Source organism: Danaus plexippus (genome assembly GCF_018135715.1).
Source record: "Danaus plexippus chromosome 3 unlocalized genomic scaffold, MEX_DaPlex mxdp_25, whole genome shotgun sequence".
Classification (NCBI taxonomy): domain Eukaryota; kingdom Metazoa; phylum Arthropoda; class Insecta; order Lepidoptera; family Nymphalidae; genus Danaus; species Danaus plexippus.
This window is the reverse complement of record NW_026869844.1, coordinates 2431598-2482794: the sequence shown is the minus strand read 5'-3', so window position 1 is coordinate 2482794 and position 51197 is coordinate 2431598. Positions and strand designations below refer to the sequence as shown.

The 51197-nt window shown below is 36.4% G+C and overlaps 7 protein-coding genes and 1 non-coding gene across 13 annotated transcripts; 3 read left to right on the top strand and 5 right to left on the bottom strand.

The window, feature by feature from the left end:
* Nucleotides 1-962: 962 nt before the first annotated feature.
* LOC116770592 (E3 ubiquitin-protein ligase RNF13) lies at nucleotides 963-13465 on the top strand. Of its 4 annotated transcripts, none has more exons than XM_061526690.1 (12): nucleotides 963-1153; nucleotides 2542-2716; nucleotides 7254-7420; nucleotides 8040-8131; nucleotides 8814-8916; nucleotides 9649-9757; nucleotides 10113-10287; nucleotides 10683-10846; nucleotides 11056-11160; nucleotides 11336-11379; nucleotides 11824-11972; nucleotides 12110-13465. In XM_061526690.1, the coding sequence occupies exons 2-12, from the start codon at nucleotides 2618-2620 to the stop codon at nucleotides 12160-12162; spliced, it is 1260 nt and encodes a 419-aa protein (XP_061382674.1). In that variant the 5' UTR covers nucleotides 963-1153; nucleotides 2542-2617; the 3' UTR covers nucleotides 12163-13465. The 4 variants fall into 4 exon arrangements, with proteins under 4 accessions (XP_061382674.1, XP_061382675.1, XP_061382676.1 ...); XM_061526691.1 differs by having other exon boundaries at nucleotides 963-1157; XM_061526692.1 differs by having other exon boundaries at nucleotides 963-1201.
* A 426-nt stretch (nucleotides 13466-13891) lies between these two features.
* Nucleotides 13892-16515, bottom strand: LOC116770585 (large ribosomal subunit protein uL10). Its single transcript, XM_032662123.2, has 7 exons — nucleotides 16368-16515; nucleotides 16102-16190; nucleotides 15712-15948; nucleotides 15275-15431; nucleotides 15065-15189; nucleotides 14568-14804; nucleotides 13892-14145 (listed from the first exon to the last, which is right to left on the bottom strand). The coding sequence occupies exons 2-7, from the start codon at nucleotides 16153-16155 to the stop codon at nucleotides 14005-14007; spliced, it is 951 nt and encodes a 316-aa protein (XP_032518014.1). The 5' UTR covers nucleotides 16156-16190; nucleotides 16368-16515; the 3' UTR covers nucleotides 13892-14004.
* On the bottom strand, nucleotides 14412-14545 carry LOC116770709 (small nucleolar RNA psi28S-1192). The gene has a single exon (XR_004353544.1). It is a non-coding gene; the product is annotated as a small nucleolar RNA psi28S-1192 (small nucleolar RNA).
* Nucleotides 16516-16614: 99 nt separating the features above from the next.
* Nucleotides 16615-26098, top strand: LOC116767589 (PAX3- and PAX7-binding protein 1). 2 transcript variants are annotated; one of them, XM_061526676.1, is made up of 17 exons: nucleotides 16615-16733; nucleotides 16844-17034; nucleotides 18025-18149; nucleotides 18337-18573; nucleotides 19260-19410; nucleotides 19801-19905; nucleotides 20298-20430; nucleotides 20617-20806; nucleotides 21018-21141; nucleotides 21788-21973; nucleotides 22892-23064; nucleotides 23517-23581; nucleotides 24084-24244; nucleotides 24562-24742; nucleotides 24940-25073; nucleotides 25511-25685; nucleotides 25942-26098. In XM_061526676.1, exons 2-17 carry the CDS (start codon nucleotides 16863-16865, stop codon nucleotides 25994-25996), a joined length of 2367 nt encoding a protein of 788 aa, XP_061382660.1. In that variant the 5' UTR covers nucleotides 16615-16733; nucleotides 16844-16862; the 3' UTR covers nucleotides 25997-26098. The 2 variants fall into 2 exon arrangements, with proteins under 2 accessions (XP_061382660.1, XP_061382659.1); XM_061526675.1 differs by having other exon boundaries at nucleotides 16692-17034.
* Nucleotides 26099-26736: 638 nt separating this feature from the next.
* LOC116766056 (protein arginine N-methyltransferase 9-like) lies at nucleotides 26737-29825 on the bottom strand. Its single transcript, XM_032655712.2, has one exon. The coding sequence runs from the start codon at nucleotides 29597-29599 to the stop codon at nucleotides 27413-27415; it is 2187 nt and encodes a 728-aa protein (XP_032511603.2). The 5' UTR covers nucleotides 29600-29825; the 3' UTR covers nucleotides 26737-27412.
* Nucleotides 29826-33035: 3210 nt separating this feature from the next.
* On the bottom strand, nucleotides 33036-34427 carry LOC116768374 (uncharacterized). The gene is made up of 2 exons (XM_032659080.2): nucleotides 33631-34427; nucleotides 33036-33560 (listed from the first exon to the last, which is right to left on the bottom strand). Exons 1-2 carry the CDS (start codon nucleotides 34266-34268, stop codon nucleotides 33071-33073), a joined length of 1128 nt encoding a protein of 375 aa, XP_032514971.2. The 5' UTR covers nucleotides 34269-34427; the 3' UTR covers nucleotides 33036-33070.
* A 221-nt stretch (nucleotides 34428-34648) lies between these two features.
* On the top strand, nucleotides 34649-41684 carry LOC116767792 (zinc finger protein 91-like). Of its 2 annotated transcripts, XM_032658321.2 has the most exons (6): nucleotides 34649-34709; nucleotides 34813-35000; nucleotides 35876-36008; nucleotides 36075-37170; nucleotides 37249-38080; nucleotides 38149-41684. In XM_032658321.2, the coding sequence occupies exons 2-6, from the start codon at nucleotides 34881-34883 to the stop codon at nucleotides 40855-40857; spliced, it is 4890 nt and encodes a 1629-aa protein (XP_032514212.2). In that variant the 5' UTR covers nucleotides 34649-34709; nucleotides 34813-34880; the 3' UTR covers nucleotides 40858-41684. The 2 variants fall into 2 exon arrangements, with proteins under 2 accessions (XP_032514212.2, XP_061382657.1); XM_061526673.1 differs by lacking the exon at nucleotides 34649-34709 and having other exon boundaries at nucleotides 34761-35000.
* A 114-nt stretch (nucleotides 41685-41798) lies between these two features.
* Nucleotides 41799-48930, bottom strand: LOC116766478 (actin nucleation-promoting factor WASL-like). Its single transcript, XM_032656335.2, has 11 exons — nucleotides 48589-48930; nucleotides 46789-47016; nucleotides 46389-46488; nucleotides 45579-45716; nucleotides 45193-45306; nucleotides 44762-44938; nucleotides 44601-44660; nucleotides 44111-44215; nucleotides 43455-43651; nucleotides 43242-43334; nucleotides 41799-43170 (listed from the first exon to the last, which is right to left on the bottom strand). Exons 1-11 carry the CDS (start codon nucleotides 48673-48675, stop codon nucleotides 42994-42996), a joined length of 1476 nt encoding a protein of 491 aa, XP_032512226.2. The 5' UTR covers nucleotides 48676-48930; the 3' UTR covers nucleotides 41799-42993.
* Nucleotides 48931-51197: the final 2267 nt, after the last annotated feature.

Genomic DNA, 51197 nt, shown 5'->3' with positions numbered 1-51197 from the left:
TTTTAGGATATTTTCAGATTTTAAATAATAATCGTTACTGTCACTGAAACTCAATAACAGGTTTTAAATTAAGGCATTTTGATTTATGCATTTAAGTACATTTTATTTTTATGAATGGTCTGATGACAATAAAACTTAAGAAAATAAGTATCGTCATGTTAGTTAGAGGAAACAAAATTAAGAATTTTACATATAATTCTTTAAATAATATGAAAACATATTTTGAACTGAAAGAATAACGTTAGTTGATAACATTTCTGATGGTTTTTTTTTTAATTATAACCCATAATCATGATCACGATTTAATTGACTTAGAAACGTTAATTCTAAGAAGAAGTGCCATAGTCATTTTTTTTTGTTTAATTCGTTACGTTCAGAACAGGCAAAGAGAACAGTGCTAGTCAACAAAATTTCAATTTTCAAGTTATAGTCATCGTGGTCGTGATCGAACGGGCGAAGTAACTTTGATCTGCCGTATAATTTACTGCGGTTTTAACTTGTTTTACTTTTTTAACATTAAAAAAAATAAAATGTTGTCAACTTATAAAAGAATACACGGAAAAATTTAATGTTACAATTGATAACAATAAATTAAAAAATGTAAAAACAAGAGTATCAAAATCACAATCTCTCAGCGGCCGAATTGTAATTGCCATTTATAATTCGTTCTTTAGTGCTCTAATGACTTACTGACTATTGCCACATGCCACTTTGTAATTATAAAACGAAAATTAACAAACATATTTCCTTTTAGACAACTATATTTTTAAAGTTTTAGAAAAATTTTGTTTTAAAACCTTAATATTTCACAAATTAAAACATTGCTTAAGGGTAATAAGATAAATGTATTTATAAAAACTATTTTAGTTTAAAAAATGTAGGACATTTTAATTTTTAGCAGAATTTAAAAGATTTATTTTATTTTTAGTTAGGGCAATTGTGTTTATGAACGTAACCCGACTGACATCTAATTTGACATGATTTTTCCGAAGTGTGAATCAGTCGTAGTTTTAGTTAATTTAATTCTTTAAAGATACAGACAAGTACTAGGTGCTGTTTTCAAAATATATGTGCTGTGCTAGTTTATAAATAAACGATTTTTCCTTTGTTATGGACTAAAGAAGACATTTAAATATATTTCTGTGCAGATGGTGTAAGTACGTTTGTTTGCAAATATAAACGGGACTAGTTGGAAAAAATGGTAAATTGTTTTTTGCACGTGATTCAAGGCCGACAATATGTCCTATCAAGTATTTAGATGAACAATACGCTTTAATTTTTAGTCCTTTACCGTACTCATTGTTTTTACATAAATAATTCGTAATCAGTAAGTCATTGTTTTTTGTTACGAAACTTTCGTATAAAATATTTCCTGATGTATAAATGAGTTATTTGTACTGCGTTTCACAATCCGATTTTTTTCAAAAACTCTACAAAGCCCAATAATTCTTATGAAATAAGGTTTTTTTTTACAAAAAACAAAAACGACCCTACAATATGTGGAGTCAAAACACTATTACAAAATAGTTTTGTTTTTGTATACTGTTGTTACTTGACATCTAGTTATAACAAAATCCAATGTTTTGTGAACAATAAATAATTTCACATGAGATTTATTTAGCTTTGTCATATCATTTCTAATTATAATTTGCCTTATTGGCTGAAACAGGACTCTAATTAGTATGAATGTAAATATTATGGAGATAACTAATTGAGTAACATATAACTTTTCACTGGCTGATGTGCAGCCATAAAAATTTAATCAGAATTTATTGAATTATCTCTGTCGGTCTGCATTTATTTATTATGTGTTAAGTCATCAAATCTTCATCTTCTATACAGCCAACAAAGGAACAATTAGCTAGGCACAAGAATATAATCATTCTGCTCTTACGTAAGAGAAACCTGCATGAAACCTTTTCATTTATCTGCTTATAATGGATCTGTTGAAGTATGTGTGTTATTGAAATTATATCTAACATTTCTGATAAATCCGCATTTTTCTAAATAATCCTGATTTTTTGCTACAACTGTTACCGAACTTGTGAACCCTGCCCTAAAATCAATTGGCACATTATGGTTGAAATAATAACTGCTATTTTATTTCAAATTGAACTCTCCCTAAGGTAACTATTTCAGTGAAGTTAAGTAAAACTGTTTATTTCTTCAAATCAATTTAAAGAATTCCAATTATTGTCATAAAAAATTCTTTGCCGTCACAACAATTATGGCTATTTATAAAACAACCGTGGTAACTTAAAGAATAAAAAAAAAACATACGTACATCTCCAGTTTGGCAGGTTATAAATATCTTTTAATGTTTAATATAAGTTATCTTTTTATCTTTTAACCCCTCTGTCGAGTTATCTTTTTGTTTATCAACCAGATGAATCAATCATTTTAAATTCTTTCATGAATTTTAATGAAAATAAACATCAAAGTACTTAAAAATATTAAAAAACATTATTCGTGAATATTATTTAATTAAAAAAACTAATGTATAAGTAAATAGTATTCTATATTATATGATTTTCTTTTCAGTACAATGCAAGAAATGCTGACGGACCTAAAACTAGGGATGTAAGAATATTATCGGTGTTGAAGTAATGCTCGTACAATGCAGCACGCATCACATTTCTGCTTGACGGCTGTGCTCAGTGTGTTGACCTCCGTACACGGCAATGTTATAGTCTATACACAGGAACTACCTCACACGGTGAGAGTTGATATACATTCCTTTATTTTATCTTTTCATAAAAGAAAATATTTTTTGATGGAGATTTAAGATAAAAATTAAATATTTTAATTTAATAGATTTCGAAATTTAAGTATGTAATAATGATTTTTATATAATCTGTGTTAAATTAAAAAAAATATTAGGTTTCAATAATTGTTTTATCTCCATTATACATGGTGTTTGATATGTTTAATTAGGTTAAAGTATTTTTTTATAGATACGTTTTTAAAATAATGACATCCATTGGTAATTAATGTACAATTTCTAAACGAAACACATTTCATAAAGAGACAAATATGTTTTTCACTTCTCGAGCATTACAATGTCATTCGAAATATGCATACAAAGTTTCCCCTCAATCAATAGTACATATATCTTGTAATGAGATCTGGCCATAATGGTTTAAAATACAGACATATATATATACTATACTTTGTAGTGTCTCAAATATAACATGTAAATTTAGGTATTGATCAGATCAACCCATGACTGTGACATAGTGACATATACTATGTTAGTAAGATGAGTTATTGCTGTCTTAATAAAAATAATGCAAGGAATCCTGATACCTTGTATATGGATACCGTAATATAATATTTGTGGGGTTGTAAATACACTAACAATTGATGTGGCTGTGTTAAAATGAAATGTTTCTCTATATCTTTGCACAATCAATTTTTATATTAAATAAAAAAAATTAAAATATGGTCACCCTAACTTTTTATCATTCGTTATCCTTGGTATTATTATGTTTTAAACTATTTCAAATAGCAATAAACAAAATGAAATAGTTTTGACATATGTCAAAACTCGTACGTTCAATGATTCCAGCAAATATAAATGACAGTAACTAACGTTCATTAATCGTTATAAAAATCCTTTTGTTTAATCACGACCCGATACTTTGTGTTATTTATTTTTCCTGTCGATATATCACCGCGTGATCGTCATATTATCATCATTGCCAATACTTGAGTAATAAGTAAGAAAATGTAGCAGATTGCAAAAAAAAAATCAAAATTTATTATAAAAATTTTTAAGGTGCATTACGCTAAATACGTTTAAAATAACTGTCAGTTATCTGTCAGTAGTTGAGACGTCTCCCACAATTTCAATATTGTTTTCAAAGATCGAGTAATTATAAAGTAACGTTATGTTAGCGTAATTTGTTGTGTTGATTTACATCAAAGACTGTATCATAGAAACCCATCGTCGGCATTAAGAATGAATTGCAATCCTTACCCAACGCCTTGAACAAAATGACACATTCGTCATGTCAGGATGACGTCGGTGTTGCTTGTCTAAAATAAAATGTATGTTGATGAAATTCGGCCACTGCAGACAATTATTAATCATATACTAAATGTTGCCTGTGGCTTTCGCATATTAAATACCATTAAATTTAGGAGTTATTCTAATTGAGGTTTCATTCGATCTCAGACGCTCCCTGTATCAGATCCTGACTTGGTGAGAATGGAACTACCTCAGAACAATGACTTTTCGGTTATAAATACATATTTTTAATTATTAGCTCGCAAACATATAATCGAATTGAGACATTCCTTTTTGTGATCTCGTCTAAAAAGCAGCCCGGGTTACTCATTATTATATTGTCTAACTGTGAGTGAAATTTCCATCTCAATCGATACAGAGATAAGCCGGAACAAACAGACGGATAAAAATTTAAAAACTTCCAGTTTCGACATACGCTTATAATATATACTTTCATAGGCGTTTAGTAAAATATGTTAATTTTAAATTACAGTCAGGTAACTTTTTTTTTCTTAGTAGATGAATTACAAGTTTACGACAATTTATTATCTGAAAGCATTTTAAAGTCTGATGTCGTCGCGTTAGTGTAATAATGAATAAACGAGTATTATTTTTGTTTCAAATATTTTTTAATAGCGGATTTAATAAATCTCTTCATACGATAATTTAATAAGTAGGTACCTTAAACTAACAGTCTCACTGCCTCGTTTCACGTGAAGCATTGAGTATATTTGTTAAGAAAAAACTTAGAAAAGAATTAATTTAAATTCAAAAATCATAATTTACCAGCGACAGTGATACGTTTTATATTAGTCATACTAATTGTGCACTTAAATCATCATCGTACAGGAAGCAACGCAAATAAGTTACTAAACAAATAAAGTTGAACCTAAATCGTTCTTCCGCTATGGTATTAAGGGATAATTTCCTTCAAATGTATTTAATATTTCTACTTCAAAAGTCCCCCCTTCCTCGATACCACGTGTTCGTAGATTGTGTTAGATTATGTTAATATAATTGTACTATAATTCGACAAACCTCAGCGTTTCTTATGATAGCTTATCGTGTTGGAATATTACCGACGCTGTTCAACAAAATGATTTGTTTAAAGCGAACAGTTTAAAGTGCGCGGAAGCCGGGTGGTGTTGTTGTGTTCCGTATAAGAAATTTTATTTTATTTGTTCAACGAGAATCGGGTTTTATGAAATTCTTTTTAGTCATGTCAAAAAAGAGGTGTTAGAAATTGGACTTCGATGTCTTTGTTTGTCTATGGCATTGTAGCTCTCAAAGGGATCGACCGATTTTGATGCGGTTTTGTCATACTTAAGAGTTAGTTTGATTGCGGTGGTTCTCAGCTGTTTTTAGTTAATGTTTATCGCAGTTTAAGCGTACTCGCAAATTTTTCAAAAATGATGTGTTCCGTTTCTGGCCTAAGATTACTCGGTTAAATTTATCACGCTTGCTAGATATAATCTTAAAACTGATTTGACAATTGATGTGTACGTTTTTTGTAAATTTAATCAATTTTCGTTATAATAATTATTTGACTCCGCGTGATGTACAATGCAACCGACTGACTGGCCAAGTCTCCGTGTCTTAAAGGGCGGAAATCGTTTAATGTCTTTGTACTAAAGTAATACCAGTTTTTTATTACCTCGTACCTCGTTAGGTTATTTTTAGAAATTTTCTTATAATTTCGTATTATTAAAACTTTGTTGAAAGGTTGCTTTTGACGTTGCATTGCTTTTTATAATTACTTTGATCGTATTGCCGGCGCGATTTTGGTTTTAACATTTCAAGTAAAAGTAGAGCGTTAAGGAACCGGCCTGTAAATTATGTTTCATTATCGATCGTCCTTAGTAGGGAAATACGTTGTTAACTTAATACTAACAGTCACAAAGTTAATAAATACATTAACAAAGAACGATAAAATATCACATTAAGGAGACGTCTATTTATAGAAACACCTCGAACGATCTGATACAGAGAAATAATTAAATATCTTTCGTCATTTTTTTCTTTAAAGTTATATGTATGTATGTTTGTGTAAACGAAATCTACCGTCGTATACATATATGAACACCGCGGACACGTCTGTCAGCGGTCGATGCGGTGTCGGTTGAGATCGAGTAAGTCAGTGAGACATCTATATCCGGAGATCGCGTGATGTACAACACATCCGTCAACAGCGTAATCGTGATGCATATAATTAGTATGCAGCACTTCGTAAGTATTCATAATTGATGTGCATACCTTATTGTAATACTGTACTTTATACGATGGCCTTGTTTCATATCTATCTATAGATACTATATTATCTGTATAATATATTTCAACACTCAGACATACCCACATGTAATAATGATTATTATTTTAAATATCGTACTGCCATGACAGAATTTTCCCGCGAAGACTAGCCTTTGTCTGCGGTTTCGTTCGCGTGGTTCTCGTAATTAGGCTCAGAGATACACATATGTAGTGAAACAAGATGTTTTGTGAACAGACCGTCACCGACATCTTTAGTCTATGTCTACTGACGTCACACTACATACAGCTTTTATTCTCGCGAAAACTGAACGAAGTGTTTTATTATTATATTCTGTTGTTTAAGCACACTACTATAAACTTTCATCCAAACTTGCGTTTGATAGTTTTTTTTTTTTTTTTGTGAAATCCTAAAAAAAGTTCTCATTGTTTAAATTATTAAGACAATATTTGTGGATATTCTCGCCAACTGGATGCTGCGTTAGATTTTTTGTGACGCCCTACAAAGCAACAATATAACTGTGATCACTTATGCTCGTTTATTTTACATTAACACTTCCGATTATTGTTATGTCACTCCCTTGTCTCATAGAGGCAGTCCATCAACGAACAAGCTAAGTATGCTGATCAGTTATCCTAGATCTGTCCCGTCATATTATACAGAGCTATTCCCGTTTCTTAATCAATAACCTACGTTAATAATGCAATCGAGATTTACGTGTGAAAAACTCCTAACGCTCCGTACGTAGTGTGACGTTGTAAACTGATTATAAGCATATAATTCTCTTAATGAACTCTCAAGACCTTCGCGAGTATTCATTTAAATGAAACTATTAATTTTCGGATTACTACGCTATATTTTATTATTTTTGAAAGCACACACTCCCGACGTCACGGTTAATTTGCAGCAACCGTGATCACGGGCAGACGAGGTGATCTTTGTTACCTATCGACACAATGTCTCTCGTCCATATCCCAGATAGCGGAGGAGTTTCTAGATGTGCCAGCCAGCTTCGGTCCCGAGCTGCCGGCGGATGGTCTCCGGGGGTACCTGGTGGCGGGCGAGCCTCGGGACGGGTGCTCCGCCCTCGAGAAGCCGCCCCTCGACGAGAACTTCACCGGCAAATGGGTCGTATTGATAGCCAGGTGGGTAGATAGAGATTAATCGACTCTTAGATATAAAATATTTTTTTGACAACGAAAAAGTCAAAGGTTATACAATTGTATAACCTTTGACTAATAAATCTTTTTACTTAAAGTATATCATTCATATTATTGTATTCATAATATATGGGATTGTTTATTATACAGTTATCTCAATATTTCAACGGCTATCTTTATGTGTGTTTATTTGATATCAAATTTTTCATCATAAGATGTTTTATTTCTTCTTATAAACAGCATCAAGTTTTTGAACCCTTCATGCTATTCGTCTGATTTATGTCATGGATTGTTTTATAAAGCTGAGTTTTTTGTTTGTACGCGATTAGCTCAGTAGATACTGGAACAATTTGAGAATTTCTTTCAGGGGTTATAGTTCATATATCCAGGAATGCTATAAACTATGGACATACATTTTACGATTAAAATTAGGCTAGCACCAAAGAAATATATAACTCAAAGGAGAATAAGGTGTTTACAATTTTCATATTTATAAAGCGAATCCGAAAAACGTACTGTGTAGGTTAAATCGGGCACGTGCAGAGGAAACCGCGGTCAAGAACTAGTGCAAATTATATACATATTAATATTTGTCTTATTGCAGGTACAACTGCAGTTTCGAAGTGAAAATTCGCAACGCTCAAGAGGCGGGCTTCGACTGCGCCATAGTGCACAATGTCAACTCGAGCGAACTCGGTGAGTTACATGCAAAGCAACGAAAAAAGCTATAGCCATTTAAACGTATGCTTAGACGCAAAATTATTAAAGCGCTACAAAGCGTCTTTACAATCTCGAGCTTGATAATTTCGATCAACTATCCAGTTAATTCAGTACGGGAATAACCGGATTATATTACTCATAGTATGCTAATATACAACCTATATAAAAAAATAAAATGTCGCAATTAAATCCGATACAAACCGTAGCAAAAATAACTTCAGAGAAATAAACTTTAAAACATTCAAACCATTTTGGACCTTACTGCTTGGACTTAAGTGTTAGTCAGTTGTGACTCAGCCACTCTGAAGCAGATAAGTTGATCGAATGTTGCGTTATCTGGTTAAGTTCTACCGGCAATAGTTTTAATGAACTCGCTACAGACGGACGCGTTTATATATACGGGAGATGGAGTTAACAGACAGTCACAGTGTAAGTGGTAGACTTAACACAGTTAGAAAGTTATAAACGCCCATTTTGATATACTTTTTTACACTATGTCAAGCATTAAGTCGATATTTATCGATGGTTATTGTTTGTATTAAATACTTGAATTAATTAATGAGGGTGTGTGAGTCATTTATATTATTGTGTAGCCTCTAGTGTAACACACACGCACACACACTCAGACAAATGATGACGTCATATCCTAATGTTCCAGAGACGATGTCAGCAAAGGATCCCGACACTATAACAATACCGTCCGTGTTCGTGAGCGACCTCGCCGGCATCATACTGGGCGAGGAGTACATCTACACCAACCAGTACGTACAGTACAATGAGAGAAAGAGAGATAGATATATGTTTGTGTGTGTGTGAGAGAGAGAGACAGAGAGAGAGAGCGCCAAAATATACCTTTAATGTTAAGTTTACACTCAAACGAAAATGTACCCCCACATAAAATATTAAGAGACTGAAATCGTAACATGCGTGATTTGATGACGTCTCTACTAGATGGCGCTGAAAGTGAAGGGGAAGAATATACAGATTAATATTGGCATATGTATTGTATAAACAGTTTGAAGTGACGTCACCTAAATTGGCATGACGTGATTATATATTGAGAGACGGAAATGGAGGTGTTTATTTAAAAGTAATAATAATACTCATACACGTGAAGTCAACAAGCGGCGAGCGCGCCGCCTGCACCGACTAGCGACGGTTTATAGTGTAACCTGTGATACGGCTAGGCTCCTGTGCTGCTGTGTGTGTAGATAAGTAAATAATTATAACAGGAGCAATAAGGCCCGGGAGCTCAATATATTGTAATTAGTTGACAAAAAAAACTAATGAATGAATGACATTGATTTACACACAGGTTAAGAAAGATCTCGATAACCGTGAAGTTCCGTCGGCTACATTAGTTATATTTTGTATAACGTCACGTGACGACAGATGTCGCTGGCGGTCGGTTACCGGGACCGTTCGTTACTGGTCACAGCACACATGGCGTCTCTCAGCCGTCGCCCGAGCTGGTACACTTGTTATATTTCCAGTTACTACATCATGGTGAACGGCGACATTCCCTTCAACATCAACACGCACCTCCTGCTGCCGTTCGCCGTGGTGGTGGTGCTGTGTCTCGTCGTCATACTCATCTTCATGGTCAGTGGGAGTCATAGCGTTATATTACCTAATCCAGGTGTATGTGTGTTTGTCACACTCCATATGATGGACCGGTTTTGATGAAACTATCCCGATATATGGTCGCTATGACTTATGTAATACTCAAGTTGGTAAGAATTAAATTCTCAAAGCGGTTTCGCGCTGCTCTTCTCAAAATGTTTATTTATAAATATAGTTATTATGTGTGTGATGGTTTTCCTTGATAACTAAATAAAAATTCCAAGCGGCATATATTCAAATTTTATTTAGAAAAGCAATCGTCGCTTAAAATTCGTATACAAAAAGGAATAGATTTTTTTTTTAAGTACAAGAATGTCCAATTAATATTCCACAGATAGTGAAATGTATAAAGGACCGGCGGAGGGCGCGGAGACACCGGCTGCCGAACCGCTCCTTGAAGAAGATCCCCACCTGCAAGTTCAGTAAGGGGGATCCCTACGACACCTGCGCCATCTGCCTCGACGACTACCAGGAGGGGGAGAGGCTCAGGGTGCTGCCCTGTGCTCACGGTGAGAACACACGAGCTTACTAACAACAACCAGGTTTTCCAGCACTGACCTGGAAACAAAATATTCTTTTCTTATTCTATGGTACAATAAGCATATAGAACTCAACAGAACTTTATATGTCTGTATTGATAGTTTTCAAGTGAAACTTATACACGCCTGAGCTGCTGGATGATAAATGATAGCTTGGAAAATATGTTAGATGGTGAGGCGAAAGTTGAGAGGGAGATAGAAAGAGAGTTGGCTTTGGTGTATTACTGTAGGGGTAAGAGAATACACATATTTGATTTCTCTCTCTCTTTCCCTCCCCCTCCCCTCTCATAACAGATTCCGTTCGACATAGAGCGGTTGCTCTGCAGTATTACTCCGTACTGACATTAAATTATCTTTCCAATCAGCGTATCACGCGAAGTGTATCGACCCGTGGCTGACTCAGAACCGTCGCGTGTGTCCCGTGTGTAAGCGGAGAGTTTTGGCGGCGGACGAGCGGGCGGCGGACCTGGACCTGGACCAGGACTCGGACGACACGCAGCCGCTGCTGGACAGGGGAAACGACACACAGGTCACACAGTCTCAAAGATCATACCGACGGTTCGGACGTGTAGTACACTGACCTCGCTTACCCGGAGAGAGGTCCTGTCATAGTTATAGAACTTTATAACGTGGAAGAGAAAAAATTGCTTGGAATCGGCCGTATTTGATACTAAACCACGCTGTCATATAAGATGGTTACTCGTTTACAGAATAATTACAAGTCTGATGTTTATACAGGGTGGTACATTTCAAGAGCAACGTGAGAATCCCTTCGTGAGGGCCGCGAGGTATATATATAGCTTACGAGGGAGGAACGAACCTGGAGACGAACACGACCCTGAGGCGAGTATACACGTGATGCTTATCTATTCATAATATAAGGACGTGGACATATGAGTCATTTAAAAACAACACCCTATAAAATAAATCTGTATGATTATTAATGTATCGTTTCTTTATATACAAAAATTATTTTAGTTCCATCAAATGATTTAATATTCCACTTGTAATGTTTCAGGTGGCGCGACCTACCGAAGACGGCAACACTAACAATGAAGACAAGTAAGTTATTAAAGTACTGCAGTCTCGGTCGTTTTAATAATATATCCTGGGACAAATTAATTTTCTTGGACACAATAATCTCAACTAGAAGTCTTATCGAGGTAACACTTATATAATCTGTGAGACCCTCCGGTGTACACAGAACAGGTAAAAATAGGCACACATTGATGTTATACAACGAACTGATAGAACGCGAGAGGAAAAATAATACAAAGATAATGCTATAAATAACAAACTGAACAGGTTTTAATGAAACTCTCCAGTGATGTAGCTTAAACGTCTAAACGTCTTAAACTTAAAAGTTATATGTTTTAATAACCTCCGTGCAGTCCCTTAAGGAACACGGAAATGAATGCATGGGAGAAACGCATGTTCTATGAAGACACGTGTAGACTACAGATGGCGCTGTCCGTTAATTACTCTGACTAAACTTTGTAACTCCAGTGCTCCGGAGACAGCTCCCCTGGTGCCTCAGTCGGAGCCCGGCCGTCGCCGCGGACGGAGGTCCCGCCGGCGTGCGCGACTTCAACACACACACTCGAACATGACTCGCTCAGTCAACGACGACTCCACGGACGACGACGGAGAAATAGGTAATACTTTATTATATATATGGCAACACTAGATCTATAGAAAATACACAAATATCAAAACATATGACCCTCCGTCTCCTTTGTACCTATCAACCGCGTGAGGAAGGTTCTGACGTCCCTGTCTCGTTGTATTTCAGTCGTGGCAGCCCTGCCGGCGCAGTCCTCCGAGCCGCATTACATAGATTTATGAACACACGTATTATAAATTACAGTACGTCGACACCCACTCACGTCCTCGAACCGTTTTGTGTCGATGTATTGTGGAGTCGCTAACCCGACGCTTGTACAGGACGCGTAAATCATCAGCCGTCTTACGTTATTTACTTCAAATAAACTATTGCCATATTAAAAGTAACTAACAATGTATATTAAACTTTTAGTGACGATGAGAACATCTGACTCGTTGTGCGGTTAACTGAGACGATTAAAAATGTTTACTTTAATATTTTGTTTTTAGTTTACAAACACGAGTAAAGCATGTCTTGTGTCGAGTGACAAAACATATAGATTACATTTCATCATACTATCTCTAATTTTGACAGCCTCCTGTATAAGTAAATTTTATTTAAGTTTTGATTGACGCAAATGTTGTCTATGCCCCAAAAAATTACCAATAACTGAAGGGTATCAGATGTATGTACACTACACGCTATACTCCAGTATCGAGTCTCTGGTTGTATATTATAATATGTAGGCGTCGAGAAAAATTACACGAAATTTCAAGTCACGTGATAAGTTCATTCTCAAAACTAATAGGACGCGTTGACGGGACGGTAGTCAACAAAATTATTAAGTTTAAGCTAAAAATAATATATAGTTAGTATCTAGCTGTTTGGACGGTGTAGCTATAACACATGTGAACACAAACCCATCCTCCAAATTAAGGTTTGTATATTATTTGTACCTAATCTCATTTGTATGAATAATTTGCCCATACGTTTAAAACAGCTTCAGTGAGCCGGCTGTAATATTGTATGGCATGTATAGGAGAGTAATATATACTAACTGAGCAGTTGTCTTTAGAATTTATATATTTTTATATCGATTCCTTGTCCCAGTTTTTAATTGTAAAAAAATCGATTATCTTTGAATTGTTATTTTTTTATATGTATAGGGGAATGTATAAAATCGCTGTATATATTAACGTGACTCCGCATCGGTAGTGAGGGCTTATTATTTAAATATGTTTACTAATAAATATAACAATTGTTGGTAAGACAGACACATCCGTGGCATGTGGGTTTTGTATTTTGTGTCGTAACATTTGAAGTTCTGTAAATTTCCGTTTTCGTACCTGAATTCCTAGACGTTAAGTGACGTACATTCATTAAAATCTCTCCAGATCAGTGCGTCGTCGATGAATTATTGTAGTTTTCGTCTTACCAAGAATTGTTCAAAACATACCGCGGTGAAAGTCAGGTGAGATTAGTTCCGGTTCAAGTCGAGGTCGCTGTTACATCATAAAACCAAAGAATAAATCCTTTCTCACGAAATATTGTCTTATTTTCACGTAATATTGTCCGAGGTACGGTTTCAGCCTTTCAATGTTCAGCGTCACTTCCAGTTATGTCCTACTAAACGGCTGAAGCCAGTGTTTATAGTTTTCAAATAAAAGTTAAATGTTGCTATTATAAAAATTACAATGGTTCAGTTTTACAATTATAATTAGTATATTATAGTTATTACGCCACAGATGGCGCCGCTAGTAACACTAAACCCTAGTCCCGACTAATTCCAGACACTGATGAAACTATACGCAAGACATATATTGCAGTAAGATGAAATATAACCGAAAAATAACCCTATAACTTTAAAATTGCAATTCTACATATTACCAGTTCTAATATGATAATCAAGATATAATTTTCTGTTAGAGTATATAACAAAATCATTAAGGAATAGTCAATAAAACAATTCAGTTTCATTCAAACGCTTTATTCACACGCTGATGTAAATGGCCGCCATATAGGTGTCCAACCCGGCGGCGCTCACGACAGCACGCAAACTATCAAGTGTAAGACAGGTGCTGGTTTTAGTCAAAGAGTCCGAAGCCCATGTCATCATCGCTCTCGGATTCTTCCTTCTCGGGCTTCTTCTCCTCTTCCTTCTTGGCTGCGGCAGGAGCAGCAGCCGCTGCCGGGGCAGCAACAGCAGCGACAAACTTGCTAGGGTCCTAGTAGAAAAGATTTGCTTTTATATTATACTATAGTATATAGATATTATATAGGATAAGCTCTACAGTTTGCTATTAAGAGGCAGAAAAATAGTTTTATAGCCACTTCTACATTATGAGGTCAATTTTAAAAAAAAAATATCTACTAATAGATGACAACACGTTGTCAAACTTTGAAAACAATCAAGTATACAGGATATGTAAACACTAGCTGGGAAATTTGTGAAAAAGCTTTGTTAATAATTCCGTAGATAGTATAAGTTATATAATGTATCTTTAAAATGCCAGTGCAATTTTTACTGATAAACAATTACACTAGGATAAGTTTAAAGAGGTTGCTCTAGTCTGAAAGCGAAGCCAGGGGGCTATATCAACTCCTTGGTATTTGAACAGACATGTATTTGGATTTCAACGTTGCTGACCTTGATGAACTCCTTGATGGTGTTGGCTTCCTTGAACTCAACCTCGGTGACGGCAGCGATAGCCAGGAGGTTCTTGAATCCGTTGGCAATGGAGTGAGGGGCAGAAGCCACGGTCGGGTATCCAATAGCCAAAGAGAGGGCGGCAACATTGGCTACTCCCTCTTGGAACTTGGCACGCAAATCCTCGGGCTTGATGTCAAGGATAGCCGGAGCAAAGATGGTGCCAGAGTCATAGACCTACAAAAATTTTGATATTAAATAATCAATTCCCGAGAGTGGAGTCATACATTCGGTAACAAATTAGATGTTTGATTGCTGACACAGTAACAGCAATAAACTGTGTACTAAACAAATCCACAATCTAGTGCTTTCCCAAAGGTAAATTATCAGATCATATTTACAAGATACAATCTGTACTCAACGCTTTGGCTTCATTCAATAGATATAAAACCTGAACAACTAAATTAATAATGCTATGTACAGTAATCACCACACACCTGTTTCACAACTAGACCATATGAGAAGGGAGAGATGTTTAACATGTTGAGAAGAGTTGCCTCAGAAGCTCCCACTTTGTCTCCGGGCTTCAGGATGTGGACATCGTTGATGATTTCAATAGTACCTATAAGAGACATAAGACAAACCAAGTTATAACAACAATGTAAGATTCTTTATAGAAATGTGTTAATAATTGCTAGCATTATTACCCTTGGAGATCTTGGTGGGGATGGAGAGAGCCTGGAAGAAGGCAGTTTTCTCGGGACCCAAACCAGTGTTATGAGCTGGAATGACCACAGCCAGAGGAGCAATAGCTCCCGGACGAGCCGGGGCACGCACTTTGTTCTCCAGAAGCTTGTCACGGACCTACAAACAAACTTATTAAGTTGTATATATAAAACAAATAGTAGAAGCACTTAAGTTTGGCTTTTCTGTTTTTAAGTTTGTATCTTCAAAATGCCAGTGCAATTATTATCAATAAAAAAAAAACACTAGGATAAATTTGAAGATTTTCTATTGTCTGAAAGCGAAGCCAGAGAATCAAAATGAACTCACTGGGATTATAACAGACGACGACTTATGTTATAAACACTATGGAAACTCAATTTGCAACTCAATATTGTGATAAACAAAAGTTAATACATACCTCGACAAGATCTCCGCGGGTGAACACAAAGCCAACATTGCCTTTGATGTGGGGCAGGAGCTTCTCAAGGGCTGGGTTGGTCTCCAAATGATCCTTGATGGCCTTACGCATCATGGTGTTCTTGCCCATGAGTACAATGCTGCTCCCACGGAGGGAGATACGGATTTGCTGCATTTGCTGCGAGCCCACATTGTCGGCACCCACGATGAAGCATTTTGGGTACTCGTCTAACAATTGCTGGAAAATTCATTTGAGTAATCAGCACATTACACGGACTCAATAAAATCATATTACGATATTACAAGAATTGTACCAAACATCTCTCGTCAAAATCCTAACCATACATGTTGTAATTAACTTATATAATTGTTGAAACTAAGAAATACTTACGATTATCTTAGTGAAGTAGTTGGTCTTCCATGAGGCCTTGTCCTCCCTACCCATCTTGGCGTGTGTAGGGACTTATACAAATTTAAGGACTGAAAAAATATGTTTAAGGTTAGAGACGCGTCATCGCTTCAAATTGCGAAATATACACTATAACTAAAATCAAATTTTGTTAAACCATGAAAAACCAATATAGATTACGAATACATGAAGTGATTGCTTATATATGTTACGATTAAAATGTTACGATATAAAATATCTCAACTCACCAAGACAGAACGCAAAACGCACAGTAACCGTGCGCGGTGCGGGACAAAAGAGAACTAACGTAATTTAAATTTCCATTGACAACATAAATATGTATAGACATTTATGTTGTCAATGGTTTAATCGTAGCAAATAATAATATACGTAAAAAAAATAACAAATTGTAATACGCTATAAAAAAAAATGTTATCAATAAAAATGTTTTTAATTATTCTATTAATTCATACTTTTTCTAATTTTCGTATATGAAGAACCCACACCATATACCTAACTACTTTTTATATATAACAAAAGTGTCACCTGTCCAATTTTCAAATGCTTTGACGTACCACTGATGAACTTTAGTGTTACGTTCCCTACTTTTTTTGGTAAAAACTTTAATTTAAACTAGAATTATGTTTATGCCTGTGTGGGCATAAAAAGTAACATTAGCTTGATACACTATCGAAACATATTTCAATACCGGTTTAATGTTTAGGTGATAGTGTAACAACATCATGTCCTTGTTTCGTAAACCGAAGAAGATCCAGAGACGAGTTTTTTGTGCTGACGATGAAGAAGACGGTGAGCCGGAGGCACCTGTGCCGCCGCCGCCGCCGATTATTAGTAATTCAAGGAAGGAAAACAAACAAGTAAAAGTAACAACGCTATTGAGTTTCGCCGATGAAGGTATGAGTCTGCATTTATATTCTCAGTCAATTCTTATGCTAGACATTAAAAGTGTTCACTCATATAAGTATTAAGCTCCTAATAATAGACACCACTTCAATTTACAACCTACAGCCGTTGTCGTCCGGCTTCCGCCGACCTTTCGGCATGTGACAGAATTTTAAACATAATCAGGTTATAATACCATAATAACGAAGACGTGAAACTTAGTCCTTTTTGTCTGAATTTTCATACAATTTTGGATAAGAGACTATTTCATTCATAAAATGTTCAAGTCATAGAATAAGAAAAATATATTTCTAAATACAAAATTGCATATTGCAAATTTAAACTATGAATTAAATACTATTACAATACAAAACCAATTAATGATCATAAAATTTAAGAATAACAACTTCCAGTTAACCTTGTCTGAAATATATTTTAGAGATGACAAAAAATATATATTGATATGTATTTAAATTGTAAATAATATCATACATAGTAAAATGAGATTCAGAGATGAATATTACATTTGGTATCTGAACAAATGTTGTGACGGCAAGGGCAGTTGAATAATTCATATAATATTACAGTTGCTACCATCTCTAAGTGACCGAAATCTAACAGTCTAAATCATGAACTCATAAAGAAACCTTGTTCTAGAATGAGTTTAACCTAAAATTTTCAATTTTATATGAGACAAAACCGGTGTGGGGCCTGGGTCCAAATGTTTAAATTTGTTAGACAATGTATACTAATTATCAGACAAATTTCAAACACATATATTTATACATACTTTGAATGGGGAATTTAGGATTAAAAATTATTAGTATAAGAAAAAAAAGGCACCTAGTGATTTATTTGATCTTTTATAAACATCATATATCTATAACATAGGCATTAGCAATTAGTGTGGCCACTTTATGACATAAAAAGTACATAAATTATAACTAAAAAACCCTATAAGAATTGTATGGATGGTGTAATTGTTGATATCTGAATCCGCAGAGGAAGAGGGCGAAGTATTCAAGGTGAAGAAATCATCGCAGAGCAAGAGATTGAGTAAACGGAGACAGAAAGAAAAACAACGCACAGATGGTGATAGTAATAAATATGACAATCACATGGTCGAGGTAATGTAATACACTTTGATATGTACTAACAATACTACAACAGATTATATAAAAATATATCACTATGCTAAACATACAACTCAAACACACTAAGGACTCTTTAGACTTAGAGATAACTGTCAAAATAATAATTAATAAGTTCATTTTGTTATTTGAATAAAGAATGGGTGAATTTATAATGTAATAGGAGAAACCGTCGGAGGAGATAGAAGAACCGAGGAAGAAGGTTACCCTCGAGGGTCTGATCCTGTCAGGGCGGGAGGCGTTGTCCGCGGACGGGGCGGGGGACATTTCCGAAGACAGCGAGGAAGATAACAGGGGGTTCCACACGTACCGAGCCGAGAGCGTGCGGGCGGCGCTCGCCGGCGCGGGGGGAATCCCCGACGCCGCGCTCATACACGCCGCGCGCAAGACCCGACAGCAGGTATGAGAGGTGAGGGACTCGTGGAGCACTCACGACGATGATCACAGGCCTCGCCACCATACATACACCTTGTTGACAGGGAGCTCTCGGATCCCTTTCGTGTATGGGATTGGGTGTTTGAATCTAACAGATCCCGTTCCCTGGAAGTTATTGATTCCGTTCGGAGTTTCTCTTGTCATTTTTTTCTGCCACTCCAGCTTCTAGGTGTTTTTCTATTTTTAGAGTTATAATCTCTAACAACTCAATGTATTTGGATTGAAAGTTATTATTTTAATTTTTTGGGTTATTATCTTCTATATTTTGAAATTCTTCTCTCATAATAAATAATTTTATTATGTTCATAAAAACTTTTTGGATTCAAATATCTACTATTTTGGCTTCATATTTATGTGCCTTTGGCTCATAGATTTTGATAAAAAAAATTGTTTTTGTTTTAACTCACAGTAAGTATAACAAAAGCAACATGTTTTTCTTAATTATTTTCAATATAAATTATAAAGTTTTGATGTTGATAGTCATTGCTAGATCTTGTAAATAACTTATTCATTTTTTAAAATATTTTTTTTATTACCATTTTAAATTTAGAATTAAATATATCTATAATTCTACATTTATTTTTTCAAAGTGTTCTGGCAACACGAAGAAAGATACAGTATATGAAACTACAACAACATTCAATATTCCAGGCTCGTGAGTTGGGTGACTTTGTTCCCATCAAGAATGATGGCGGCTCCAGGATGATGAGAGATGATGACGCTGATGACGATGACGATGATGAGGCAGACGAGGGCCGGATACAGGTCAGGGGGTTGGAACTGCCAAGCGATAGACCCGAACGTTAGTACATTTCATACTACTGTAACCATTGAATAGTTATAAGGTTCCGTGAATTGTTATATGCAGTCAATTTGATATCTGTGAATCGAAATTTAGATATAAAATCTTTATTGGAATGACTGTTATTATGTTATTTTCCTATATACCATATATATATAAATACATATATATATATATATATATATATATTTACAGATGTGGTATATGTTTTTTTTTTTGTTTAGTCTGTTTAACTGTTCCGGCTTTGTTTTTACTCTTTAAAACGACTGGACCGATTTTGAAGGTACTTTCACTGGTATATAGCTGATGTAATAGATATTAATTTAGACTTCTTCTATTATAGAAATTTTATTTGGTTTTGTATGAGATAGTATATTTTGTTGTATACAGGTGGTACAACAGCCGCCGCGTCTGATGATGAAGCTCAAAGTGAAGGAGAGGAGTGGGAGGAGCAGCAGATTAAGAAAGCTGTGCCCTCAATAGCTGATATTACAGGTTATATGTGTTTGTACACCCTGTATACAGTATACATAGATAGTAATCAAAATATGTTAGATGGAGAATAAAGCGAAGTTTAAGACTTTATAGACTTTTTTGTGAAAACTATGTTTAAATGAGTATGTATTTACATCTTCATTAAAATAAATTTAAGAGTAATATATTTATGTACATGCTGCCTGCTATGTAACACCATGTGTCATGGCTGTTTGCACAATACTTAAATAAAATTAAAAATAATACACGGATGTCACAGATTATAAAAGAATTAGTGTTGCTAGATCGATATTTTACATCATATAATGTGAACTGTCATTACATCATAAAATTATATTAGATTATACATAGCATGAGTGTTGCCACATAATAAAATGTGTACTTACCTCCAGGTGATTGTATCCCACTGAATCCGTTCGCTGTCCCTCCGCCCCCGGACACGCCGCGTCACCTGCGGTCCCTCGCGCGCCCGGGACAGCCTCCGCCAGCTACCGCGCAACAACTCGTAGAGGCGCTACGAGACAGGTGAGATCAACTTTTGGCTAGTTTTAGCTATTTGTTAACTCATAGATATTCCATCAGCTGATCCATTGATTGAAGAGATATCAAACGAGATTTTTCACCAAATAATTTCTATGTTATATATAATATTTTTTTTTGTGTAGTTTTAATGTCATCATAATCATATCATTGTTATCATAATGTTTCCAGGCTGTCAGAGCTTCACGAGAGTCGTGCGAGAACAGCGCAGCGTATGTATCATTTACAAGAGCGAGCGTCTAACGCGGCCGCCAAGCGTGAGAGGTGTAAGGGGTTGTGCTCGGAACTCGACCGCAGATACAAGAGGGCGCAGGCGGCCAGGGGGTACATCACCGACCTCGTGGAGTGTCTGGACGAGAAGGTGGTTATATATACATACATTGAATATGATTAGTCCATCGCTACACTTAATACGAAAAGTTGACAGTTTTCACATTGAAATCTTCCCTAGTCCTGGTGATATCGTAAGTTAGTGTAATGTTAGTTATTGCTATTTTTAATGTAAGCAGCTGAATACCTTGTAATGCTAAAATATATCATATACAGCATGTTTCGTATGCCCTCTCCTTTAGATACCTCAACTGCAAGCGTTGGAGGCCCGGGCCCTGGCGCTTCATCGCAAGAGACGCGACCTGCTGGTGGAGAGGCGGAGGGCCGACGTGCGCGACCAGGCGCAGGACGTGCTCGCACTCGCCGGTAGGCACACAGACACACACACACACACACACACACACACAGACATATATATATATATATATATATATATATATAGAGAGAGAGAGAGAGAGAGAGAGAGAGAAAGAAACACACACTCATACACGGGCGCGCGCACACACATACAAAGATGCGAACATATTTTACTTTATGGAAACTTTTTACAATTATGACAAATATAATGTTACTAATATTATTAATAAAAAAATCCATAATTCGTAAGAATATATAGCCTATAACTTGTCACAGTTTTCCTCGTAATTCTTATCGGAACATGACATTTCATAAGGTCACGCGACACAAACGATAGATGGCGTTGGCACACATTTTACTTTTTAGTCCCATATGCTCTCGTATAAACCAAGTTGCACAGTCAATACGGACGAGGCCGAGGGTAAAGGCTAGTTATATATTCTTATTATTACAGACCTTCAATCGTTCTCGATCTAGTTAGAAAAAAATATTCTTCTACTATAATTATTATAAACGGCACATAGTATTAATATTATATATATTTGTTAACTGTGTTTAAGTAATAGCCACTACTCTTGTGCATATACCCATTCAATATATATATTGTATATGTATAACCAGCATAATGGTAACTCTGATTCGCTCGAATTTCCAGCTCGCGCGGGGTCATCGAAGCCGGTGGACAGCGAGGAGAAGCGTCAGCGTACTGCGGAGCGCGAGGGCCGGCGGCGGGCGAGGCGGCTCAGGCGACAGGCGGCCGGCAACAACCAGCACAGGGACGGGGACTCCAGCGACGATGACCTGCCCCCAACCCTGCACCATCACTGTCAACAGGAGGCGGGTCTGTGGATGCGACGGATGTACAAGACATACATACACACATATATACACACACACATGTCAAAACTTGGAATAGAATAATACATACAGAAAATAGACTATGAAGTTATGTAGTGATTGAAAAGAATTTAGACTATTTATATTGTGTTTGAATAAGTTAGTTGACTTTGAAAACGAATGAAGGAGAGTCGTTTTTGTAGTCTGTTGATAATTTATATGAAAATTACATTTATGCGATTAGTATGTCCACATCAGTTATTTCGTTGCCTACGTTCCGGACCTGCGACAGCTTGGCTTAGGCTATACTGTTATCCGTCCCCTTTACACTAGTTTACGCACTGCGCCGAGAACGTCGAGGTGGTTTTAGTGGGTAAAAATCCCACATACCCCGACCGGGTTCCCCCTCGGTCGGAAGTCTTTCAGAAGATTTCCCCTCGTGACCAAAAAAAAAACAAAAAAAGGCTATACTGTTATATTTTCTTATATGTTATAATTTGTTGAATAGTAATAATTAAAGTTTAAAACTAGACTAGAAGTCTTGATACAACATCTAGAGATACAAAAAGCTCTGTAGTGACAACTGACATATAAGCGGCGGAGCTGACAAGAGAATTATCATATATGTTCTGAAATATATACATTAAGCTTATATTTTCAATCAGAACTATTGCCCGTCTCAGGATATGTCAGAGGCGTTTGATTGAGCTGACCTTGCACCGAACTAGTTTAAGTATATCAATGAGATATCCGATAGCTTGAATGGTTTGTAATAGTATTTAAACTGGAAGGTTTAGTTGAATCGGTTGTTCAAAGTGATTTATAGTCATCGGTGTATATGTCAGGGTATATATTTTGCTCTGTTTATTTTAACTGTGTTATGTTGAATATATAACTTTGATGTTCTCGTCGTCGTTTCCAGACGCGATCCGCTCTCTGTCGAGTCAGTTGTTCGCGGACACGTTGTCGGCCTACCGCAGTGTGCAAGGAGTCTGCGGTCGCATGGCAAGACTAAGGCGGACGCGCGGGCTGTACACGGACGCGTACGTCGCACAATGTCTGCCGAAGTTACTGGCGCCGTATGTCAGACATCAGGTTAGATCTCACATATATCCACACACTCATCAATATCCCAGTAACAGATTAAATAAATTATGTTATTATTAAGTATGTAGACTGATCGCTACGTTTCTCAGTCATTAAGTTGGTACGAAAAAAATAATCAATTGTTAAAGTGAACCTTAATTACAAGAGCGTAGTTATAAATAGCTTGTATGTTACACACACACACACACAGATATTTTCATATGCACACATTCACTCACACTAATTTGGCAATCAATTTTGTTTCTATATCCGTAACATATCACATCAAACGGTATTGCTGACCAATTAAAAAACACAGCAACAGACTAAAATCTAATTTTACAACAAAGCACACTATTAACGTGGCTTACAGAACGGAATATTCAAAAAAATATATATCTATCAATAGAAATTTGTCATTGTGTATATGCATTATGTATTGTAATCATTTTAATTCCCAGCTGATCCTCTGGAACCCGCTCGCTGACGAAGACAACGAGGACTACGAGAAGATGGACTGGTACAAGTGAGCATGGAACATTCATATCAAGTGTAGCGTTTAGATGAGAGGTTAAAAGCAGCTTCACAGTATGGAAGATTCAAAACACTTCCCCAACAAAGTTTTGTTGAATATTTTTTTAACAATATCGAGAACATAGTTTCTTGTTGAACTATCCCTAAGATAGTCTTAGTTAAGTTTGAATTGAAAATTAATAAAAATATGTAATGACAACACTCAACACTGACAACATTATTCTAATCTGTAACCCTCAGGATATGGTCTACCCGTTACGTGAACAATTCAGCTATAGTGACATTGATGGTTTTTGCTGAATGATACTCGGTCTGACAGATTATAAATATGAAGTAATTCTATTATGAGGACATCCTCATCTCGTCTGCCCGAGATGACGGTCGCTGCAAAGTAACCGAACCGCCGGGAGTGGTTGATGAAAATATTTATAAACGAATAGTAAATCTGAAAAATATTGGTTTTATTTAATTTCTATTATGTGTCGTGATTCCAGATGTCTCATGATGTACGGCTGCAAGTCCGAGCGTCTGTCCAGCGATTCAGAGCAGTCTTCCTCCGACGAGGTTTCCGTGACCGAGCTGGCCGTGAGAGACGACCCCGACCTGCTGCTGGTACCCACGATCATAGACAAGGTCGTACTGCCCAAGATCACCGGTTAGTAGGAAACAGTGCATACATGCAGACATACATTCGCTATATCGATCTGTAGATGTAATTAATGACGCGATTAAAATGCGTCAGAAACGGAGATTCGATACTCCCATCTCTGGCCGACATGGAGAATAAAAGTTGCAGGGAGAGGAGCTTCGACGGTGCCTGGGACTTGCGACCCAGGTGCAGGTTTAAGGCCCCTATCTAACGCGATAGACGCTTACCTCCACCGTCCAAGCTCCTCTCTACCCAATCAAATTTACCAGCCATTATCAATTGAAGTTTCCCAATAAAGACATGTATGTTTTCATATTCATCAGAGCTGGTGGAGCACGCGTGGGATCCGATGATGGTCCGCGCGTGTGTGCGCCTGCGTCAGCTATTGGAGCGGGCCGGTCGCCTGCCCGTGCGGAGCGCCCTGCCTCGCCTGGCGACCACCGCCCGCGCCGTACTCACGGCCTCTATCAACGCTGATGTCTTCCTACCTACACTACCGCCTCAGTACGTACACCAAATAATACTAACTTTGTTTGTGAGAATGTATGAATGTTTATGAAGGATTCAGTCTGGTCCTAATAAAAGCTTTGAACGGTTCGATTGAGAATCATATTAGACAGTTTTTTATGAGTTTCAATGATGTTCTAGCTAAAATATCGATCTACCCGCGTTCTTATAAACGGTCTGTGTATATATTCCAGTATCGTGGAAGGTCCCGGGTCTTCGTTCTGGCGTCGTTGTCTCGGAGCCGGCGTCCGTCTGCTGCGCGCTGTCTTGTGTCTGTGCGCTCCTCCGCCCGCGCTCGCCGCACATTCCGTAGCACTAGCCGTCATAGGTCACTATGTGATATCTCAAAATATTTATATGCCTTCCAAACTACATCCTGTCACAGACTTCTTAAAATATCTATGGTTCAAACTCTCGTGTTTCTGTCTTGTGATATAAGTTGAGCTTTCATTATCTACTAACATTATAAAAACAAGGCTCTTGAATAAAATGTTATTTATCTGTTAGTTTTTGAGAACGAATAAATTTAATGTATAATACATAATCAAAAATAATATTTTTTCAAACGTTCTAGTAATAATAAATGTATGCTAGTAATAAGTGAGTAAAATCACTACATTCCGGAAGTCGAATGTTTAAATCCTTTTCTTGTTTTTGCATTTTAATGAATAGACCACAGACAATATAAAATATGGTAGCCAATTTTTACGTCAATGGATAATAATTTATTCTTAGACCACAGAGTAATTTTATGTGTTCCCGCAGAGAGCCTGTGCTGTGCGGCGGGCGCGGCCCCCGGTCCGTCGATGGCGGCTGCGGCTAGTGCTCTAGCCGAGACCCTTCCCCGCTCGGGGCCGGTTCGCGCGCCCGCCCTCGCACGCCTAGCCACCCTCGCCACACTCGCACTGTCCAGGCTACACACAGACAACCCTTTGCATTTGTATGTCTTGCACAACCATTTAGAGCAATTATATATAGATTTTTAAAATAGTATATATGTAGTTCAGACTTGTGATATGTTCGCTCAGTGATGTCTTAATCAACCTATGTCATTACAATTCATTCATTTGTTACAACAAAGCTTACTATACTTGCTGTGAGTTACATTATATACTAGCTGGAAGAAATCAAACTAACCTGCTCCCACTATGATATAATTTTTATTATATAACTCTCCTATTGTTATATATTTTCAGGAAAGCATTAGAGCAAGCGCGGAGTGTGATAGCCGAGGCGCGCTCTGTGGAATGACGTCACTGTACACTATCAGAGTATAGGATATCAACAAATTGACATGTGTTGTAGAAGAATTATATTATACAACAAATTACAAATAAAAACTAATATTTTTGATGTTTTTATCTTTCTTTTTAGATGATACAAGTAAAAAGCTACACTATTTTTAATATATCTACGCCTACTTAGGTGCATACCTACGCATATGCATATATGAATTACTGCATTCTTAGGCATGTCATGTACATATGACATTGTTTCCATATTTATTATCTCAATGAGACCAAATTATATGAATTTTCTTAATTTTATAAAACCCTTCATTACAAAAATTTAAAACGCGAAAATCAGTCATCAATCAATAGGTCCAAGGTTTAAATTGTTAAAAACTAAACTAGCACATTACGTGCTCTTATCCTCGTGCTGTGTTTCAATAATTCGACTTTTATAGTGTAATTTAAGTTTTACAGCCAAAGATTTACTGATGAATGGTATGTATTACATTAATATTTAGATATAAAACTTAAAATACTTTTTTTTATTTTATAAATTATTTGTCACAATTTCCTACGTCAGTCAAATATTTAAACCGGATTCACTATAGATTAGCAATTCAAAAGGGCCCATTTTTACAATTACCATTTCTATGAAGACATCCCATCGACTACTGGATAACACTCCATGGAACAAAACGATTTAACATTCAAACAAAAAAATTACATAGTTATTGGGAAAAACGACAAATGAGAAGATAATTCCACATCCAGCTCTTTATTGTGTAACCATGAAGTATAGGTTTGTAGATATAGACATCAATATTCCATAAAAATTTGGATATACATAAAAATCAACAGGTAGAGTCGCTAGACAGTATATGTGTGACAGTATTCGGTAACATTTTAACTGTGAAATGTGACCAGAGTTATTTACTCCCTACATCTAATACATAGACCGTAATGAGATCAGCTGTGACTTACATTGTAGTCATTGTAACATGCAGCCACTATGTTAAACCTACAACAAATATTCCTAAATAGTATACTCATTTGATGTTCTGAACATGTATGTCCACATAGAGATTTGATTCTTCAATGACTTCAAATCTTCCATAACAATACAAAAGGTACCTTATCGTTTAATAATGTAGATAATAAATAGCATAGACAATATAATAGTACTGGCATCTTATATTTTAAGCCTGTAAAATTAATGACCTAACACAGAATCTTTATTTAGAAAATCAACATTGTGCCTGTGTTTAATTTGGTTATGTACATAAGCTGTCCCAAAGAGAAGTAACTCATATATTTTAAATACAACAAGGCAGAGACTAGAACAACCTTAGTACTATGTTGTTAACAATAAAAAAAATTGTTAAGACCACAAATTATGACATTACCAAGCTAAACCTATGTTGATTAGTAAAATATATTATGCGGTCTCTGTGTCAATCATTAGCTTGAATGAACCATCGTTATCAACACATACAAGTATATTTGCGGTGTTGCCTTTCACCATTGGAATGCTAGGGTTTGCTAGGAATGCCAAGCTATCAACATATGTATAGAGCCTTTTTGTGGACACTTCTTCTAAATTATCCATCAATTCTATATTGTACCAGCACAGGATAGCATTGGCATCTCCATCGTTCTTTATGGGTACATTAATAACATCAGCATTCAGCTTGAAACCATCTCCGAGGGATACTGGGTCTGTTATTGGAGTGTAGTCTACGAGGGTTAGGTCTAGACCAAAATTCTGTGATACTTGATACTTGTTAATGTGTTTTGCCACCTGGTAGCCAACATTTTTGTCATCAACCCGGTTATTCGCTTCAAGCCAGGGGCTATAGACAATTTGACCAACAAGTGTTACACTTGACGGCATAAATAATCCACCCTGAACTAGATGATTGTTCTTTAAAAACAATGCTATGTCTTTGTATCTGATATCCAAGTCGCCGCCAAGGTCTAAGATATTGCAGAATATTGCATGGATCTTGTCATCTTTGAAGCATTCTGGTGTCCAGTCTTCAGCAATCAAGAATGTCACTCTATCCATATCAATGTCATTGGCCTTTAAGACCGTTTCGGTGAAATTTTTATCATATTCTGTTTTAGCATAACAGAATAGAGATTTTATGCCACGTTTAAGCATCATTAGGCCAAATATCGGAAATGGACATAAGTCAATCACATTGATCTCACATATATCTGCCATCTGTCCGAGGTAAACACAAGACATGGCAATGCAACTTTTTATTCTTTGATAAAATTCAGTATCATTTAAAAATCTTAGCATTTCTGGAGTAATTCTTAGGATATCGGTATCATCATTTGGGATTAATGACAGCCTGCCTAAAATCATATTAAATTTGTGAGTTAAAATTTCGTTTTCCTTAATATTTCTTGGAATGCTGTCAAAGAAGATGGCTTGTTGCCATGCAGTAGCCCTCGTTTTCACTCTAGGATCAGTTGTGAGTGTGATATTTTCAGTCAAGTATAAGTTGAACCATCCAACAAAACCATCAACTCTCCCCGTCTCTGAAGCTTTCAGTTCAACCACATATGGTTCAACGCTTGATATTTTGTTAGTGATGTCAATACAATCAGTAAAGTCAACTTTAACAATTGACTTTGGTTCCGTCACAAATTTCATATCTTGGTAAAGGTAAACATCATCACAGTCATATGTGTCATCGGCAGACATAGCATGAACTGCAAGATTGGAAATATTGAGATATGATTTGACAACGGGACGCAGGTGGTATTTGGCACTAAGCAACTCGGACTGGGCCCCCATTACAAAGAAGTCTGCTTTTTGAGGTATTACATGTGCTGGTTCTGATAAAAGATGAGCCCACGCATGAGATAGCGAGGGTAGGATATGTTCACCAAATAGACCGGCATCAAACAACTCAGTGACTAAAAGTGAGCGTCTTCCTCCTATATCTTCACCATCCATTGTAGTGGATGACTTGTTTATGATATCTACAGACAACAGTAAATTATTTTCCTCTAGTACACAATCACTCAGATTGGTCATAACCTCAGAGCTGTCGCAGGCTACCACAGCTTTTGCACAACATTCAGTTGCGTACATAGCAAGCAGACCAGTTCCTGTGCCAAGGTCCAAGACACTGGTCTCATAAGGAGCAACCTTTTCGTGGATAGCTGCGCGATAGCTGTCATTACGAATTTTATCATTTAACATACGAAAATGCCACCTCTCCACCATCAAATTCTTAACCGAGTTTAAATTCTTTTCCGCATTCACGTATCCTGCATCCTCAGATAATGCTTTTTGGAATTGTGTCCAAGCTTCTTCATAGTAACCGTATTTAAATAGATATTTACCAATTTCATTTAGCAGGTATATACTTTTAGGAAAAACATTTATAGCTTTCCCAAAATTTGCGAAAATTTCTTCAATCTTATTTGATACTGCTAACACTTCATTATGCTTGAAGACAGTATCGCGAAATTCTAGTTCAAATATAGGTTTTAACTCAGGACATTTATCGAAAGCAGATACATAAACATCGATCGCCTTGCTAAAACAACCATTTGTGGAAAGCTGCCTGGCGTAAGCGATATACTCTCTCCCAATGGCCGACATCGTGTAGTGAAAACATGAAGATAATAATTCTTTAAAGTTAGACAACGTAACAAATTAAACTTTATCGTAATCGTTTTTAAAGTGATTCATAAATCATTATTCATACTTATCCCCATATTTAGCAAATACTATTGACAGCTTCCCAGATAATAAAAAATATACTACTTTCTAAAAAATAAACAATAAATATGCAAAATTGGACAATTTATTTTGAAATACCTACGTTATTGACAAATATATAATGTCACTAATTGTATATATTTCTTCTGTTACAATTCCCTTCTGCGCAATTCCTATTGTCTATTACCCATTTTGATAAGCTCTATGGGATTAACTCAAATATTTTCGTTGTTACTAATTTAAGTCCTTAAAATCCTGTTCATATTTTATACATATAAATTTATTACATCATTGACCTTGGCACTAAGTTGAGATACTTATATGAATGACAATTGAAAAAAACAATTAAGACTTAAAAATTCCTCATTATAACCTGGATTTAAACGTTCATCTTCTAATAAATACACCGTAGTCACCTTGCCAATGAAGTCTTATTATAGAAGGTGAAGTTTTGATTCCATACATTTCCCTATTAATGCCTTCTTTTACGTTTCAATCTACGTTCCTATCTTAAACCAGTCATTTTAGCTTTATCTGAAGAAAAAATCCAAGTGAACTGAATTTTTGTGTACACTTTTATTAAGGTGCTTTAATGAAGATGTGACAAATCGACATCGATATGGTACCGGCTAAAAGGGTTATGAAGGTCAAAAGGTCACAAACATTAGTTTTTCGAAAATATCTCGCGATGTGTTGCTTGGAGGTTAATAGCGGTCATTATAAAAAAAATTCCTAGTAAAATTATCTACCAAAAATGTCTCTTGCATTATTCTGTAAAATTAACTGTTTTCAAAGTAGAATACACTCGCATACTGTATTATAATCCGTACAAGGCGTAGACTCTATACTATTGCTTTTTAATATACTTATCTCATAGAGGTTTCCGGGAACTTAGTAAAATCTACTATAACTCATCCAAATTACCTTCACTGGCAGATGTTCCGTATTTCATTATTCCGAAACCTGTCCCTTTATACCTTCTACTGCCTGTCGGTCTGAATTTAGTTGAAAATTATTTTAGTTGTTTTCTGCTCTAAAACAGTTTTCATAATGAGTGATAAATGTTTTTGATGTATTAAATTATTATCTGATGGTGATGTTATAGAAGTTAGGCGTGGTTTATTCCAATAAGAAAATTACTCGCGGGATGTCAGTCAATACTGGAATACATTTTCCATCAATTATACACGGTGCTCCAGATTAAGAACAATCGATAGAAAAATATATACTGTGGTATTGCTACGCTAACAAGATAATATACAGCTTTGAAATATGCTTTTTTAAGCAGCTCAACAACATGTTTATCAAGTATACTATCAAGTATAAACCTGGCTAAGAAGAAAAATTTTTTCAGACATTGATGTGGGGGTTTAAAAGTATATACTACAGCCAATAACGACTTTATCACCACCAGCACGCGACGATCTACTGAAAACATCTTTTGTAATTGTACTACAGGTTGTGGCGGCAAATGTGCATTGAAATTTTTTAAAGTTGATGGACATTGCCGTGACCCGTCATGCTTAAACACAGAGTCAACAAATGATGAAAATGATGGAAATATAAATGTCTATGTATATATAAGACCACACGATGTTTTGTCAGCAACTATTACTGATATATTACTGATAGAGACAAGCCGAAGATAACAACAATGAATAACAATAAATATCTAGGTGTACAAAGAAGTTTTTCAGAAAATTGGTATTTATAATGCTTAAATTGAGCCGACTCTTTCGTTTTTACGAGCAGAGCTATTGCTTTTTAATGTTCTTTCACACTTCAATTTTGTATCTACAATTCTACTACTATAGATTACTGTATTTCTATTTAGTATTTAATATACTTATACACAACATCAGATGGCCAGTTTCTAAAAAATAAGTTTCTGAAAGACAACGATTGGAGTTAATACTGAAAATATTTTTTATATAGCCTTCAAGATCTCAGACGATGCCTAACATTAGTTGTCTGTCTTCGATGATTTCATTTTACAGTCATAAAATTTAAAACAGGCATGTAATTGATTTTTTAACATGACTACTTAAAATATTAGTGTCATACCAGGTGGAAGTGCACAGCTTGATTCTAGTAAAAAAATATCTATAAAGAGGGGGATGTATGGATGTTTTGGTTTTTAATTACAGTTCAGTGTTATGTATTTTAGACGTCAGAATTAGATGAAGGCTATGAAGGCTATAATATATCCCGGGATTCCGTCTAGTTCAATCGCGAATGGGTCAGAACAGTTATAATATGGTGCATGAAGTCACCTAACACAGATATCAATCGTTTTAACAGACACTATTATTATTTTTTAACATTAAATTCACATGTAATCGTTTAATATTTAAAAAATATTGTCGTGTATGAATGTCAGTTTTGACATCTCATTTCATATATTTATGTTATCCCATAACTCGATGTATATGGTGAAAATTTTTATTGCCATTTTGATGCCAATAAAAGTCGGCAACATAATTAATTTATAAAATTTTATATTATTATGTTACATATTATATTATAAGCAACCCTCCTCTTTGATTTGTTAAAGTACTCACTGGCCACTAATAAATTATTCTTAAAAAGGTCTGTAGTCTTGTATCGAGTCCTCGTATTGCTCGTGATCCGTCGGAACAGTCGGAGCTCTGTAATTTCGACAACGTGGGACATTTCGTAGTCAAATTATTAATTGTGCGAGATATCAACCACCATTTTGTATTAGTGATTTATAAACCTATGACTTTATTTAATTTGTAAGAACTATTAAACAGTTTTGTTTGTAATTCGTTTTTTTTTTTAAGTTATTTATTCTTCCGAACCTAAAAATATAAATTGCTTAGGTGTTATATAATTTGTTAATATTTAACTGATTAAGAAGACTTCGACTCAAAGAGGGCGCCTTTCTCCGACTTTACTTCTGAGATATACAATATTACGTTAAAAAAAAGACAATCGGAAAATAAATTTAAAGGTCTAAAATAACAGATAGAAAGAATTAAGGGACGTGAAAAATATTGACCTTGATTTATGCTATGCGTAGATCAGCACATTTGTTATAATAAAAATTAAAAATTATTTCGCCTTTCAAATTGCATTCACCTGCAATTAAATATTATTAATAGTATTTACAGTACTGTATTGTACAATAAATAATACTTAAATGAAGTTACTAGTACAGTACTTTATTGTATAGTATTTTTATGTTGTGTGGTATTTATAGTACTGCATAATATGTTAGAGATGGGACTTAAATTATGTACAAGTAACATAATTTTACATAAAGTGGCAGGTTGTTACAAAACCGACCTTAAAATAATATTTACTTAAGAAAGAATTTATTACATTACATTATTTTTGTAACTGTAATTCTACAACAGTACTCCAGGGTCCGCAGGATATATTTGTAATGCCTTCATCATAGAACACCTTTTTGAAACTCTCTATCTTCTCGTGTCTTTCGGGTGGTAACCCTAACTGACCATATTTATTGCAACCTGAAGTCCACACTGTGTTATCCTCTAGCAACAGTGCCGTATGCCTCGTCCCGCAGGCTATATCTTTAACGCAAAGATCAACTAGCTGATCGTTTTCATCATAAACATCAACCAGTGTGGGAAGTGTGTAGTTCTTCAGACCCTTTTTCTCTTGACCACCCTTATTTTCCATTCCCAATTGGCCAGTGTCATTCCATCCCCAGAGATATAAATCTCCGCAGTCACTTAGTGCCAACGAATGCCAGCCCCCAGCTCTTATTTTGACAATTTTAATACCGGCCAGAGCCTCAACTTCTGTTGGTAATTCCAGGTTTGTCAAGTCGCCGTGCCCAAGTTGTAGTCTCCTTAAAGATAATTTATATTAAGCAGTTCAAATTTTAAACAGACTAATGTTTCATAAAAGTATATGCTTACCTTCCGTTCCCCCATGTATAAACTCTACCCTTGTCGGTCAATAGCATGTAATGTTCGTATCCACATACAATGTCACACACTTTACCAAAACAATGTTCTGTATCAACGTAACTTGGCAGCTGACCAGTGTATACATTTCCCTCTGACGTTAAATAAATAAAAATATTATTTGTTGCCACAACCTTCATTATATCATCGCTAGTTCTTGGTTTCTTAGCATTTTCTATGACTGGCCTCTCAGTAAAGTTGACAGTCTCGAAAGTTTTTGTTTCGAAATTAAAGAAACATACAGTTCTCTTTTCAACTTCAATTAGAATTATCATATAGTCATTACCAGTGACTAAAACTTTTGACTCCCTATAGCTCTGTAGGAATTCCTCGAACATAGGCAATTCTCTAAGTTGGTTGTCCTTACCGAACCAAGCTCCAGAGAAATAAAACACTTCATCTACTTGAAATATATTATATGACCAACTTGTGACGATAAGTTTAGCACGATTTATATCAAACTTCAAATTATTTTCACTATCAACACAGATAGTTTCAAATTTGGGGAAGATACATTTGTTTTCAAACCACGAAAACCATTGTCCAAATAAATTTGATCCAGTTACGGAAAATATTTTAGTATCGGTCATATTTGATAATTCTGCGAAAAATATTATGACATTTGTTTTATTCTACGAAGATATGTATCGTAGACATATTTGTCGTTTTATACTTCGTGAAATAATTGAAGTAACAACTCAATAATAAACAAATCAATATTCGTTTCATTTAAGTCTGACAACTGACACCTGACAATGTGCAAATGTTTAGGTAAACAAATAGCTAAACGTCTTACGTCAGTTAAGATAATTTTTCTTTCATTACTACATATTAAATTAATTACTAATAAAATCTTTAAAATTTGCTAATTTACTTTTGTCTTCTTTTTTAATTTATTGCATATATTTTGAAAATACAGTGATTTTTTTTATTGCGAAATTTTACAATCAGGCAACCCTATGGATTGCTATTATAACTTTACTCTTTAGGTACTTCTAATAATTCGCGAATGGAGGATGCCGGTTTTTAAGGTATTCACAATTTTCGTTTTTGTTGATATACTTGATATACAAAATATAATTTATGCAAAATACGAAGTAAAATAGGATTCGTGACCTAAATATACTTTCAAAGGTGGAGAAAAACCGTCTGAATCAAATATGATGTTGAAGTGAAATGAAGGGATCCGTGAACAAATCAATATGGCACTCAAGCTAGGAAAATGCAGATTGTGCCTGAAACTGGGTGACTTCTATTCGATCTTCACTATGGATAACAATTTGCAGTTAGCGGAGATGGTAATGGAATGTGCTCGAGTTAAAGTAAGTACGAAATAAGAAACCGATCGTTGTAACATGAGCGGAATTAAAAGCTTTAGCTTAAACTTTTGTACCACATTTACAACTTCTACGCCCATTTTTCATTATTTAATGACTTTGCACGTTGTGTTTAACATCGCTCATATGTTTCTCTCTATAATTTGATTCGGATGTAGCGTTTGAATTTGGAATATCGTCAAATTTATCTAATTTCTTAAAATGATAATTAGACTTGTGGACATAGAATTTAGTAACTTGATTATGGTATAGTGTATTATTGTCGTCTTGACAAAAATTCTATCAAAATCAAAGTTAAAAAGCAGTAATTGGTTTAACATTATTTTATATGTATGTTAAAATGTCTTTAGCCTTTTCTGTAAACTACTTTGATTTTTTTGATTCAAAAACAAAATTCCTAGTAATCAGTGATTTCAAAAGTGTCAATTTCATAACTTGATTACTTCAGTTGTGGATTTTGTTTGTAAAAGGTCATAAATATTTCAAATTTTCTTCCTCTCCAGCATCATGTTAAACTTAGGATCTCATGTTAGCTTTTCTCTAAAGAGGTAATTTAATTAGTTTATTTTTTTCAAACAATATTTTCCTGAAATTGATAATCGATTGATTCAACAAGAAAGCTCAATCGTGCTGATTAGTTTCAATTGACTCTGTATTGCTTCAGTGTGCTCTATTGTTCCTGTCTACACGTTGCACATTAATTAAATCTATTATTACATCGTCTCTTGCAACTTGTTTCAGTTAACTATTTGTTATTTCGGTGTCACTTTTTACATTATCATTTTTATTAACTGTTATTTCCTGTTTGTCTGCTTGATTGATGTTAGTATAGTGTTTGATGTTTTCATATTTATCGTTAGATATATGAAGGTGATGGACTTCCGGACAAAATTTGTAGTGAATGTATACAGAAACTCAGCAGCGCTCACATTTTTAAACAGCAATGTGAGAGATCAGATCAAGAGTTGAGACGCAATTATATTCCACCTCCAGGTCAGTATTGTTATTTGTAATGTTCACTCTTTGTATGTAGGTCATGTTCCGAAAATTTTTGTACAGCTTTCAGTTCTACACCTCCACCGCCAAATAGACAAAGCAGTGACTCCGCAATATCAACTCACCTGGAAGTTTCAAAGCCTTCGTCTTCAAATGATAGTAAAATGTCGATCGAGAGCAAACTCACTCCCATCAGTCGTAACAGAAAACGCAGTAAAGATAGTATGGGTGACGCATCAACCAGTAGTGACTGTAGACCAGGCAGTTCCAAAAGAGTCGAAGAATTAAGAAGGACACGCAAGAAGCCAAAAATGCTCTCGAATTACGATTCCGACTTCGATGACAGTGGCTCATTTTACTCTCAGGAAACCGATTCAGACGATCCGCTACTGTACAAATGTGATATATGTTCCAAAGCATTCAAGTCAAAGAACAGTCTCTCGGGACATTCTAAATGTCATAAAAGAAAAAATGCATTAAAATATGACTCGGTGACCAAAGAAGATTCAATGTTGAATGCATATGTGCCAGAATTATCGAATGTGAGAGACGCTCACGACGATGACGATAAACTGAAATGCGAAAAATGCGGGAAAGAATTCAAATTGAAGATAATGCTCAAAAGACACAACGAGATCTGTAGCAGACCACCGATGAAAGAGCTTTTGATATCTCTAGAGCCGATCAACATTACACGTAAAAGAAACAGACTGGATTGCGAGTTGTGTTCCTTGAAATCTGGAACTGTGGAGGGCTTGCAGGAGCACATGAAGCTCGAACACGCCATGGAACTCGACAAGGACAAGGTGTGCATGAGGGATCGCGACGGAAAAATATGTGTTCCGTGCTGCTACTGTGAAGAGAATATCGACGACTTCTATAAGTACACCGCTCATATCGGCGAATGTACCAAGAAGGGCAATGCCGCGGACATCATGTGCCCCGTCTGCAAACAGACGACGACGAAATCCAATTACTTTGTACACGTTAAGCTGCACTTCTTTCCGACTCGGACGATTGAATCTGGTGCTACTAAAGAAAATTTCCAGTGCAGAATGTGCAACAAAGAGCTGCCGAGCCAGGAGTTACTGATCAAACACCTGGCTGCTCACATGTCCAATATAGATGACGCCGATGAGGGGGGCGACGAGGAATCTCGGTGAGATATTATTACATCTTAATATATATATATATATATATTAGTGTTACCTTTAATGACGTGTTCTTGTTATTACAGAGCGAGTACAGTTGAAGACTGTGGATCGATACATTCTGAATACAGCATAAATACTCCAAAAACAACCTTGCAGTGTCAACATTGTGATAAGACGTTTAAATATAAAAAAGCCTTACAATCTCACGAGGAGAAGCATAGGCGTGAAGTGAAAATAGAAGGTCCCGAAACACATCAGTCAGCAGATAGCATCAACGTAATGGACCCATCATTCGCTCAGTACGACTCTGACACTAGTCAAGAAGACGGCGAAGACGATAACACGTGTGATATTTGTGAAAAACAATTTTCATACAAGAGACAGCTGTTGCAGCACAAGAGAACCAAGCACCATATGACGTCCGGCACCAAGAGGGCGAAGATTAACCTGAAGGACTGTTCGGTCCGATGCTTGATATGCGATATAGAGATGAAGGTGAGCGCGATCAACGAGCACAACCAGACGCACATCTCAGTGAACATCAAGCCCAAGAACCAGTACACGTGTATCCAATGCACTGAACAGTTCAAGAGCTGCAGCAATCTGGCCAATCACATCAAGCTGATTCACAGACTGAAACAGCAGCCGATGGATTCGAAAATGAAAGCCGATTTGGCGGATTTTTGTGAAGTCGTTGTGACCAAGGCGGAACCCCTGGACGAGCTCCAGAATCACAACGGCGTCAATGAAAATTCCGCCACCGATGTTAAACCTTTAGTCAACATGAGCGGATTCAGCTGTCCCACTTGCAACAAAACTCTGCCCACTCTGATATCACTTAAGCGGCATATCAACTGGCACAATAATGTTGGTAAGAACATGGAAAAGAAATTGGAATGCTTTGTATGTAAAGAGGTCGGTAGGCTCTTCATCGGTTACAATGATTCTTAACATATTTTCTAACGCATAATCAATTGTTTCAGACCTTCCGATTCCAATGTCATTACAAACTGCACATGCGCGATCACTACAAGGACACGAATCTAGACCCGGCCCTACTGACCTGCAACATCTGCAACAGGAAAAGCAAGCACCTCCGGGCCGCTCAGGCACACATGAATTTCCATAAACAGACTCGCTTCCAGAGCAAGGATTACGAATGTTCGATATGCAAGAGAGTGTTCCAGCATCGGAAGGTGTACCTCTCGCATATGGCGATACACTACAAACGCGGCGAGAGCGCCAGCAACACTGTAGTCGGAGCCGAGTTGCCCAATACGGTGGATAAAAACGTCTTCGACGGAACCTACAGCTGCCACCTCTGCGGGAAGGTCTGCGATTCGGAAACCTCGTTGAAACACCACGTGATCTGGCACAACTCGAAGACGTCCCTGTACGGCGCTCGCCATCAGTGCGATATCTGCAATTTGCAGTTCACTAACAAGAAACGTCTCGAGCTCCATACTAGATCGCATTTCGAAGACGACAACGGACCTTTCAAGTGCCACATCTGTGGGAAGGGATATCTAGTCGAAGATTACTTCAAGAGACACGTGAAGGGGCATAACTTCGATCATCAGTCGCATAAAAAGAGGATAGAGAGGCTCAGGAAAGACAAAGTGAAATGTCCGATTTGCTCGCGATACTATCCGGACCTGGGGAAACTGATCCGGCACCTGCGGCGCACTCACCCGGAGAGCAAAATGATCAAACAGGACCCAGACGCCCCAACGCCTCGCTATTATTCTTGCAAGCTATGTGCGAAGGTCTTCTTGGACGAGCGGAGGTTGCAATACCACGAGGAAGCCCATCTCAGAAAGCCAGAGTTTTTCAAATGCAAGTTTTGTGGAAAGAAAACAATCTCCCTGAAAAATCATAGGGTTCACATAAAGGGTCACTTGACACAGAAGTATATCGATAATCCTCTGAAATGTAGCCACTGCGAAGAAACATTTACACGCGGCTACGACCTCCAATACCACCTTCGAGACGCTCACGGCGTCAACGAGACGTGGATAGCGGAACGCGGCGTGCAGACTCCCGACGGACCGCTCAAGGAGTTCCAATGCTCCATATGCTTTAAAATATTGGCCAGTAAAGGAAACTTCGAACGACACATCGACTATCACAATTCGCTCCGATGCAATTACTGTTTCGAGTACTTCGGTAGTTCCAGGTTTCTGGAGGGGCATCTCACCTTCAGCTGCGCTAAGAAGAAACTCCTCGGCGACACCGAGATCTACCCCAAGAAGGTCAAGTGCCATATATGTTACAAGGCTTTCCATTTGCAAGTCAAGTTAGACTGTCATTTGCGAACCCAGCACGACATAAGAACGTTCAAAGAGGCGTTCGAAGGGAAAAAGGAAATCGTATGCGATTACTGTTTCAAAGTGTTCGAAAACGAGTACGCTCTCAGCACGCACAAGATCTACCACCGCACTGTCGGCTACTACGGCTGTATCTACTGCAACAGGAAATTCAATACCATGACCCTGTACAGGAAACATAAGAATCACCACTTCTCCCAACTCAATGTGGACAACCCGACCAAGTGTGAACACTGCGATGAAACTTTCGTGGCCTTCAGGAAGATGATCTACCACATGAGAGACGTCCACGGCGACCACAAGGAGTGGATCGTGTTGCCGAAGGAATCCAAACAGGAGAAATGCAACATTTGTAACAAAACGTTCTTCAACCTTCATAGACATCTGGACTATCACGAGGAGAACAAGTGTCAGAAGTGCGGGGAGTACTTCTACTCGCGGGCGGACTTCGACAATCATCTCTGTGCTATAGACAGCGAGGAGGAAGTCGCCGACACTAACACTACCGGCGATCGCAGCCAGTACGAGGAGTGCGAGTTCTGCTTTAAACCAGTCACAAAGAAAAACTCAAAGAAAATGCATCTCCAAATCCATAGAGGCTCCGGTTCTATATCGTGTCGATTCTGCGACCTCAAGTTCAAGACGATGGACGCGTTCAATATACACGCGTTTTCGCACAGGAGCAGGAAATACAAAAAGAGACCCATCAAGTGTAGAAAGTGCGGTGAGCAGTTCGTCAAGTACGGCCCCTTCATCCGACACATGAAGTTTGTTCACAAATCACTCAAGAAGCTGCACTACAGAGCCACCGTGATGCCAGAGCAGTGCGTGGTCTGCAAGCAAGACTTCCCCAACCTGCACAACCACTATCGAGCTCATCTACAGAACCAGTGCCACCTGTGTCTCAAGTACTTCACATCTTCAAAGTTATTTTCGTTGCATCAATGCGACAAGGAGGAGTCTGATCCGACCAAAGTGTTCACATCCGACGCCAACTTGACGGAGCTGATCAACTCCTATGTGCCGAGAGACGAAAAAGACGACGAGAAATATTACGGATACGAAGACGAAGGCGAGAACTTGGACGAGAAAGCGAATGAGAAAACGGAAGTGACGTCAAACGTGCCATCGCAGGACGAGGACAGTCAGGGCTCTCTAAATGTAGAGGAAAAGAAAGTACACTCGTTGGTGCACGCGCCCATTATATCAGACGTTCTGTCGCTCTATAAAAATAAATGTAGCAAAAACAGCATCCGGACTAAAGGTGACCAGAACAGCGTCGGTGGGAGCGTTGTGGTGCTCACGGACGAAGAGTCGGCGGACTACGAGTCTAACGAAGCCTCCGTCATCACAATAGACGACTAGTTAGTACAGAGTTAAGTTTTACATGAATTTTTTGTATGAAAATCTTCAGAGAGTTCAGTTGCATCTATCGTCTGGTTTCTGTGAAACTGAAGAGTTAGATCACAATACCGCGTGTAGTCAGAGTTAGTCTTACCAGGACACACGTGACCCGGTTTCCTCCTCCTCTATTTAGTTAACCGTTTCTATATAGACTAAGCTCTCGCGTGTAAATATACTTATCACCAGCTATAACGCTGCCATGTTGTAAATAACCACTCTAGGTTAGGCTTTGTATAACACAGTCGTTTTTATCATGTAAGCTGTATGATAGTCCGTGCTTTGCGTTTTGGACCTTGTTTCATTACTTTTAAATATCTCTTTCTGTATATATTTAAGTTAATGTACGTGTTTTTATTGGTCCGCTTCGCTTCCCTTGGGAAGACGTCTTATTACAAGGGCATTTTCTTACTTATTTGTTTGTATTTTTGCCGGATATTGATAGTTGTTTACGATAGGCGTAGCATGTTAATGTCTCCATAGTACGTGAATGCTGTTTCGATTAAAGGATATTTGTTGAGATTGTATCAAACATAGTCCTGTAGCTTTAAAACGTGATCAGACGGTGTCGAGTACATTAAGAACAATTTACGGAGTGAGGTCTGAGTGAGTTAGTGTGAACTACGTTAGACATTAATTGTTCTCATGATATTTTTTTTATTTAATTTTGTTGTGATACTATTATATTATATTAATTTTATGATCAAAATACATTTATAATAGTCACTCGTTCTTATTGAATAAATATCTTATTTTAAATGAAACATTTAATAAAAATTTTACATAATTGATATTATCCATTATTTTCCCATCAAACTACTCCGAGGTCTTCACGACGGGTTCAATATGGCGGCCATTGTGTGTAAAGTCAAAAATTGTATGAAAAAAATGTTTAAATAACAGTATAAAAGTAATAATCATTTATTTAGTCAACATGGTGTTTACAGATGGTTATAAAACGTCACTCAGACGGCTCCACAGCCCAGGCCGCGCACAGAACAACGATACAAAACGATCTCCCGTATTATAAAAATAGCTTTGCGTCTTAAGTTTAGTTAATGCTACCCTAACATACACACGTGCGCCGTCTGCGGTCACCGACGCAGACGACCACACGAAAGGCCGACGATTACTATGATATGAAGTTAAAATGCTTTAGTAAATATAACTGATAATAAATAACTGTCGATTAGCGCTCTAATTACCGAATCCACTATACAATACGCAGATAACAAACGACGCGCCAGCACCGACTGAGCGCCCGAACATATTAGTTAACATTATTGCTTCAATATAAAAAAGTGCATATAAATTAGTTTCAAATTACATTAAAAAAACGCTGCGGCAGTGGAATACCGAAATAGAACTTAGATTACATCACAAATACTCGTAACAGAATAAAAAATACGTGCCTTGCATCACCATTTTATGATCAGTCGATTATTACCTCTTACTATATACAGATACACGTTGTATGAAACGGCTACAGACAATCAAAATCACTTGTTAGTTACAAAAATAACTAAATCAAACGCATTTCATGCGAGTCCAGGCGTACATTTTCTATTGAACATAACATCCTCTTGAGCAGCCGATTGGCCGCGAACAGACTTCCTCGGCAAACTCAAAAAAAAAAAAAATATTGAAAAATAAAACGGGTTATGTTACCTCTACATGAAATAAACCCCGTAACACATTAACTAATAAGCGTCAAAATTGTTGATATTTTTTTTCTGTGCTCGTTTGGTTATAATTAATTATTTGTTAATTACAAAATGTTTAAACTATTGCTGAGATACAATACTTTATGGTCAAGGTCATAAAAATGCTTCAATGTCCAAATGAATCATATGCTGGCGGTGTGAGAGGCGTCGGCCAGGTCGGTAAAAATCAGTGTGTGAGCGTATCAAAACATCAATGCATCAAGTATTATAAAACCGAGTCCTCTTGGTCGTTTTTAATATCTTATTATATACAGTTGTCAAGCGCCAAACAATCCTGTCACATCTGTCAGTTTTAAAATGTTTTTATTCTCATATGATGTGGTGTGAGCGTATGAATATTGTTTCTCTCTCTCTCTCTCTCTTCTGCTGCGTGTGTCTAGAAGTCCCACTCTCCGTCGCTGGTGGTGTTGTCGGTGTCGTCTTCGTCGTCCGAGGAGTGTATCGCCCTCGCCCGCTCTTTGAGCGCCCGGGCCAGCGCGCCGGCGAGTCCACTCGCGTTTTCTACGTTGTTGGTAGTCTTCTCGTCGCCCGCGGTGACACTCTCCCGCCGCACCTGGTTGAACGATCATTATGTAGAGATTCAAATGTACATCTTGTTATGACGCGTCCAGAGTAACGACATACCGATTTCAATGTGATCCCTTGACGGATTTCGCTCAATAAGTTGTTCCTGCTGTCGTCCGTGCTGGCCGAAGACTTCGATACGGAATCCACGGGCTGGAGACAAATACTTTCCATTAGTAGTGTTTATTTCTACAAACTCAACCAATCCATGTGTCCATGTTCCCAGTAGCGTCATACAAATGAGTAATATAGATAGTAACAAGTCCCCCGTACCCTCAAGTTCTTGTTGCCGCTCCGTATGCTCGCCATGAGAGCGGCCCGCGGGTCACTGCTGGCGGCGGGCAGCTCTGCCCTGTCCTCGGAGCTCGGCGGGGGAGGCGCGGGCGGTGCGGGGGGAGGCGGCGGCGGAGGCGGAGCCAGCGACGGCGGGGGTGGAGGGGGAGGCATGGACGGCGGCGCCGGGGCCGGGGCTGAAACATTATACATACGGAACAGATTAGAGATACGGATATTATTATTTATTACGTACTCCAACAGGTGTACATACATTTATCAATGACACGTGACGAACACAACATGAGAAAAAGATGAGCACGAAATATAATAAAATAATTTTTAAACCACATTACATAAATGCGGAAGTTTGTGAGAATGTGAAGATATTTTTTTGCTCTTTCACGCATAAACTACTGGTAGTATTTCGATGAAGCTTTACAGTGATGTAAACGTTATACGACATCTACACGGTATTCCGAAAATTATTCTGGAGTACCGTGAAGTTATCGCTGGATAAAGACATTACGGTTGTATAAAGTTACTACACACGGACGGTAGATGTCGCTGTAACGTAATATATGTAGTATCAATGTTTTATTGATATCATCGTCGTCAATAGTGTGTGCGTGCATGTGCGTGTGTGTTGTACATACGTTGTGTCGGTCTGGGCGGCGGAGGGTTCCGCGGCGCGAGGGTCGCTGGCGGCGGCGGCGGAGGGGGTACGGACCGCGCCGGCGGCGGGGGCGGAGCACGAGACGCTGACGAGGAATAGACAAATATTACACGGAGAAACACGATACAGGTATGGAAACAAAAACATACTGAGTCATATTAACTGACACAGTAATGACAACTAATTAGTCGCTATAAAAATATATACAGGTCCTTGTTTGATCACGTGATCTTGTCTAATCACGAGCAACTGATGCGGAGAAAGCAAAGAATAAAACTACGTAGTAATATTACGATACATTCCTAAAATCTGTCATGGCTCAACACTGATGCAGCTTGCGCTGCACGGTAGGCGACATGTTCACCAAATAACGGTATTATTTAATCTTGATGGAACCTCGCCATGTAGTTATCTGTTGTTTAACCAAGGTCCTGTTGAGAACATTTTATAGATATGTGATATACACGTACGGGGCGCGGGGGGATGCGGGGCGCGGGCGGGGACAGGCGGCGCAGGGCTCCGGGACTCCGCTGGAAATAAATAAATAGATTACAATCATACTTATATATGGACAAGTATAACTGAATATGGAACGTCTGTCCTCCAAGTAAGTATAAGTAAGTGAACTCACAGTATGGCGGCGGCGGTTCGTCCGTGAGGTCCTCGTTGACCGCGTCCGCTCCGCCGTTCTTGATGATGAAGTCGTATATGAACATCCTCGTCTCCTGGTCGTTGAGCTGCGTCTCCGACACGCCCGCCTTGTCGAAGAACCAGCGGAGCTTCTCCTCGGGCAGATCCACGTCGAACCCTGTACTCGGTTGAAGTTATTGTTATTATTGACCTGTCTATGTCAAGCGACATCTATCGCCTGTTTCACGGAACTTCATACTGCATGCAACTGTTGCGATGTGTTTGATTGTAGCCTTTATAATACCGTCACTACGAAAGGTTAAATTAATATTTTTTATAATTGACCTTTTCATAGTCTTAATAGTACATTGACACATATTTTGCAGTAATTATATTTTAGCTACGACGTGTAAATCGTATATCATTTATGACCTTTGTTGGCGTCCCATCCGACGTGTGACACGTGCTTGAAGTCCTTCGGCATGCCGATGTCAGCCTTGGTCAGTTTGCGCGCTTTCGGTTTCCTCCCCGAGCCTTTCAAGGAATCTGTAATTTACACACATTTGTTTAAATATAACCTTTATGTAAAAATATGGAAGAAATAGAAAAAAAAACAAAGGAATAAACATGCCATAATTAATTTTAAACTTTACAGTTACTTTAAAAATTCATAATATGGTAAGTGTTGCCAAATATAAAAAATACTTTCTTTATAGATTAAAATTTTGCAGCCAATATAAGAAAAAATGTTACCATATAGAAAATAAAAAAGTGTGCATTTATACATATTATATATGTGTTGTGATTATAATACTCACTGAGGGTGTTAGTCTTAGTATTGGTGGTGGCGGTGGTGGTGGTGAGCGGCGGCGGGGGAGGGGCGCCGTTGTACCGCGACGAAGACTCATGAACCGTCGAGTTATTACGGGGGACCATCATCGAACGATTGTTACGAACTGTCATACACATTACAACATTTCAAAATTGCGCCAAATATTGACATATAAAAAACTATTTAAGTATAAATTAAACTTTAAGCGTTTATTATTGTTTATATATATATATATATTTGTTTTCACATAATATGCCAATTATTCATCTGTTATGTTTTTTCTTGTCTGTTTGTACACAACGCCATTGTTGGCGGGGTAATTTGTCGTTTGTAAACAGATAAACAAATATTAGGATGAAATCATCGTTTATGATTTGAATAACGAATACTAATGCTTTTGTTGAATCTGAATTAATTTTGTATGACCATGAATATATAATGTCAAAATTCATTTCCGCGAACGGGAATCGAACCCGCGTCTACATTTAAAAAGCCTAGTTCACACGAGTGAGAGCACGATAACGTAATTGGAGAAGTGACTGGAACGGGATATCCCGGAAATCGGAGATTCAATGCTGATCGTGTGAATGATAATATCGTACATAAAATATATCATCAAAATTTTAAAATACAACCTATTATACGTGAAAAATAAGTTATTTATTCATAGTCAACCATGTTACATGTATGCAACGTCTACTGTTGCTCTTGTTTCCAGTCAAAATCTGGGTCCAGTGGACTCTTATGATGTATATTTCTAGACTATTTAATTCATATTAGAACATAAGCCACCAACCTTGCCGTCTTTGTTTACGCAGTTCAATTTTCTCTAAAAGAATATTCCTTAGCACCGTCGCCTCCATTTCATTTGCGAAATTAAATGCCGTCATGTATTCCTATAAGAAAAAAAATATATATTTCAATCATTGATAATAATTATTACAAAAGTTATTTGCTGGTTATTACTTTTGGTAATTATACAGAAAACAGTACAATTAACACAAGTTTGAAACGTCAAACTAAATACGTGACGTGTCCCGTCTCACATTTAAAAAACTTTATACTGTAATTTGAAAACATTGATGAATGAAAATGTGAAATAAATAAAAATACGATATATTTTTTATATGACAGAAGACTTAGGATAAGCATACTGATGCGACAAATAACGTAAAGTAGGTAAAGGTAACATTTACCTCGGCTTCAAACGTATGTAAATACGGTCTGGGATTTTTGTATTCAATCTGCAGATAGACTTCATGTTCCCAAATCAACGACCTCCGATAGAGGCAGTAGATCCGGAAGAAGTATGAACGTTTGCTATTATCTTTTATAAGGCACAGCACCCCCGTGTCTTTCTTCTTCCATTCTGAATGATCCGGTCCCTCGGTAGTGAATAATTGTACTACAGCTGTCGCTAGACTCTACAATTACAATGTTATGGTAATTTTAAATCATTACTTTCATATCAATTTTGTTTTATGTACGAATAATTGTGGCGGTTATATTTTTTATGATCAATATACATATATTGTAGTTATGTCACAATTGTCAAATCACCCATAATATGTGATATAACTTAAAGTGTTGGTTTGTATCAATAAATTTTTGCTATGACATTATATATATATATATAATCTCATGAAAGATAATTTGCACATAGTTCCGTGTTTAAAGTAACAAATTTTATTGAGAGATCCATCACTAATTATGTGAAGTTAGACCTGATTAAATATTCCTAAATTACATAATGATGTTGTTAATTAATTAGAAATTTGATTTCTGTACTAATTACTCATTTACTATAATTTAAAGTTGTTATACAAATGACTTATATAATATTAATATAGTTTTTCTTTTATTATCTGTGGATTATGTCATTCATAGCATTATATAGTCTGTGACATCAATATGCAAGTTTGAAACCAGACAAGTGATCTCAGGAAGTGACTTGATTGCTTCCTGGCTCACTTTCTCCAAGTTGTGAATACTAATGAACTAACACTGTGTAACCATTGTGTTTACAACTGATAGAAAATATCATACACTGTGTTAACGATTTAATAATTAATTAATAATTCAACCAAAATTTTTTACAAATATCCAAAGAAACAATGGCCATAAGGTTCAATTTTGATATGCAAATCAGTATTTCCCTCTATCACATTTTATATGCTAAAGCTCATTAATATTTTATCTTTTTACATACAATGGACATTTAATTATAAAACAGTTTATGTAATAGTGAAATGTTAAGTTTTCTTTTTTTTTAATATTATACAACAAGTGCAACAAGTGTTTAATAATTCATGACATTGTCTCAGCAACTGGTTATATGACATTCAGAGATCAAACTATACTGGTGGGAGAGATTTGACCACAGATTAATTTAAATAATCTAATATAATAACGATTTGAATGCAAAAGTTTACATTATAAGTCCAATATTATTCGAGTGTAAGCTTATTTTAGTTTTATGTAACCATTATAATTTTCAAGTATTGATATATTATTTATACTATTTTGATAAGTTTTATTATATCAAGGTGAACATTAGTTAATTAATGTAAACTAAGTTTTTAATGGTGTGGTTAATGGTAGTAGCAGATGTCACAAATACCTGAATATAAATTAGGTATTGTTTATTATGTAATGATACAAATACTGGGTGCATTAATCATCAATAGTGACTAATATTTTATTAATAAAATATCTCAATAACTTAAAATTTCAATTTTCATGTACATAAAACTCAGATAATTCATTTATCTATGACTTTGTAGTGTTGTGTGATAATATTTTAGTATGAAGTATTTGTATGAAAGTTAAAGAAGTATTATAACAAAAATTTCCAATACATCAACCTGTTGACATGACTATCTTTTATCTTCCCCGTAACACCTCTATCTAGACATAACTGATAAACGCTGATAATGATTTTCTTAATCACCAAACTTAAATTTAATTGAAGGCCACATCAGTTCCAAGTCACTAACCTGACATTTAGCTCCGATGAGGCTAAACACCAGATCGTTCTCTTCCGGAGTCAACAGGACGCTCGGCCTGTTCTCTCCCTTTGGCATCCTGGCGGACTTGCACAAAAACACTCATAAAATCACTGTAAATAGGCACGAATCGAAGTGTCAGTCATCACCATTCCCCAACATTTTAATTTACCGATTTTCCAGTTTTGGCACTTCAGTGAATATTGTAAACCAAATGAGAGCATTTCTCAAAACGCAGACCTAATAATTACACCATCGGACGCGTATAAATTACAAAAAAATATAAATTTACTTTCTCTACATCCCGTGCGTGAAACATCAATCACGAAACTGTGTGTTGCAATTTATAAAAAGTATAACTGTCAATCTGACCACATTTACGTTATAGCTTTTGACATTGACAGCAGAATTTGAAACGGTAATACTGTAGATTTAAAAAAATGGAGATATTAAAATACATTGCCCTTAATTATAAAATTGAATTGAAAACAATTCTATACTACTGCTTAAGTTTATTCCTTAATATATTGAGTATGTAGACATTACTTATCAATTTAAACTGATATATTTTTTTAGGTATAAAAAAATTTATGACAAAACTAAACTTGATGATTTAATTTTGTCAAACATGATTTTAATCACTGAACTGTATTATTACCACGGGATGGTCGCTGTCGCAGTGCTTTTGTGCCTGTTTGATGATTGCCGTTTTGGCGCCTTCGGACGTAGCGAGTGTCTGTGGTACAAAAACTAGTGATGTCAATATCAGCGAGCAAATATCGATGACTTTTGATTATAAGTTTTTACATTAATAAAGGAATCATCATAATTACTACTTGTCTTATATTAACAATTGACAGGGAATAATTAATTTATTAAGCAGCAGTCGAAAAGGTAAATTAAAGACGTTTTATATATTTAATTTATATTTTTAATTACTGACGTGCCCAAATTGTTTGACGGGTTAAGAAATTTCGTATACCTTTACCTTTACCTTACCTTATTTAATTGACCTGTACCTGATAAAGAGTAATTTTGCGTTGCTGCAAAAATTCTAACATCGATATACTTAAATCAATTTCTTTTAATAAATACATCATAATGGCTATCTAAATTTTCAAACATCATTGTTTCCAAAAAATGATCGCTTAATTCTCGAAACAAAGTCTTTGATTTTGGTAGCAATTCTTTCATAGCTTTTGCTGTGAGAACTGCCGGAAATATATTTTTTTTCTGCGGCTTCCCATTGGCCATTTTGCATGCTTGTCGAAAAAGTGATTCCACTAACAAGCATATGAAAACGACATTTTGTAATGATTTATTGCATCATGAATCATTTATTACAATTTTGATATTGGCTACTTTAAATTTCAACCTTCGTACCCGCTGGGTTAGAGCTCTTAATTTTGCTTTTGAAAAATTTAAGGACCTTCTTGTTTGTTGGGCAACTTTATTTGATGACCTTACTGTAATTTCACAACAGTGGTCAAGTAACAATCCAAATTCAATTCTTGCGTTTTTAGGAGTTGATGCAACCTCATAGTCATGATCAGGCGATGATGTTGATGTTGACGGACGAGACGATAAGGGGTAATTAATTTATAACCAAACAACAAACCTTCAAATATTATCGGAATGCTACCTGGTTTCAATGATAGACTGTTGAAATGTTTGTCGAAACATTCAGCAGCGAAATGTAAGGAACACAGAGAATTATATGTTTTAGGAGTCCAGCTTTTAATTTTCATACTGTGAAGCCATACTTTTCTCTCTTCCAAGTCTTGTGGAAATCTGGAAAAAATAATGTTCAGTAACGTAATCTGTTGGCTCTGGTTTCGAGTATCCAAAAACGTTGAACTGAAATACGCTAATATCATGTGCGGAAAAATAAATTGACCACACAAGCTGAACTATGTCAATTTCCCGGAAAATTGTGTTAAATTAAATATCGATAATGAAAATATCGATATGATGGAACCACTGTTGGTCCTAGTTGAAAATAAAATTCATACGAAATTTCATTAATCCTTGTTTAAAGTAAGAAATTATAAAAATAATTAAGGCAATATTATTAGGTTTTTAAAAAGTAAAAATACCACTAATTCATTGCTAAATAAAATTATACTTACGTACCTGTGGGATGATGTTTAACTGTTTTTTTTATAGCGCCGCTTACAATATACACATGACCTCATTCTTGATAATTTTTATTTAATGCTTATAACAAGAATAACATTAAATTCGAATCAAATTAATTCAAAATACAAAAATATTAAACCGTAAACAAACACTTTTCTCGCAGACGTTTGCACTATACGTCAAAATTAGTTCGCTGGACACTCGCTAATGGCGCTTCAAAAGAAAACCAAAAAATTGCTAGCAAACGTTTTGATTTGTGAACAGCCTTTCCAGTGGCATTATTAGAAGTCAGTGATTTAAATACATACATAAATTATATTTAAAAAAAAATTGGTGATAAAAAAATTAAGACATCTTTGTGTTATTTTATAAAAGTAATAAAGCTTAGAGCAATGTAAAACTGTAAAGTAAACTTTACAAAGTCTTATGGATTAATTGAACCAAATTTCATATATTTTTTT

Coding starts and splice junctions, on each gene's coding strand:
- LOC116770592 (XM_061526690.1), top strand. CDS start 2,618: ATGCAGCACGCATCACATTTCTGCTTGACGGCTGTGCTCAGTGTGTTG. Junction 9,758..10,112: donor TCGTCATACTCATCTTCATG/GTCAGTGGGAGT, acceptor AATATTCCACAG/ATAGTGAAATGTATAAAGGA. Junction 10,847..11,055: donor ACAGGGGAAACGACACACAG/GTCACACAGTCT, acceptor ATGTTTATACAG/GGTGGTACATTTCAAGAGCA.
- LOC116770585 (XM_032662123.2), bottom strand. CDS start 16,155: ATGGGTAGGGAGGACAAGGCCTCATGGAAGACCAACTACTTCACTAAG. Junction 14,805..15,064: donor ATGGTCTAGTTGTGAAACAG/GTGTGTGGTGAT, acceptor AAATTTTTGTAG/GTCTATGACTCTGGCACCAT. Junction 14,146..14,567: donor CCATCAAGGAGTTCATCAAG/GTCAGCAACGTT, acceptor CTTTTCTACTAG/GACCCTAGCAAGTTTGTCGC.
- LOC116767589 (XM_061526676.1), top strand. CDS start 16,863: ATGTCCTTGTTTCGTAAACCGAAGAAGATCCAGAGACGAGTTTTTTGT. Junction 18,150..18,336: donor ATGACAATCACATGGTCGAG/GTAATGTAATAC, acceptor ATAATGTAATAG/GAGAAACCGTCGGAGGAGAT. Junction 21,142..21,787: donor GGACGTGCTCGCACTCGCCG/GTAGGCACACAG, acceptor TCGAATTTCCAG/CTCGCGCGGGGTCATCGAAG.
- LOC116766056 (XM_032655712.2), bottom strand. CDS start 29,599: ATGTCGGCCATTGGGAGAGAGTATATCGCTTACGCCAGGCAGCTTTCC.
- LOC116768374 (XM_032659080.2), bottom strand. CDS start 34,268: ATGACCGATACTAAAATATTTTCCGTAACTGGATCAAATTTATTTGGA. Junction 33,561..33,630: donor TATACATGGGGGAACGGAAG/GTAAGCATATAC, acceptor ATTATCTTTAAG/GAGACTACAACTTGGGCACG.
- LOC116767792 (XM_032658321.2), top strand. CDS start 34,881: ATGGCACTCAAGCTAGGAAAATGCAGATTGTGCCTGAAACTGGGTGAC. Junction 37,171..37,248: donor GGGGGCGACGAGGAATCTCG/GTGAGATATTAT, acceptor TTGTTATTACAG/AGCGAGTACAGTTGAAGACT. Junction 38,081..38,148: donor AATGCTTTGTATGTAAAGAG/GTCGGTAGGCTC, acceptor CAATTGTTTCAG/ACCTTCCGATTCCAATGTCA.
- LOC116766478 (XM_032656335.2), bottom strand. CDS start 48,675: ATGCCAAAGGGAGAGAACAGGCCGAGCGTCCTGTTGACTCCGGAAGAG. Junction 46,489..46,788: donor TACATACGTTTGAAGCCGAG/GTAAATGTTACC, acceptor TTTTTCTTATAG/GAATACATGACGGCATTTAA. Junction 43,171..43,241: donor AAGGGATCACATTGAAATCG/GTATGTCGTTAC, acceptor TCGTTCAACCAG/GTGCGGCGGGAGAGTGTCAC.